The sequence below is a fragment of the Patella vulgata genome, chromosome 4 (assembly GCF_932274485.2).
Source record: "Patella vulgata chromosome 4, xgPatVulg1.2, whole genome shotgun sequence".
NCBI lineage: Eukaryota > Metazoa > Mollusca > Gastropoda > Patellidae > Patella > Patella vulgata.
In genome coordinates, this window is record NC_065882.2 from 80649082 (window position 1) to 80710029 (window position 60948).

At 35.7% G+C, this 60948-nt stretch overlaps 1 protein-coding gene across 1 annotated transcript; it reads right to left on the reverse strand.

The window, feature by feature from the left end:
- Positions 1-8944: 8944 nt before the first annotated feature.
- Positions 8945-59108, reverse strand: LOC126817092 (zinc finger protein basonuclin-2). The gene is made up of 4 exons (XM_050543892.2): positions 59008-59108; positions 50147-50249; positions 24086-24324; positions 8945-12708 (listed from the first exon to the last, which is right to left on the reverse strand). Exons 1-4 carry the CDS (start codon positions 59020-59022, stop codon positions 10222-10224), a joined length of 2844 nt encoding a protein of 947 aa, XP_050399849.2. The 5' UTR covers positions 59023-59108; the 3' UTR covers positions 8945-10221.
- Between the last annotated feature and the right edge of the window lie 1840 nt (positions 59109-60948).

Below are 60948 nucleotides of genomic sequence, written 5' to 3' on the forward strand. Positions count from 1 at the left end.
TGCGCGCTGTATCATAAAGCCTGTCATTGAGTTAACTGGCGTGGTTTCGAATCCCCGGTTGTACGTAACAAGGAGTAGGATTGCCTGTCCAACCTCGTGGGTTTCCTCTGGGTCCTCCGGTTTCCTCCCACTGCTAAAGACCCCTACGCGCAAGCGAATTATTGAAATAAAATTAAACCATATGTTAGTCCCGAAATGACCTAGTTTGTGTTTAAACCCCATTTCTCTCTATATATATATATATATTTCGTTTCGTTTTTTATACTTTTAATGGCTTGCACTACATGAAGATCTGGCGACGATCAGGTCATCCATCTCAAGGGGGATCAAATTAAAGAGTAAACTTTATATCCAATTTGAATAAAATGCTTATTTCATCTGTTATTGCATATTTATAATTGCCCACTTTCTCACAATTCTCAGTACTAGATTCTATATAGTTGAGTATTGAGGCTAGACGATCAAGGAGATGGTCCACGGAATCAAAAAAACAAGAAGACACGCCACTGAGAGAGACGAATGTCTAGACCCGTGTGCATTTTCTTATTTTTAATCGCTTGCCATCAGGGCCCTTAAGAAAAAAAAAATGTACTGGGGCAAGACTTTTTTCGCCCATCCTTTCTAAAACTAGTCATTTCTAGATGATTCAGTTGCGTTACAGCCACTAGTTATCTGAAACATCGATCGGTTTACCAAGGGTTAAAAGCAACTTTCTTCTCGGGGAAAATTGCGTTTAAGCGAGTATTTTGATTAAGCAGATTGCTATAAAGCGAAATCTTTTGTACATACTTATATAAGCTTCAAAGGTACAATAAAAAATTCATGCATAATTGCCCATTTCTATTTTGAACTTTGATATTCACCAGCTTCACCCCACTCTCGTGAGGCCTGCTTCTCATAAACTGGACCCTGTTTCTCGAAATCTTGACTAAAGATACAATTCAAATTTAGTAGATACTTCAGTTTTGATTGGCTAAGCACTAAAATCAATTACTAAAATTTGGATTTTATCTTAGTTAAAATTTCGTGAAACAGACCCTTGTAATAATATGCATCGGGAATTAAGAATTAGTGATGCCGTTTCAAACTTTCCGAACGTAGAATAGACGAAATATGGGCATTTAACTTCTTTCTTGGCTTCCTGGTTATTTTCCCATAAACTGAACTGTAGGATGTTAAACCCCATTTCATTTCGACCAACTCCTGTAGCAAACCCCAGATCTTCTGGTTAGTGAGCCACTGACCCACTCACTAAGCCACCGTGGCTCTCGGGGATGGTCGCGAAATTTGTAGCTGATGTCTCGGATTTCCTGAAGCCTCCTTTAATGCCAACTAAAAATGTCCAACTCACAAAATTCTGAAATAGCATCCTTGCCTATTCCCACACACATTTAATGAAATGAAATGAAATGGGGTTTAACATCCTACTGTTCTGCTCAGAATTGGGCTAATGAAGACGGGCATACGGCATACAGTGTGCTATGGGGGAAACTTTGCCCAGACAGCGGCACTACAGCCTACTCTTATATCGAATTCCAACTATCAAGGGATCTTTTACGTGCACACCAATGTGTACACAGGTCCTCGTTTTTTTTTGTCCCATCCAAACGACTAGACAGCTGTCCTTGTCAGGCCCTCCGTCCTGCTTCACCGACAAGGGGGAACCACACCAGAAAATCTGGATGAATTTGCTCTGCCAATACAGGGATCGAACAGCCGACCTCCAGGCTAGCGAGCCAGCATCTTACCCACCATGACCCATCCGAAGGACTAGACAGCTGTCCTTGTCAGGCTCTCCGTCCTGCTTCACCGACAAGGGGGAACCACACCAGAAAATCTGGATGAACTTTCTCTGCCAATGCAGGGATCAAACACCCGACCTCCAGACTAGCACTTTGCCCAGACAGTGGCACTACAGCCTACTCTTATATCGAATTCCAACTCTCAACGGATCTTTTACGTGCACACCAATGTGTACGCTGAACCTCAGTTTTTTTTTTGTCCCACCCGAATGACTAGACAGCTGTCCTTGTCAGGCCCTCCATCCTGCTTCACTGACAAGGGGGAACCACGCCAAAAAATCTGGATGAATTTGCTCTGCCAATACAGGGATCGAACAGCCGACCTCCAGGCTAGTGAGCCAGCATCTTACCCACCATGACCCCCCGCCCCCAACACATTTAAGGAAAACAAAATAATTGTTATTAATTGTAAACGTTTATTACTAATCTGACTGCTATATATATATGTATAGAGACAGTCAAATTTCATGTATAAATAGGTTGGCTGGCAATTAACAAGAATACTGACAATAAAATAATCATTTTACCGAACTTGACAACAGAAAAAAAAAGTCTAATATATATGACACGTGACATTAAAAAAAAAAAAATCAATTTCTCTAATCTCTACTATTCTTGAGCCATGCATTCACAACTTAATAAATTACACTCATACAAATTAATTAATTAATTCATTATAAATAAATCTAATTAAAAGTATTAACACATTAATCTTTTCCAACAAGTAGGTTATCTCCCCTTTTTTTTTTGAGAAAGTTTGGAAGTGGGAAATTTAAAAAAAAAAAAGAATATTTTAGCAATATTTGGTTTCATTTTGTTTATCAGTATCTGCATGCGGTTCATGTTTTATTCTGATAATTGCGGAATTCCGGTGCAAATCCAAAACGAAATGCACACACCCCAAAATGAGCATGTATTTGGTTAAACACTTCATAGCACACAGCCCCTCTTTCCCAACGGTCATCCCCTTTTGTAATTCAGGTATTCATACCTGGATAAAAGATTGCGGTATGTGTAAATGGATGTTTTCGTGGTCATTGCGAGTTTGAAATGTCAATTTTTTACCATATTTTTCAAGCGCTGATTAGGTTTAAACGTTTTTAAACAGCGATTAGTCCTACTCTGAGTTTGACTATATCATATCCCTTAAACTATTACGTATAATGGAGAGATGACTCCGGTGGGGGATTGAGTAGGGGGAGTTAACTCCCGTGGGGGAATTGGGTGGGGGAGATAACTCTCTTATTGTAAAGAACACGAAGGTTAATTATATAACCCTTAAATACATACAATCACAACTACAGTTAATAATAATAATAATAATAATAATAATATTTATAATGTTGGCACGAATTTGATATGCTGCGCTAAATTTAGCATTTTAACTTGTAATAAACTGGGGTTTTTTTTTACATTAAAGCAAATATTATTAAATAATAGATTACATTACATCTTTACAAACATTATACATTAAAATGCATTTTTTTACAATTTAATAATTCAAAATCATAATTTACTTAAACCTATACTGATAAAAACCCTTTGATAGAAATAATGCTGAATACTTTTTGTAAGATGAAATAATACCACCTGTTTCTGAAGAAAGGGCAGATCCAAAGTTTATCCAAGACTTTTGCCCAAAATTTCAAGAGAAGGGCTCAAACTTTATCCAAGCTTGTTTCAGGAGAAATAGCAGACCCTAAGTTTTTGAAACTGGTTTCAAGAGTAAGGCTGTCTGTTTATTTAAGCATGCTTCAAGGGTTTGTTTCTGCTATAACATTTAGACATATACATTTTGATTTTGTTGAAATAAAACTAAAATTATAAAAATTCAAATAACCATTTTTCCCTGACAACTAAATTTCACCTTATCACAGGGTTGGGTGTTCGTGTAGTTTCTAACAAGATAATTTGGCGTGATAATTTACATTGGAACTGAATTTAACAAAATAACTAGTATACTTATAGCCAGTCAACAAATACAACGCAATCACCTTTAGTCCAACAATAATCTTTAGAAAATGGCACAAGTAATATTTAACACAAAAACTCTTATTTCTATTGACAAGATTAATATACAAATAAGTCAACAAAAAAAAAAAACAAGTTTCAAAAACAACTGTTTTTCAAAAAAAGTGCATAGATTCTATAATATGTAGTATAATGACAATGTTATTTTTTTGTTTTTTTTAATATTTTTTTTATATCTAGTTTTGTTATTATTGCTATCTATCAAGATTGCTTATATTTAAAACATATAAAAAAAATTGTAAACTCATCTTCGTGTTCTTCAATGGAAAGCAATCATCAGCAACTCGTATCGACTGCACAACTTAATCACGAAACCTTCAACTAACATATTCTAAGAATTCAGTCTTTTCATTGATTGACAGTTAAAATTCTAGTTAAATCTTTAGTTGTAAGCCAATGAAAAGGCAGCATTCTTAATATACCTTAGTTTAAGTTTTCGTGCATATGACTCCTCCGTTTTTATTGAGGTTTCAGAATTACCAATACATGTGTTGACTTAAAATAAAATTGAAATATTTCTGTCAATAGAACAGCTGATACCGCTTCTAGTAGTTTAGATCATACCAATTTGAATTTTTCTTCTTTGTGAAAATGTATTAAAATTTTGATCACGAGACTCACCAGGCTATTTATTGATCACAAGACTCACCAGGCTATTTATTGATCACGTGACTCGCCAGGCTATTTATTGATCACAAGACTTGCCAGGCTATTTATTGATCAAAAGCCTGAAGAACTACAAACTAAAAATTACATTGCTTTGACTTTAGATTCAAACTTTGTGTTAGTATTGATGGATTGTTGGTAATCTCAGGCCTATGTCGCGGTTTAACTGTACGATTCGTTAAAAAGATCGAAAGAAAATGTACGAATTGTCAATCACATGTATGTACACCCCTTCAAACAGTCTGAACAAACTGACTACTCATTGCTGTGTAAAATATTATAACATAGAAAGACATAACTAGTTCAAATACTACATTTTTACACTTTTTACAAGAAAATTTACACTACTTCGGCCTTATTCTTAAAAAAAGATTTTCAAAAAATTTACAATAAAAAGACAAAAGTATTAGATTTGAGTATGTTATTAAAGTGATACTTGATATCATGCACCAATAAAAACAAATCTTCTAAGAATAAGGCCTCAGGCACAGGGTGGAAGCAGAGTTTGCAAAGTGATTTGCATGGTGAAAAAGACTATAATTATTATGCATCTAAATGTCTAAGGCTACAAGATCATTTTCTCTTAGAAATTGCATCAAATTTAGTGATCAGCGATATTATTATAATATCGCAAAATAATATAATACAAGTAACGATATACCTTACATATGATACACATTGGATCTCAAGTTTTCATATTTCAATAGCAAGCTGACTTTATCCTTTAATTGTTAACAGCTCATAAAACAGTAACATAAACTTTATAAAGTTTTAATTTGCATTTTTTATTAATTGCCATTTAGTTTTATAAAATTATAAACACACAAAACGATGAGAACAAATTGATCAACAACAATTGATCCTATCCTTAAATCATTTATATAATTGTATCCTTCTCCGAAGGGCAACTACAGCCCTTTTCTATTTCATTTGGCACATCATTTCTTTTTTTATTGTTGTGGAAGGGAATTGCAGTACTAAGCAGAAGATATCTACTGGTGGAGAACTGCAGTCCTTACTGATGGAGAACGGAAGTCCTTACTGATGAAGAACTGCAGTCCTTACTGGTGGGGAGCTGCAGTCCTTACTGATGGTGGAACTGCTGTCCTTACTGGTAGGGAACTTCAGTCCTTACTGATGGGGAACTGCAGTCCTTACTGATGGGCAATTACAGTATCTAGTAATGGGCAATTGTAGTACCAGTATTTAAAAATGTGCAACTGTAGTATTTGGTAAGATATTATTTGCAGTTTTTAGAGTGAACACAGACATAATGGTTTCAGATACAATGATACAAAACTTCTAAAATACAGACATGCTTGATAAAAACACACACAGATAATCTACGGTATACATAATCAGTAACTTTATACATTAAATTCAAATAAATAAAACGATCTAAAAAATACAACACCTTTTGATTTGAGCTCTGAAATCAAATACTGATTATTATTATACTAAACCAATTAATCACTAATTGACATATACAGTAAAACCTCTCTAAACAGGGCATTCATTTCAAATAATCTTCATGAAATTAGTTATGTTTTTTACTAACTGGACAATTTGTGGATTTGAAAATAGATGGATTGAGAGACCATTCAAAAAGGTTATGGGTGTCCCTTATAGAGAGGTTTCACTGTATTTGCATATCTAGAATATTAAGTCTTATACTATTCCATACTATGATAAATAATGATATGATAAAACATGATATATCAGTCAATTTCATTTAAAAAAAACACAGTTTTCACAAACTTTACACAATAACGTGTTAATTCAGTTTTTAATTTGATTTGTCTACAGTCTATGAGTGAATCAATCAGAATTATATGATGTCAATTTTATGTCAATAATTAGAATAACTAGATCTCTTTGATTTGGGTAAAAAATAAAAAAAGGGTTTGATATGTTGATTTCCTTTGTGATGTAGATGTCGGCAAATATTTAAATTTTAAGTCCTAAGAAAGGGCCAGTGTTGTGATTTCCTGTTCAGCTGTCGACAATGTAAGCCAAAAACAAAACTCAAGTTAGTGAACACATGTCTACAGGGCCCTTATTCACGAAAACTTAAACTAAGATACAATCGAAATTTTAAGAAATACTGCAATTCGATTGGCTGACCAATATGCAAATTGAATATATGCAAATTGATTTTACTGGTCAGCCAATCGAATTGCAGTATATCTTAAAATTTCGATTGTATCTTAGTTTAAGTTTCTGTGAATAAGGGCCCTGGATATTAAGATTTTAAAATATTAAGATTGTCAAGTATCATAGCTACGATATTAAACAATCTATGCCACAAAGCTTCAAAAACTCATAATTTCACACAGAATCGAGTAAGTTGACTGAAATTTTCAATATATTCATTTTTCATAATCTATTTTTGAACTGTTATTGCAAGAATGACCAACTCTTTATCTAAATCTTACATAATGCATCTTTAATAATTGAATTTAATTTTGTGCCATAACTAATCACTAAACAGAATTCAACATTTTATTTTTTTACCTGAATCAAAGAGGTTTACCTTTTTCTGTGACACTGAGGGCCCTAAAATTTGGGGTTTAATTAAATAAGGATCCATACTGGTCCCTGTGTTATCTAGGTCCTCGTGTAACAGAAAGTAGGCATTCCATTCTGATCCCTATGTTATCTAGGTCCTCGTGTAACAGAAAGTAGGCATTCCAAATATAACATAAACCCTTAATGGCCATAATATATAACGGAGTGATGGAGATATTATGAAGCTTATGAGGTAATATTACAGCTAAAAGCTCCTGTTCAATAAGACACAGTGATCTTTAATTTGAAAAACAAGAAAAGGTGAGTAAACTCGGTTGCTATGACAACCACTTCTGTTGTTTCAAAATTTAGAGTGTAAAACTTATTGAACATGGCTTGTGTATTCATTGCACTTAAAAATGAGATATTTTCATTGGCTGTCTAAAACAACAAATCAGCCAATCCTTAACCCCCAATGAGGAGCCAAAATGCTTTTCACCACACTGCATTAACATTCATTTGTTATGGGCTCATATCATTTTGCAGAACATCCAATCAGATAGCTCAAAATAAACCATCTTGGTCTTCCAGTAATATCTGTTTGGTAACAACACAGAATCCATTCACGCACCCATGACTGCCAGGTGGAATCAGGATTTGTTGTTAGAAATATCTTCCAGTAATATCTGTTCCATAATGACATGGAAACTACTGTAGATATGATTAACAAGTGGCATCAACTGATGTGTGTTGTTAGAACAGTCATACTACTTGATCTTCCAGTACTATCTGTTCCATAATGACACAGAAAACAACTGTAGATATTATTGCGCGCCCATGATTACCAAGTGGAATCGACTAGAATCATACAACTTGATTAGCCTGTCGAGCTGCGTGCCCATTATCCCGGGTGCCCGTATAATCAGTGGTGATAAACATCTGGGTTACCCATGGTGATTCAAACCTGAGTATTTAATACAATTACAAAAAAATTGTTTTATTACGAGCTTGTCTCTATATACTTGAGTCTTCTTTACTGAATACAGAAGAAAATGGTGATAAAAAGATTAAAAGTAAAATAATGAATGAACACCGATAATAGCACCTTCTTTGTTCATGTGAAGTAATCTGCGTAGATATGTGAACGTGGAAGTCATACGAACCCCATGATCTTTAAAACCTAATCATATGATTTGATTTTATATAGTATTATTGTAAAAGCTTAGCATCTATAACAGAATAAAATATTTTCTAAGTTTCACAGACATATCATTCCCACAGAATTAACACTGCTCTCATTCACATTGTCATTCTTTCCTCGGGGAAAACACATTTCACATTTTGAAATTACAGTCAGAACCAAGGCATTCACTCCAAATTTTGGACATTTTTTTTTGCCTGAATGTGCAAAATATGTTTTTTGTTCTAAATATAAAATTTTTTTTTTATCATTATCCTAAATCTTTATATATATTTTCAAGTGTTTTTGCACATAAAAACAAACCATTTGACCGTATTCATAGTGTTTTAGGGTAAAATTATTTAAAATCCTAATTTTATGGCATTTATATTGACTGACAGGTAAATTCTCTAGCTGGTCAAAATTAACTGTCAGTCAGTCAAGTCCAGTAAATATAACTGACACTGGAGCCCAGGTGAGACCCATATCAAACAAGAGCAGTGATAATTGATACAGGTTGATGTGATGTTGTGTTTATTTGAAATATCATTACTAATTGCATATAGGTGAAATATGAAACAAATTATACACCAATAAAACAACTAATTGCATATTGCATAATATAAATGTAATTAAAAAGATATGAATATTGCTTTCTAATATTGAAAAATTACATATATTGACTAGATTGCATAATTATTAAAAATTGATTGCAAAAAAAAAAATAATGATTAAAACGAAAAAAAATTGGCTTTTAATACTGGTATCGTAACTCAATTATCACCTTTAAAAGAAAGATTTTCAAAAATAACAACAGTGTCGTGTGTTACAATATTTTTGTAATTAAATTGCACGCTTGTCCCGAAAACCTCGCTAATCAAAAAGCGTCATTTGTTGGATAATTTGAAAAGAAAACAAATGTTATTCAATCAAATTGCATTTCATGAAAAATCAACAATCATACACACACTTAATAAACCAAAAAACAACTTAAACGCTATGTAAAATAATTGCTAATTGCATAATATTCAATTACATTACATGATTAATTTTTTTCAAATTCTGTGTTTTTATGTGTGTGTGTGTAAAAATGTCTAATTATGAACTGTGCAATCTGATTATAACACAGATCCTATTTCGTTTGTTTTTATAGTTCAAAATTTCGTTTTACTTGTCTTTACAATGCTAGGATCTGGAAGAGTTGTTATATTACTGGCGTTTTGGTTGAAATGAAGGATAAGCCAATGAAACGGTCTGTTACGGCGACTTCTTGACATGACCTTTTAGTACAACTTGTCAGATCTTCATGTAGTGTAGGCCATTGAAAGTATAAAAAAACGAAACGAAATATAGATCTGTATTTTAGTCAGATTGTGAATTGTGTGGCTATATTTCTAATGTCTAACGTGGCTATTTACAACTAATTTATTACTATGTTTATATATTATATAAATTATGTATAATTATTGCTTAATACACTTGACAGGGCAAAGGCCATCACCATGACATCACCATGGTTTCACATGTCACACCCTTTAGAGTTATCTTCTCCTTTTCAAAACACCAATTAATCATCAGCGATCAATAAATGAGTAATAATGCTGCAATGTTCATTCGTAAACTAATAACTGATGTCCGTTTAAAAAAAAACAACGTTTCAACAAATTTAACTGCATAGTTTTTTCTACACTGGATTATAATACACTTTTTAAAATTGTTGTAATGTTTAACTTCTGTATGAAATAATCCTCGGATGAAAGCACATTCAAGATGTTCATATTAATGAAAATCCCGCTACAAAAAATTGGTCCGTTATTTGGCACAAGTGTTCTAATGACTGGAAAACTGGAAAGAAAAAAAATGTAATACTAAAAAATATGTCGTGGAATTGTTGAACTAACATTTCTATGATTCGTAACATCTACGTTTTTAACAGTCTAAAGTTTCTACCAATCAGATCAAGGCTCTTTGTGATTTCATTGTATAGAAGAAGCATCACGTGAAAAGCGACAGCTTCGTCCCCATATGAATTTATCAGGAGATGCCACTGACCATGTTACTATGGAGATTCCCGTTTATACGATGTCTGCTTCTACTTTTTCTCGTTGTCGTGAATATTTTATCTCGGCCGTTTTGTATGGTTTCTTTCGGGTGACTCGTTTCAAAATGTTCCTGTAGCGCAAGGCTATCCTCAAACTTTATGTCGCAGATGTGGCAGTCTAACGTATCGTTACCATTGACCTCCGGGGATTCCTTTTCTGTTGCGCTTGTGTCCATTTTGTCATCAGTATCGGCTTCTCCTTCATATTCATCTTCTTCCTCTTTGCTGTGATTGCTTCGTCCATCAGAAGTTGGACTTTTACGACCATTAGTTCGATTACTCTCTGGTTTTCCGTACCCAATCAAATGCTGGGGACCATACAGTTGCTTGATGATATCCTCACGCAAATCCTGCACAGAGCCTTCGTTGTTCTTGTCTGATAAATCGCCCTCTGTAGAGAGGAGTTTTCGATGTAAATTCAAGTTACTGGCGTGACGATTCCTGCTTCTTTTGGAAGGAAACCTGGCATTGCAGCCGTCAATAGAACAAGGATGCATCAATTTCAGGTGAACATTCTGGTAATGAATTTTGACACCAAAGGCATTTCCAAAACTTTTACCGCAGGCGACACACTTTTTGGGATTCTCTTTATCAATGGGGATTTCGCTGGCTGATAAATCCAAATAATCTCCATTTTCTTTCGGTGACAACGAATCAGCCGAATCATTGGATTCTTGATCGGAATCATGTTGAGCAGGACTGGGACATTCTTCACTAGGAGATGAGAAAGATCCTGTAATTGGAGGACAGCATCTTACTGGAAGACTGTTGGTTAAAAGGGATGCTATTTTGGGAAAATTACAGGCGTCACTTTTTCCGTTTTTCTTGGCTGGAGTGACAGGTTTTTCATCATCCGACTCATTTCCCATGTCCATATCATCTGAATTGTCTAATCCACTTTTCGGTTCAGTCTTGAAACGTTTTTCTAGTTGATATTCATCGGAACTTCTGCCCTCGAATGTTCCAGATCGACTTCTGACCTGGTGACTCCTCTCATTTGGATCCTTGTCATCAGAATTATCGTCACTCATGACATACATGTCATCAGACTGTGTGCAGCGAGTTGGCGCATTATTCTTCCGTCTGCTTCCTCCTTTATGCAGCATCATTTCTGATCTCCCATCTTCAGCATCACCATCATTAGCATCATTATACCGATTCCTGTCATGATTATCACCATGGTTACTGTGATTACTGAGATCCTTGGGTTCATCTTCAGATTCAGAGAGTTCCAACTTTGACCACTTTTCCGGGCTGGGGAAGTAAGGGAGCTGATTATTCAGATCCAGGAAGTATCTGGGGTCGGGTTGAATCATCCCAGGAGAGTCCATGGAGGACATTGGATTTCTCGGGATCATGTGTGGAAGAACCATTGTTGGTGGATTGTCACTCATTCCGTTACTGTCATCCATTCTTGGTGAATCTTCCTTACGTTTCTGAGGCATGTGTAGTTTGGGGTTTGGATTAGCACTGTGGCGATTTCGACTTCGGCGCGAGCTGAACATCATATTACATCCGTCCACTGTGCATTTGTGCATTTCTTTCAGGTGAACTGCGCTGTAGTGAATTTTAAGGGCCCCTTTATCACAGAATGTCTTGTTGCATGCTGAACACAGCGTTCTCTTTTTACCATTTGGACCCATGAAGGTGCTCCCAAAACCAGCTGATGGCTGCCACTGGCGCTTTATAGGATTAGATGACTTTCTCATGTGCTTAGCTTTTCTCTCAAGGTCAGACATATACGAGTCGTCCTTAGTGGAGTAATCAATCGCATTCTGTGTCGGTTCTTCTTTCGTTGACAGACTTGATATGATAATGTTCTCTCCATCACTTTCTGAAAACTTGTGATTTGATACTGGAGAAGGCGAAGAGTTAACTGATGTGGAGGTGGTGCTCAGATTTTTAGGACTCGCACAAGGAGACGTGACAGTGACTGTGACAGGTTTCTCAAGTGGGTTAGGACTTGGGTTGGGACTTCCGTGTTCTCGATGATATTCAAATGGTTGCATAGTCTGTAATCGATTTAACGGTGATGTTGTGATTGGTGTAGAGGTAGATGGTAGAACTAATGGTCGTATATCTCCCGATGGTGAGAAGCTCGATGGTAGTCCAGGAGGAGTCATGAGCCGTGCTACTGGTGGGATGTTAAAAGGAAAACGTCCAGGAAAAAGTTGCCGTGTTTCAATACTCCTCATATAGTTGTGCATTGTCATATTGCTTCGTTCCATAAATTTTTTAATTTCGGAATCAGCCCTTGTGGTTTGTTTTATGTACAAATCTTGTGTCTCTTTCGTTCCTTGCAGGAGAATCTCCTGAGCTATGGCTTTTGTTTCGCCGAATCGTAGGAACTGTTGAATGATGATATTTTCTTCTTCTTTTGAGGCCAACACCCATTTATCTAGCACTCGTCCAGAACTATCCTGAAAAGACACAAAATAAGTGAAATTAATTATTATGTTCAAAAATTAAATGGAAAATGAAAGTTATGGAAAATTGAATATAGGTCTAGTAAACAATTATGTTGTCACAGGACTTCCAGCATAAAATAAATTTAGCTCTGTGGAGTAGGTCAAGGGGAATGCCCACTCATAAGTGTTGAAATTAAATGGAAAATGAAAGTTATTAAAAATTTAAAATAGATTTATGAAACAATTATGTTGTCACAGGACTTCCAGCATAAAATAAATTTAGCTGTATGGAGTAAGTCAAGGGGAATGACCACTCACAGCGTTTGCCCATCTTTACTACAGTCAAGTCATGAGACGTCTGATTTTGTACATTAAGCCATTTATAGAATTGTTCCAACTTGTGATTTTAATTTTATTTACAAAAATGTCTCCAGATGCTTTTAAAAAAGGGCAAAATAAGTAGCCATATCATGACGTGAAAACTCTGTGCCAGAATTCAAAAGTTAAATGAAATTTATTTAAAAACCCATTTTCAATTTAATTATATTTATAATTGAAAGAACACGAAGTCCAAAATGATTGGACAGATTTCTGTGTTTATCTTCAAACCACTAAAACTAGGTCTTAAAAATTGGCGTGGGGGAAATAAAAGTCGTTATTAAAATATGTGTTTATTTTTACTGATAACGAATTACTTATGTTTAAGACAGTCAAGTGCTCTTTGTCGAGCTTAAAAACAGCGCAGACTGTCACAGAACAGGCAGAGTGTTTCTGGCGCGATAACGTGGAGAAAAGAGACGGTCCTCTGTTGAACTGCTCAGTAACGAGGGATGAAGGTTATCTCAAAGGTCAAACTTCCAGAAGCCAAAAGTAACAGACAGACTTCTGTTTGGCAAATAAATTTGATAGCCCTATAGGACAAGAGACACAGGAATAGAGGGTGTAACCAACTCGACTGTTGAATGCTGGCTCTGTATTCCTGGTAGTTTATGATGAAATTTGAAACTTGTTTCTTGACAAGCGACACGCTACCCTATGATGTAATGAGAAGCAGCTGGGGATTAGATAAGACTCTTGTCCTGTGTATCCCTGTGCGTAGATAATGTAACATATAAAATGACTTCTGTTCTTGTATCACGATCGTTTACACATTATATCACAGCCATTTGGTCTTTATTTATTCCAACTCTTTTAAGACGAGCTCTCAGGCATCAGATTTCAGTCAATGAAAATTCATTCAGTTTATTGGGGTTTTTTTTAAAGTTTTTAAATGTTATTGAGAAAAATATAATTTAAAGTGAAAGTATCGTATAGCCTGTTCAAGATGTTCAAGTGTATAGGAGCATGCATACTCCTCCCCACACCTATACCAAATTGCCTCCCAATTCCATATTAATTAAAGTAGCTAAGTTTCTAACTCAATATCATCCAAAGTCTTACATGTTGAAAATACGAATTATTTGTCAATTCAAATCAACATTGATGTATTGATCTTACCAGGAAAAGGTAGGCTTCTGATCCAATATTTAAGACAAAATAAACATTTTACCATTTGTACACAAATTTCAGCGTCATTTGTAATAAGTGACCAGAAAGAACGAGGCTAGACATATTCCACAACTCATGTCAAACGGTGACGCCATATCTTATCTGGAGAGCATGCGCAATAGACTGGAATAACCAGACGCTAGAAATTGCTATTCAGTTGAGACTCCTGACACATTTCACTGGGACATAACTGATTAGAAATTAGAGTCCAAATGGAAACAATTGAATCTAAATCAGTTTATATACAATCAGATTACATTATTATATACGTTGCGACTCATTTGGGTCAATTTCTTGGTCCCAAATATTAGGGATTTAGCTCCTTTAAGTTATCATTATATGTATTTTTTGTCTTTTTCTAAATTCTATTAAATAATATCACATTCATTTAGGGCCAAACAAAAAAAATAAAATGATTTTATGTACAGGAATTTTTTGATTATCTTCATTTCATACATAAAAGTCGATGAAAACTATCAACAAATAGTCGAGGATTCGAGATGAATGTAAATATCTCTTTGCGCATCAGAGAATAAAAGTTGATGACTTGGTTTGAAGAAAGGAAAGAAAACTATTGGACTAACGATGTGTTATAAATTGTTGTACTCAGCATCTGGTTTTAAAATCACCTTTCTCGAGCTCACTCCACTCGTCTTCAACTGTTTGATGTTAGATAGGACATGATGTTGGCACGGTGACAAGATAACAGAAATTGGTCTGAACACAGTCAGGGTACCAACCATAGTATCACATGACACCTTTCTCTCCTAACTTAATATAAAGGCTATTACTTACAGTTAGTTTGGAGAGTTTATTGGAAATCAGTGATTCACAACATTTTTTGTCTCTCTCGTTTTTTTAACAGTCTTCGAAATGTTACGGATCAATTGTTTTTCTTTAATTTGAATATATTACAGATAATTATAAATTACATTTCGTTCTGGGGAGTTTATTGGAAATCTATAATTCACAATGTTTGCCTCCTTTTTTTTTACTAGATAAATCACAGATAAATTTTGTAAGTGATGTTGACATCTTAGCTATTTTTGACACTTTATTTTTTTGTAAAATCTATTTTCTTAAGACTACTTTTTTGAAAAAATCATTTTATGAAGATTGTCTTTAATTTGGTTAATAAATAAACATCAATATTTTTTTTATAAACCACAACCATAAATAGATTTATTAACAGTCTACGTGAAAAATGATTTCTATTATACCATTGACATTCAAGGACGTAGAGGGCCGGCCGGGAAAAAGCTCTTCGTCATATGGAGGGGGGGGGGGGAAAGAGGGACAGCTGCTTCCCCTGGAAACAATCGGCACACTGAATGGTGCCTTTGTCCATTGGGGAAATCTTGCCCCCTCCCCCCCCCCGGCCATTTCCTACATAGCATGGCATAGCTATGTTTTTATTAGATGGGTTGGTCTAGAAAATGAGAACATTAAACCCCATTTCAGAAAAGCCGCTGTCCAGGAAAAAATTTTCATAAAATGATGAATTAAACCCCATTTCATCTTTATAAGCCCAGGAGTAAAAGAGCTGGAAATTTAAAAAAAAAAAAAAACCCTTCTTCATTTCATTTACACTTGACTAAAAAATACAATCGGTTCTTAACAGAAACAAGTCATGTGTTCGTCTCCTTGACAATAATCATCTGATATACTATAACCCATGTTTATTTAATGCATCCTTATTAAGTTTACAAACTTGTTTAACTCAATGCAGGCTTATATTTTTAGAAATATTCTTTCAGAAATTTGATACAAGCCAAGAGCAGACTTGTCACGTCACGATATAAAACAAATCGCGATAAGGAGAAAGAAAAATCATCTAGATGTTGATGCAAGCCAAATTCATCATTTTAAGTTAATATGAAAGATATTTTTTTTTTTTTGTTATCTGTCGGATTCATGTGTATATTTATCAAAGGTTGTTACATGCACATGTAATGTATGTGCAGTGAGTATGACGAGGTTTAGAGCTTGCATGCGTGGGGTGGTCAAAGCCGCAGGACATGAAGTTGTTTATATATATATATATATGTAGAGTATACCTTGTAGCATGTAATGATAAATAACATTACATTATCCTGAACTAACTTTCACCCAACTTTCACCGAGAACCGATGACTACCACTCACGCCAGCTGGCGAGAAATGCAGCCACGTCAAACATGTGTTGAAAAAATACACAAGCTATAAAAACACAAAGAAAATTTTCCTTTCTGCGTACCTTGTGAGCCGTTGAGCGCAACATGCAGTCGTTTATTTATATTGTTATATAAAACGTCTTGTTCAGGATCGTGTGAATGAAACACACAGTTTTCAATGAAATAATTTCCATTCCTTCTTAGGTCATGTGATGTATATCAAAGCTTATCATAGGTCAATATCTCTGAGTAGAGAACAAATAATTTGTTAGAAAAAAATTATGTTTATGGTTTAAATTATTCACAAACATTATATTTTTTACTTTTTCTGTGGAATGTATTTTTACATGGACGTTTCTCTGGGGGATTTTAATTTTAAATTTTCAAGCCCATATGGCCAAATATATTTGAAATTAAGTCACAATAATTTTTGCTTTGATTTTTTCATTAAATAATGTGTTCCAATCTCAATTATTTCAAATTTTCTTTTTTTCTGGAACTTCAATTTACATTATTGTAAAAGTGGCTTTTAACCAAGGCTTTCACTTTGAAACAAGAGGAAGGGGGGGGGCGAATAGTTAGCGTGTGCGCGTTGTATCATAAGGATTGAGCCAACTGGCATGGTTTCGATTCCCCGGGTGTATGTGACAAGGAGTAGGGTCACCTGTCCAACCTTGGGGGTTTTCTCTGGGTCCTCCGGTTTCCTCCCACTGCTAAAGACTCCTCCGCGCAAGCAAATTATTGAAATAAAATTGAACCATATGTTATTCCCGAAATGACCTAGTTTGTGTTGAGTGGACATTAAACCCCATTTCTCTTTCTCTCTCTCTCTCTCTCTCTCTCTCTCTCTCTCTCAAACAATATATCTACGTTTTATATTTTGAAATACCCAAATGATTCATGAGTAATTATTTTAACAGTCATTTGATTTTTTTGTCTTTAAGGATGGGCCTGTCATGCTCTTTGTCATTCAACTTTCAAAAGAATTTATTTATCTTTTCTTGAAAGGGAAATTTGCCAAATACCTTCAAATTAACTGGGAGAGACATCACTAACAAGATGTAATAATAGTTTAAGGAGTAGCTGCGAGAAATGATTACATAACATCTGAGTCGTCAATAACTGCAGAATTATGTCACTATTTTGGCAAAATCCCCACATTTACTGTGACACATCAGCTGTGTAATATAGACAAGTATATTATGTCATAAGTCAATAGACCCTACTCATGGGGATTATTAATAGGATCAATTTTATATATAATCCCACTTTCCCCCTGGGGGATCTGGCTGGATGGCCACAAGTAGTCTACTGTATCTACTGTATAAAAGTTATTGAGTCAAGTGTTGTGGTTTTGATTCCAGGAGTAGGGTCACACGTTCGCCCTTGTGGGTTTTCTCCAGTGTAATGAGAACTATGTCAGAGCTGAACTAATGTTGTGCATGAACCAGAGTATGCCTAAAGCACCTATTACTACTCCCTATTTAATACCTTCTTTATATTTTTGTATGTAAACTGTGGCCATCCTCATTCTCAAACTGATGTTGTCCTTGAATCTGGACATCCCCCACCTCCCCCGTAAACTGTGGCAATCCCCATTCTCTAGCTGATGTTGTCCTTGAATCTGATCATCCCCCCCCCTTCCCCTCCCCGTAAACTGTGGCAATCCCCATTCTCAAGCTGATGTTGTCCTTGAATATGATCATCCCCCCCCGTTCCCCTCCCCGTAAACTGTGGCAATCCCCATTCTCTAGCTGATGTTGTCCTTGAATCTAGACATCCCCCTCCCCCGTAAACTGTGGCAATACTCAATCTCTAGCTGATGTTGTCCTTGAATCTGGACATCCCCCCTCCCCCGTAAACTGTGGCAATCCCCATTCTCTAGCTGATGTTGTCCATGAATCTGGTCATCCCCCCTCCCCCTCCCCCTCCCCTCCCCCTTAAACTGTGGCAATCCCCATTCTTTAGCTGATGTTGTCCTTGAATCTGGACCCCCCTCCCCCGCCTGATGAAACACATGTTGTTGATTAACTGTGATTATATATCTTCCGTCAGATTTATTTTATCTGTTAGATGACAGGTGATTGACAGCACAAGATGGCCGGCAATTTATAAATAAAAACCTTATGTCCTATTTCCGTCCTCGAAGACTCCCCGCCCCCATGTTCAGTTCGCTCTAGACAAGTCAATCATTCAACAAGATTTTCATTGTCTCCTCCACCACATGTAGATTGTTCCAGTTCTTACACTACCTTGTGTATCTCCACCACATGTAGTTTTGTTCCAGTTTTGTTACACAACCTAGTGTATCTACCTCAATTGTTACCTCTTAAAAATTTTGTTGTTATACAAGACCAGATTGTTTTTATGTTCGGCGAAATATGCCAGAAGTCTTAATCGAATGGCAATCTCTAGCATCTGGTTATTCCAGTCTACACCAAAAGTATTTATTGCGCATGCTCTCCAAACAAGAATATGGCGTCACCATGTTAAAAAGTCTTAAATATTGGATATATTTTCAATGTCGAAGACTTTGGAAGGATATCGAGTTTGAAACTTAGCTACTTTTAAGTAGAAAGCCTTGAGTGGAATAAATTGTAGGTGGAGTCGGTATCTCTCAAGCCAATGAACCTCTCTAAAACCTCTTCCTGTCTCGTATACAAACATCTTCAAAATATCAACTAAAACAATAAATCATAATTTTTTCAAAATAAATATTTATGGACATGGTAACCTAAGCCTTTTTATAATGTGTTTATATTTCAAACTAAATAAACTGGAGTCAAGAATTGGAGATCTTTTTAAACAAGGTGACTAAAAATGACTAACAGATTGCTCGATCGACTTGAGTGAGAAAGTTCTTTTAATGGCCGTGCTGTCTGATGTTACTAGTTTGTCAATGTTCAGTCATATTGTTTCGTTACATTTCGTCTCACATTTCTAAGTAAAATAATTCTGGTGCCAAGTTTTTCTGGTTTTGTCGAGAGCCGAATCATTAACAAGATAGAAAATTCATCATCACATTTACACCCTAGGTTCCAATCATTGTACTACTGTATGGTAACATTGCAGGTCACAAATTATACTTTTTATTCACAAATGAAAGAAAAAGATAAAAACGTCTTTTGGCGCCTCATTAACGTTATAAGTTTGGGATTAACACAAAATAGTTTTAATTTTCTATTCTTAAAACTGATAAAAGATTTCCTTAATTGCAAAATTAATTTGTCATATTGGCCCTATCCGCAAAACTAGACACTTTGGTCGTAATAAATAATAGTCTTAATTAAAGATACATTATGGACGATTAAATAAAGAGCTAGCAGTTCTCACTATGATAGTTCAAAACTAGATAATGTAAAGGGAATATGCTGACAATTTCAGTCCAATCGCTTCACTCTAAGCCGAGAAAAACCTTATTTTAAACTCACTATAGTCTTGTCATTGTTACCGCTGTCATGATAATTAACCCAAAAAGAACCCAAATGATTACAGGGCTAAGGGGTTATTTTCTATTTCAATATTTCATTTGTGATCAGTAAACTGGAGAACCAGGAGTAAAAACAAAAGGTTTGAAACACCGTTAACTATGAAACTCTCCTCAAATAGAGTTTAACAGTGGTGGATTTGGCAGGCTGAAGCCTAGAACCTCAATATCTAATGTCACCCCCCCCCCCACCAGTCCAAGGTTTATAAAATAGTATAATATTTTTGACACTGTCATAATCCCTTTTTTTACACATATTGCAGTCTTAAACACTCGTCATCATCCTTGACTTCACTCAATTGTGTTTATAACACACTTTTATCTTCATCTAGTCCTGACGGAGGGCCTCATTAGTGGAATAGCCATGGGCCTCTTATTTCATCTAAATCCGTCCAAGTTTAAGAAATGAAATTAAATGGGGTTTAATATCCTACTTTTCTGCACCAAATGGGCTAATGAAGACGGGCCAAGTTTAATAAAACTCATCATGCACTTGTATTGCAGATATATAAATGTCATCTCTCCACCATGTTTATTCTGATATTTTTATATTATTCTAGTTTTATATAACTTCACAAAATGTCAGTTGAAAGGAAATATATGATAATATTTTCTAGGAGTGTATCTTACGATGATAGATGTCTTCCCAGCATGCAGTAAGACATGCTCCACGTTCTAATTCTAAAATACCCAACAAACGTAGATTGCCTTTCATCATTCATAATTCATATTTTGTGTAATATGTTTGTCATGAACACGTAATTCGGTAAATAAAAACACAGAGCGTAGTAATCAGCTCATCTGATTTAAAGATATTGTTGGGAGGAATAAAATAATGCCAACTGTCTTGTTTCGAAATTTGATTTGGTTATTCTAAAATATGGACTTTTTTTTTCAGTAGAAAATATCTTGATTGCAAACATGGACTTTGGGATAGAAATATATGAAAATGCATTCCAGACTTCAACCCCTCATTTCAGAGAGAGAGGAGAGGAGAGAGAGAGAGAGAGAGGAGGGATGGGGTTTAACATCCACTCAACTCAAACAGTCATTTTAGGACTAACATATGGTTAATTCCCAAATTTTAAGTTCTGTCCCCTAATACCGTTTGGGATGGAAATATATGAAAATGTAGTCCAGACTTTAACCCCTCATTTCAGAGAGAGAGAGAGAGAGAGAGAGAGGGAGAGAGAGAGAGTTTAACATCCACTCAACACAAACAAGTTATTTTGGGACTAACATAATGGTTAATCCCCAAATTTCACATTCTGTCCCCTAAGACCATTTGTAGTTATTATCTTACTGATGAGGGAAACTTCTTCTGGTTAGTTTCATGCAGTTAAAATGTAGCTAATTTTTAGTCATTTCAGTGTCTTCATAAATAAATAGGTACTCTCATCTTCTGTACAAAGTTTTGCTTAAAATTACAAAAATGAAAAAAGTCTGTTTTTCCCCATAGAAATAGGAATCTTAGTTTAAATGGTTGTTTACAAAAAATGAAAATTCAAATTGGTATTGCCTAAATCGAGCTCCAGTCCAGACATCATTTTTACAAGTTGAAGATACTTATCAAGAAAATTTTTAATGGATTGAAAACCCCTGAATCCTGTATACCTGTGTTCCATGTTTTATACACATGAAAAATGAACAAATTTCAAGAATTTTGTAAACGTTTTTTTTTTTTTTGTACACCTCCAGGTGATCATTTTTAAAACATGGCTGATGATCGTCTAACACAAGACATGTGAGTTTGTTATCTTTACACAAACTTTTTAACAGACGCGTTATTTATTATACGAACATGACTGTTGCACCATGGGATATATATATACAGATGAGAGGACAGAATGAAAACATATTGCAACACCTCATTTTCCCCGTTTTGCCTGCAGCGTAAATGATTCACAAGGGGACTACCATAATACGGTAACATCGGAGGAATTCTAATTTCACCTTTAAAGTTTATGTTAAACATACGTATATCTGTCTTGTTTCCTATATACCTGCGAAATTAAACAAATTTTTTTTTTCTCAGGTATTTTAGATTTCTAGTTTTGTACGAAAGAAAAATAGGTTGCCAGGCAACAAAACATACACCCCACAGCAGCTAAATCTGCCTATTGCAGGTCTTTTTTTAGGCCTGAAATGTTATCTAAATTATTAATTAGACATTAATTAACTTATCCAGACCATAATCAACTCTAGATGGCATCGCTAGCCTGCGATTTTTATTGGATTACGTTATGATTTGCTGTTCGACTTCCGTTCATAATTAAATGGATAATCAAGACTATGTTTTTTATCCTACCGACTTTAGTAATGATGATCAAGGCTAGCTCCAATATTCAATCGCTAAAATCTCGGTTCATAGTGGAACAATTTGACTTAAATTTTCAGCAAATTGCGTTTACATTATCTATTTTTTACCTATTACAGTGAGAACTGCCAACTCTTTATCTAATCTCCAATAGTGTATATTTAAATAATTCATGTTCTTGACTTTCTTTCTATTTTCGTTTACATAAAACAGATTTTGAACAGTCAGTGCATACATATGCTAATAACATTAATTTCAAGCTTTTTTCAAAAAATTAAAAAAATCTTCTTTAAGGTGAATTATAATTGATGATAATTTTTTGTCAAATGTCTCGAAGCGTAGAAAGGTAATGAAATGAAGAGAGATGAAAGAGTAACATGGCGGGGAGTTGAATGGGGAGCAAGGTGGCTTAATGAAGCGGTCATTTAAACTTGGATTCCAGAAGTAATATTGTTGTCTCCTGCCTTTAAAAAAAAAGCAGGAGACTATTAAATTTGTTCCATCCGTATGTCTGTCTGCCGGACACAATACCTTTGTTTCTAATTGAGGTAGAAGTTTCAGTCTTTGTGATTAACTTGACTGAGTTCGATGATGAGAATTTTCTGCTTACGCTAACCAAAGATAAGCAAATTGATTTGTCGATTCTTTGGAACATAACTTTTAGAAACCCAAAGTATAGATTTGTAACATCAACCTCTCAAATAAGTTCGGTGATGTGCATTTTCTGATTTGATTAAGCAAAGTGATAAGCAATTTGATTGCTCGACACTTTATAAAAAGATAGAAATTGGGTTTTACGTCCACTCGACATAAACTAGGTCATTTCAGGAATAACATATGGTTCAATTTTATTTCAATAATTCGTTTGTGTGTAAGGGTCTTTAGCAGTGGGAGGAAACCAGAGGACTCGAAGAAAACCCACGAGTTTGAACAGTTGACTCTACTCCATGTCATGTACAACTGGGTAATCTAAACTATGCCAATTGACTCAATGACAGACCTTATGATCCAACACGCACACGCTAACCATTCGGCCACCAAACCTCCCATGATTTATGAATGTCATCCATTTATATAAGAATTAAGGAGGGGGCGGTGGTGGGGGGGGGGGGGGACATCAGCTTCACCATCGGTTTGATTATCTTTTTTAAGTACAACAATAAATTCAGTAGTTCTTTAAACTTGTTCTTATGCATCCATATTGTCACGATGCCACAAATATCAACGAACATCAACTTTTAAACTAATTAAAATTCTTAAATGAGGGAAACATTCCTGATGTATCTCATATTAATAACACTTGTTACTACTTCTATACAGCTTGAAAAAAAACTTGTGTCTTGCTGTTTTATGATTATATGGTATGCATAACTTGTAATATACTGACATGCCAGGAATTTGATAACATGGACACCACCATAACATATAAAATGTTGATATGCCAGGAATGTGATAATATGGACAAAACCATAACTAATAATATGCTGACATGGCAGAAATTTGATAATATGGACACCACCATAAAATATATTGGCAGAAATTTGATATGGACACCACCATTAGCTTATAATGGCAGGAATTTGATAATATGGACAAAACCATAACATATAATATGCTGACATGGCACGAATTTGATAATATGGACACCACCATAACATATAATATGCTGACATGGCAGGAATGTTATAATATGGACACCACCATAACATATAATATGCTGACATGGCAGGAATGTGATAATATGAACACCACCATAACATATAATATGCTGTCATGGCAGGAATGTGATAATATGGACACCACCATAACATATAATATGCTGACATGTTAAACCCCATTTCAATTCAGTTCATTTCTGGAAATAGAAAAAGTTTATCGAACTAACCTGTAAAATATAACCTCGTGCGTAGTCCTCGTATTTCCATCCAAACCCGTGGAGAACTTGTAAAACTTCATCATGTTGTAGGACACTAAATAAACGATCGAGAAGGATCTTTAGACGAACGGGGGTAGCGTGTGATCCATAGAGCATCAGACTAGCGATGTCAAATACTATATTAGGTTGTACAACTTCTACTTGCATACCTAGGTTAAATACGTGGTTAAAGCCAAGTTTGTCCAGAGCTGAAAAAAACCAAAAAAAACAATGTTAAACAGCAGGAAGCATACTCTGCATGATCATAATTAGTGAAATCGTTAGGGGATTTGTAAGCGAAGTTAGAAAACACAGACTAAATCTACAGCATGAAGTTTGACAAAGAGTTTTGTATTGATTCTAGAAGCAGATTTTGTGGTAAGTCCATGGTGGTATGTGGTGAGGTATGCTTATTATTTCTAGAACATCTGGTGTCATTTCTCATTCTAAGGATTAGCTACATGTAGAATTGTTCAAATAAGTCAAAATAAATTCCTCACTGCAATCGTGTTTTTTATTTTTTGAATGAAGCCTGTACCGTTACAGGCCCAGAATGGTACAGTGCAGTGGACGTTTACGACTGGCCCCACGGATCCATTCACTTGATTAGATATTTGTTGTTTATTTCTTGCAATGTCTGTGTAGATTGTCTTATCCGCAGGTTTGTCTTTTTGGTTTTGTTTTGTCTGTAGTGCTGTCCCCCTGCACATACTACTATAAATATTGATAGGTGTTGTACAAAAAGCAGGGTATGCTTACACTTTTTATAACACCTGATACCACTTTCAAATTTGAGGAGTTCACATAGTTAACATTTTTGTTGTATTTTTGTATAAATAATATAGCCCCGGCATCCTGCATAGAACATCTGATACAATTTTTAATTTGTTTTTTGAGTTCCCACACACATTTAACCGAACAGAAATCAGGCATTAAAACAACATGGAGGGTGCTCCCTTACAACATGCAAAAACTTTTTATCTTATATTTTTTCAGCTGGTTGACGTGACAACGCTTATAAAATAAAGTGATGAAAATCTGTATTTATCTAAAGCATCCATCCACCTACAGGTATATCTGATTAGAGACAAGCTCAACATACACAAATTTCACCAGGTATTTTTTTTTAATTTTTTTTTTTTTTTTTTTTAATTTTATTTTTGTTGGGGTTTTTTTTTTTTACCAGGTAGTTTTTTAATATTAATATTATTATATTTTTTATATTTTGTTTGTTTGTTTAATATTAAATTTTTGTTTAAAATAGGTACAAATCGAATATTGGAAACTTTTTTCTTGATAACAAATTTTAGTATCCACCATACTATTATAGGCTAACATATAACACACAAGTACATTCATTATCCGATGTCCTAGAGGGGATCACGAGGCTAAGTGGGTAAGACGCTGGCTCGCTAGCTTGGAGGTCGGGTGTTCGATCCCTACATTGGCCGAGAAAGTTCATCCAGATTTTCTGGTGTGGTTCCCCCTTGTCAGTGATGCAGGACGGAGTGTCTAACAAGGACAGCTGTCTAGTCCTTCCGATGATAAGAAAAATCGAGGTCCCGTATATACATATAAGAGTAGGTGATAGTGCCGTTACCCGGGCAAAATTTCCCTCATAGCACACTGTAATGCGTATGCCCGTCTTCATTAGCCCAGTATAGGAGCAGAACAGTAGGACCCCATTTCATTTCATTTCCGATGTCCTAGAATGTGCAAGGATGACTTATAAATAAAGGAGGGGTGGGGGGAATCTAACTGATGCTCTTAGATCATAAGGTCTGTCATTGAGTTAAGAGGAATGGTTATGATTCCTAGCTTGTACATGATTAATTTATTTCAGAATATGGAATCATTTTTCACAAATTACAAAATGTGTTTTGAGATCGTCTGGAAAGAGTAAGTAGGACTAAAAAATAATTTTTTCAAAATATAAAAATATGTACTGATTTATTTGTAATTATGGAATCATTTAATTCACTAAATCTATCTTTCGTTTTTAGTAAAAAAAAGTCTGCTTAATTTACAATTTTAAATGGATGACAAATTTCCTGGTACCATTAATTCCTAATATACTTTGACCTCTGAGCAGCAGGGGTCATAGTGTATGTTCAGAGTCATCATTGCCTTTGAAGGAGTGGAATGAAATTTGAGCTGAGTCCATTTTGACCTGTGGAGGTGGTGAAATGTTTCTTGTGAAGAATTGATGATATCAAGACATAAATTTGACAGTCCATGTGTTCACATCAAACACCCGACAGTAGTAAAACTACAAACTAATTTAACACACAGGCGTACAAACACAGAACACGTGATGCACACACACACACACATACAACACATGCGTGCGTCTGTCTTCAACAGTTAGAAAGGTGGACATCATTCATGATGATTTAGGGTCATGATTTACAGTAACTTAGACAGACTCAGAAACTTTGGCTTCCTTCCAATGACAAAGAGATTTCTTCTTCTTCTTCTTAATTACTAAAGCATATTTAGGGGACAACTCCCCTCCAAACTCGTCCTCAATTTATTTTTTACTTAAAAATATATTATGAGAGATCCTAGCTAGCGATGATACCGAGAGGTGATTATGGTCTGGATAAGTTAATTAATGTCTAATTAATAATTTAGAAAACCTTTCAGGCCTAAAGAAAGACCTGCAATAGGCAGATTTAGCTCTTGCATAATGTATGTTTAAATAACCAATGCTCAAGTCAAACCTGTTTATTTATTTGTTCAACTGGGTCTTTTAATAAACAGCCATTTGTGTCTCATGGATCATGTTTAATATTACAAAAATTAATTCAGGCACCAAAACCTGTGCCCCTCCCCCCTTCCCCAAATCAAACATATCTTGTATATCTATGTGTGTACCTTTAATGTATGTCATATTGAAATTGTAGCCAGGAGGTAGAGAATGACATTTATGTTTTAACATCTGGCAAAAACATACAGAAAGAAGAAAAACAAGCCAACAGTGAGGCTGATGTCCCCCGCCGAAATAGGAAAATAATTAGAGGACACATATAAATTTATCACAAATTATCTTTTAAAAAGTATTGAACAATCGTAGGAGAGTTATTGTTTTCCAAAGTCTCGACCAATCAAATTGCGTATCGCTCTGCTTACCCTGAGCAGAAAATGCTCATTATCAAACTTAGTCAAGGTATTACTGTAATGAAACTATACACCAAGTTTCATCAATCTCACTTAATTAGAACTAAAGTTATCGTGTCCCAAAGCATCAACCAATCAAATTGCTTATCTCTGCTTACCCTAAGCGGAAAATGCTCATCTTCGAACTCCATCAAGGCATTGACCTAATCAACACATACACCAAGTTTGAACATTCTAGCTCAATTAGGAAGAGAGTTATCGTGCCCCAAAGTATCAACCAATCAAATTGCTTATCTCTGCTTACCCTAAGCGGAAAATGCTCATCTTCGAACTCCATCAAGGCATTGACCTAATAAACACATACACCAAGTTTGAACATTCTAGCTCAATTAAAAGTTATCGTGTCCCAAAGCATCAACCAATCAAATTGCTTATCTCTGCTTACCCTAAGCGGAAAATGCTCATCTTCGAACTCCATCAAGGCATTGACCTAATCAACACATACACCAAGTTTGAACATTCTAGCCCAATTAGGAAGAGAGTTATCGTGTCCCAAAGCATCAACCAATCAAATTGCTTATCTCTGCTTACCCTAAGCGGAAAATGCTCATCTTCGAACTCCATCAAGGCATTGACCTAATAAACACATACACCAAGTTTGAACATTCTAGCTCAATTAGGAAGAGAGTTATTGTGTCCCAAAAAGTGTGACGGACAGACAGACGGACGGACAAGATTCGATGAATTGAACGATTCCCATCAATTTAAAATACTCATGATGAATAAAAATATAGAAATATTACTATGTCTAGGAGCTTTTGTATATGAATCATTTTTGTCATTGTAAGTTTGTATCTCTGTGTACCTGTATGTATGTATGTTTGTTTCACGTATAGTTAATTATACATATATGTACATAACCTTATAAGTTTTTTTTTATGCATTAAAGCTTCTTTTTCTTCTACTGGGGGGTTGGACGGCCGAATGGTTAGCACGTGCGTGCTGGATGAGAAGGTTTGTCATTGGGTCAACTGACGTGGTTTCTATTCCCCGGTTGTACATGACAAGGAGTGGGGCGACACCTACGCGCAAGCGAATTATTGAAATAAAATTGAATAATGTGTTAGTCCCGAAATGACCTAGCTTGTGTCGTGTGAACCTTAAATCCCTTCTTCTATATATTGTTTTTTTGTCTCTTATCACATACATTCAGTCTATATAATTCATATAACCTTGTATGTTGTTTGTTTATGCAATCTATTATGATTATACAATATATTTAAGACGTACTTCTTACATTCCAAGATATTGTCATTATACTATTTATTCAAGTCGTATTTCACGGATATTCAGATTAAAATTTACAGACCTATCTATACCATATAGTCGTATTTCCTGGAGATATTCTGATTAAAATTCACATTAAATTTCAAGAATGTTTTTATGGCTGAGAATTATTTACAACCCATCAGATCTGAATGTATGGCGTTTGATGTTTGTAAAATGATGTCTCCATATGAACCGATCCTCATGATATCATCATGATCAAACTTCATCATCTTACATAATCACGATTATATCATCACATAGAAACCAGACTCTGATCAGACGGATGATAAGATCTTATCCATAACTTTCTTCTTGATGGACAAATTAATGTTTACACAAATCGGATTATTGGGCAAATCCAAAGCAGTGCTGCTCATGAAATTGGGGCCCATGATGATGTGCCTCAGCAGAGTTCATAAAATGAAATGGGGTTGAATGTCCTAGTATTCAGCACAAGTAGGATCGCCTGTCCAACCTCGAGGGTTTTCTGGGAGTCCTCTGGTTTCCTCCCATTGCTAAAAAATTATTGAAATAAAATTGAACCATATGTTAGTCTCAAAATGACCTAGTTAGTGTCAAGTGGACATTAAACCCTATCTCTCTCTCTCTCTCTCTTGACCATATGTTAGTCCCAAAATGACCTAGTTAGTGTCAAAGTGGATGTCCTGAATCCAGGACAGTGCCTTGTTGAGAATCAGGTGCCCTTATGAAAGCCAGAAACATCCATTTAGCTCCAATTAAATTCTCAATCCTAGTTTTCTGAAAGTAATATATTTAATTGAAAACCTTATTTATACTTTCTTTTTCTACAAATCTTGTCACCCCAGTCAAAAACATGTGTTGTATCATAAAATCTGTCAAAGTGAGTAAAACAAATTTTATGGCCACAGGGCCCTGGGTAAATATGACAGACAAAGAAACCTAATTTCACAGACAAAGAATTGATATGCACAAGAATGTCGGTGCCAACAACAGCTGGTATTACAGCACCTATATTCTATTACACCAGTCTTTGATTCTGCTGGCGGCAAAACACAATATATGAAATATTATATGGATATTTACAATACCAGCATTCCATCCATGATGTTAGTAAGAGAGAGAGAGAGAGAGAGAGAGAGGTTCAACATTTTCAGATTAATTCAGGACTAACATACATTCATTCCATCAGAGAGAGAGAGAGAGTACTTTCATTTCAGTTGCTTGGCACAGGAATCTACAGAAGTGGGAGGGAACCAAAGTACCATAAGATTAGGACTGGCGATCCTACTCCTTGTTATGTATAAACCTGGGATCAAACCCATGACTTGCATAGATATCTGACCTTTTGATCTACATGTTAGTCACATCACTAGTCAAATTAATACATTAAAACAACCCAATTCAACACTTCAATCAAAAAAACATTAGTCTTTTATCCCTCACCACTGAAATTCTAAATTTTAAAAATGTTTTCTACCCTTTTAGTTAGTCTATAGCGCATTACTTAGTTGAATTATTGTCTGTGCCAATTCCCAAATTCAATATTTGGTAAAGACTGTTTGCTCTTTTTAGGGAACTTAAGGAGAATGTTCAACTCCCTTCCTCTAGAACCCTAACTCTACATTTCACAGACAGTAACAGATACAAGATTCCTATTCGAAACCTCGTCAAGGACCTGAATCCATCAAACTCTGGTATGTACAATCGTGGCTTCTGTCGTTAATTATGGCCGTTTGTTTAAGAAGGTAAATTGCAGTTATTTAATTTACCAGATATTGATGGGTGCATGTGTTTGGTTGTTTGATGGAGACTACAGCCATAAACAATCAGTCCAGTCTGGTAGAAAAGGGACAATGATGGTGCCTCTCTCAACACAGATGGTACCCATACAAATACCGGATGCTGATTGGTCTGATTATGGTGATCAGTCATGGTATCAAGTAGCAACAACTCTGTCTCAATGCCAAAGATATCTGAGAAGAAGAAGTGAGGGGGAGCAAGGAATAGAACAAGCAATGGGGGGGAGCAGGGGATACTGGTATTCAACCAATAATCATTTGGCCAAGAGAAACTTTTGTGAACAAGTCAATACCAAAGAAAACAATTAAATTGGTTCTACGATAATTTATTTTACTAATGGATGTGCAATTTGATTTGTTATTACACCTAAAGGCGTATTATTTCAGCTTATTCCCCCATTTTATACCAACTGCATCGTGCAAGGGCTTGGGGGGGCCTGGAGTCCAAAAACGGTAATAGACTACAAACAATTTCTCAAATAAATTTGAATTAAGAATGAAACATGCTTAACATCGCCCCATCTCAACTCTGAGACTAACGAAGTAATATTCTCAGGAATGATTTTATGGGACCACAGAAATTTTAAATGTCAACTCATACAAACAGGGGAGGGGGGGGGGATGTCCGAATGGTTAGAATGTGTGCGGTGTATCATACGATCTGTCATTGAGTCAACTGGCGGGGTTTCGATTCCCTGGTTGTACGTGAAAAGGAGTAGAGTCACCTGTCCAACCTCGTGGGTTTCTCCGGGTCCTCCGGTTTCCTCCCACTGCTAAAGACCCCTACGCACAAGCGAATTATTGTAATAAAATTAAACCTTGTGTTAGTCCCAAAATGACCTAGTTTGTGTCAAGTGGACGTTAAACCCCATTTCTCTCTCTCTCATACAAACAGAACAAGCATGGTTTCTAAGAAATGTGGACACTTTAAAAATAAAGAAACAAAAGTCCACGATCTCCTTTCAGTCTGAGAAATGAAATGTTCTGCTCTGAACTGGGCTAATGAAGACGAGCATACGCCTAACAGTGTGCTGTGAGGGAAATTTTGCCCGGACAGCGGCACTACGGCCTACTCTTATATCGAATGCCAACCTTCAAGGGATCTTTTACGTGCACATCAATGTGTATATGGGGCCTCGGTTTTTCATCCCATCCGAACGACTAGACAGCTGTCCTTAATCAGGCCCTCCGTCAAGCATCACTGACAAGGGAGAACCACGCCGGAAAATCTGAATGAACATTCTAGGCCAATGCAGGGATCGAACACCCGACCTCCAGGCTAGTGACCCAGCGTCTTACGAACTTAGCCACCATGATCCCCTTCCTGTCTGAGACAAATGTATACATTTTATTTAATATCTTTTAATCCTGAATCTATAATTAAATGTTGGCCATAACACGAATATAAATGTTGGCCATATCACGAATATAAATGAATAAAGTTTGTCTAAAAGAAAAGTTTGTTCTTCACAGAAAGCGATATGAATCTATGTTACACCCACTTCAAGAAATAGCGTTTTTAAGACAAATTATATTCTATCATGTTTTTGCTTTTTTGATTTGAAGAAATGAAGTCTCAAATGACTTTTCATTTATTACGAGAAAACGAAAAAGTCAGAAATAATAAAATCTTTCCAATTACCTCAATAGATTTACACACAGACATATACAGACTATCTTTGTATCAAGAACCGACTTTCAATGAACCGAACGATTCCCAACAATTCCAAATACGGATATAGAATTAAAATGTAGAAATATTTAAATGTAGAAATATCAAAATATTGAAATGTAGAAATATTTATTAAAATATAAAAATATCAAAATGTTGGAATATTTATTAAAATATCAAAATGTAGGAATATTTATTAAAATATCAAAATGTAGAAATATTTATTAAAATATCAAAATGTAGGAATATTTATTAAAATGTAGAAATATCAAGTGTAGGAATATTTATTAAAATGTAGGAATATTAAAATGTAGAAATATCAAAATGTAGGAATATTTATTAAAATGTAGGAATATTAAAATGTAGAAATATTTAAATGTAGAAATATCAAAATGTAGGAATATTTATTAAAATGTAGGAATATTTATTAAAATGTAGGAATATTTATTAAAATGTAGAAATATTAAAATGTAGAAATATTTATTACATGAAGAAATTTTAAAATGTAGAAATATTAAAATGTTTAGGAACTTTTGTATATCAACCATTTATGGTATTGAAAAATATATATTTTATGTTCCTGTAATTATGTTGTACTGTTTTATTATTCAAGAATGTACATAACCTTGTATGGTTTATCATGCAATAAAGTTTTCTTATTGAGAGAGAGAGAGAGAGAGAGAGAAAGAGAGATGGATGACCTATTTAACCCATGATTTCATTCAGATGTGCCATCCTCCAGAACTGTTTATCAAAATTTAAAACTGAAGTATGTGTTATATATCTCAGATATAAGTAAAAGACATTTCTTTATCGCAAAGAGCATTAGCGTCTTGCAAATCTCCTGATTTCAATGGTGCCATTTCAAAAGACTTCTTATCAAAACCTAAAACTGAAAATCAATTATATTTCATGTAAAAAGATTTGGAGGTATATATTTGTCCTTTTTGCCCCCTGTTCTAGAGTATGGCGTTTATCTTTCCTTCCACCCTGATTATGCATCAGTGCCAAAAGAATGATAACAGCTGATAAGTCGGCCTGCGAGAAAAGATTGAGTTTCACTTCTGTTACTATGGTTGACATTTGGGATGGTAGAATTCTAATGTTTGACTTTACCTTGGGAGTCCTTTTACCATAGACAAGACAAAATCTACCTCAAATCGAAAATATCGCGTTACAAGACAGGTGCTGACCCCTAGTGTTGTAGTAAATGTCAGAGATATGACTGGCTTTGACTACACTAGATAAATCTGTGACATTCTCTTTTAACGTCATTATTATTTCGTCATTTTGCCAAAAATATTTCGAAATCTCTTGAACATGGGACCAACTAAACGAAAATCGCAGCTTGCCAAATTCTTTCCGTCTTTCTGCTTAAAAAAATCTGACAAGATGCACATGTGTGCGTGTGCCGTTTTTCTATCTACACACACAAAGTCTAAACATTCACAAATGACATGCATTCAGCATGTTACATGTTGCCACACTAAATAAAATATCTTTAAACAAGGATTTACGAAGAGGATTTTTGATAATATCTATCTCGAGGTGGTGTATGTCACGCTCAATGATAGTTTGCCTCGTAAAATGATTCCTATCGCGTTTTGCATGAGAGCAAGAAAACAAACATCAATTATAACAAACAATACACTTATAATTTACCTGAGTTTCAGATAAACTAATTAATATACCTGGTTATCGTAGAACTCATCATAAAAACAAAGGTGTAAATTATTATCAGGTTCAGGTGATGAAGTCAAGTAAGACAGTCATAAAATGAAATGAATTGGGGTTTAACGTCCTACTTTTCTGGCAAAAAAAGTGTCTAGTCCTTTAGATGGGACAAAAAACTGAGGTCCTGTTTTTCCGCTGGTGGTAGGAATTTGATGAACAGAAGATGGAAATGGGTTTTTAACGTCCTACTTTTCTGCACCAACTGGGCTAATGAAGAATGGCAAACATCATACAGTGTGCTGTGAGGGAAATTTTTCTAACACCCCGTTTGACGTCAATTTTTATTATGAATTAATAAGATTATTAGGACCCCCCGCCCTTCTCCCTCTCCCTTATCTGCCCCTTTTATTCTTTACTGTTTAAAATTCTTGAATTAAGACATTTCTTCTTTGGTGACTTTTACTGAAAATCCTGAATAAAATTTTGTTATTTCTAGGTAACAGAGGTAGAAGTTTTGTGTAAAATAGATTATGTAAGATTTAGAAGTTATGGAAGAAACAGACTACAGATAATGTGACAGTGAAGATGGTCTATAACACGAATATGATTGGCTACGACCAGCTATCTCTAACTAACGTAACAGGATATCTTCTAGGTAGGAGAAAATTGCCAAGATATAAAAAAAAGCAGGCCATCTTTTAAAAGTGAACTCTGCTACACCTGTCTGCCACATAGAATAAAATTTATTTCCTCATGAGCTGCAAACACTTTACAAAAAGTTGGGAGAAAGAAGCGACAACATGCCGAACAAGCTAAGAAAAGAAATCAGAATATTTCCAGTTGATAGATCGACACAAATAATTGTAGCTGATGCCAATTTTAAATGACTATTTAATTTGTAAACAAAAGAGCTGCTATATATACTGGTGAAATAAAAAATAAATGCAAGTTTTAAATTTCACAGAGGAATAAAAAAATAAGACATTCTCGATAGTTGGGTGATTGTTGTAGTGACTGTTTTATCGTACATTGAGGAAAGATAGTAGAGTATGGAAGAAAGCTTCATTCACAAGATGAAATGAAATAAAATGAGGTTTAACGTCCTACTGTTCTGCTCCTATACTGGGTTAATGAAGACAGGCATACGTCATACAGTGTGCTATGAGGGAAATTTTGCCTAGACAGCGCCACTACGACCTACTTTTATGTCGATATTCAACTGCCAAGGGATCTTTTACATACACACCGATTTGGTTTTCCATCCCATCCGAATAACTAGACAGCTGTCCTTTGCCAGGCCTTCTGTCCTGCACCACTGACATGGGGGAACCACGCCGGAAAATCCTGATGAACTTTCTCGACCAAGGTAGGGGTCGAATACGGGGCCGCCAAGTTATGCATTGATGTCCTCTGCACCAAGACATTAAACAATCCCTTGCCAAAAATAATCTGAACACACCATAGCCTTATGTCTGGTCTACAAATTTATATTTTAATTTCAGGTACCCCACTAATTGCCTGCTTTCAAAAGTTTATCAACATTTGGTTTAAAGTTATTTTTTTTAAGTAAAAATAAATTTGATGGCTGTGTAGTTGTAGCTATTAATAGATGAGTAGCAAGGTAACTCAATATGTCATCTTAGCAAAAAAAACAGCTGCCTTGTGCCATTTATCAACATACACTCAAATTACCTCCAGTCCTACATCCTGAAGAGTGAGTGTTGGGCTGTACCTTTGGCAGATTCCTCACACTAGTCAACCAAATGACGAACTTTCATCAAGACTAATGGCAGGTTTTTCTCACCAGAATACCATAAACCTGACAGCTAATTTCCATCATGACATACAAATGTCAAAATACGACCAAAATATATTATAAATAACTGTGTTTACAGCAAACAAATAGATAAGGCAAACACAGTGAAATAAAACCTAATTGCGAGGCAAAATGTGAGGATGGCTAAAGAAAGCCCAAGAGGCTCAGTGATTGGGTGCTGTCTTATTATCCAGGTTTCAATCTCAGCGTCGGTCGAGAAAGTTCCTCAAGTTTTTCTAGAAATTCTTTCCCTTGTCAAAGGTGTAGGAACAGAGTCTATTCGTTCAGATGGGATGAAAAAATGCGACTCAATGTACATGTTGTCGTGCTTGTAAAATACTTTCAGCATAGGCAAAAAAAGTTGTGCTGAAAAGTAGGACATTAAACTCCATTTCATTTCATTTCTTGCAGGACGGAGGGCCTGACAAGGACAGCTGTCTAATCGTTGGGACGGGACAAAAAAACAAAGTCCCATGTCCACATTGGCGTGCACGTAAAAGATCCTTTGACAGTTGGATTCGATATAAGAGTAGGCCGTAGTGCCACTCTCCAGGTAAAATTTCCCTCATAACACACTGCATGGTGTATGCCCGTCTTCATTAGCTACGTTCAGAGCAGAAGAGTAAGACGTTAAACTCCATTTCATTTCATTTCATTTCTGGCATAATCTCTTGGTCTTGAGATAATAAACAAACTTAGGGCCGCCCCAGTCCAATTAACTATCTCTGGGACACAACGTAAAAATCCTACACTCATTTTTTAAAAAAAACTTTCATAATAAAATTCAAACTTAAGACTTTTGTCTCACTGGAAGTGAAAAAGTATTTTCTGATTCATATTGACATAAGTCAACAAATTCTCTGGAGAGAGAGAGAGAGAGAGAGAGAGAGAGAGAGAGAGAGGTGGGGTTTAACATCCACTGGACACAAACTAGGTCATTTCGGGACTAACACATGGTTCAATTTTATTTTAATAATTCGCTTAAGCATACGAGTCTTCAGCAATGGGCGGAAACCGGAGAACCCAGAGAAAACCCATGAAGTTGGACAGGCGACTCTATTCCTTGTCACGTACAACCAGGGAATCGAAATCATGTCAGTTGACTCAATGACAGACCTTATGATACAGCAGGCACGTGCTAACCATTCAGCCATCTAAACCCCCTGCAAATTCTGAAGAAGACGGCCGAGTGTGCATATTCAACTGTCCATGTTGAATGACCCGGCTGCTAGCATTCCAACTCATCTGAAAACCATCATTAAAGCGTTTATATAAACAACGGTATATAGGGACCAGACACATAAAAGGGAAGTGAAAAAAGTCGAATTTCCCTGATGAGGTGACGGTGTGCTCTCTGATCTTCAGGTTATTCTATCCTTTTCTAAACATTCATATTCCTGGCGAAAAATAACACCCAATCTTTGGCTCAAAGGTCACTGGCTATTTAACCTTGGTCAAGTCTGGTATTTATGGCACCAAATCTCAACAACTAGTCCTAGCAGAACAATAAACCCTCCCTTGATCGACTTTCACAAAAACATATCCTATATTATATTCAGGTAAAGATCGTATATTTAATAATAATCTATTAGCCGTAAAATCCTGTTTATCGTAGGCCTAAGTTATTTTTTTTATTTTTTAAGAAATTATTTTACAATTTAATGACAAATAATTTTTTATAAAACAGACAATGACTTGAAGTCATTTCAAAACAAAATTTCTTGTCATTTGAGTTAGATTTTCACGAACATCTAATTCATTTGATATTTTGATGTAAATATTGTTTTTTTTTTTTTCATTAAGTGCAAAATATTACAAACAATTTCTCGGTATTGTGAATACAATTTACTCTAGTATAATTAATGATTGCTGGTCAAATGGTCAAATTTAAATTAATTGAGAAACAAAATGACCAATAAATTTCCTCAGTTTAAATTTGACATGTCCAGTTGGTCAAATTTATCACTGAAACAAGATGGCTGCCGGAGCAGACGGGCATGGCTTGAACTAGGACTTGAAACTTAAGCAAACATTCCTGTGATGTTTTTAGTGGCTTGCCCAAATTAGGAATGACAGCTCTCAAAGATGGAAGGTATAGAGAGGATGATGAAGCCACATGTTTTTAGAAGTTAGTCGATCCATCTGGTCTATCGGTTTGTGTCTGCCAGCAGGGTACAATTGACAAGATACACACAGCACGGCAGGCACGCTCGCACATTCTCAGGCACATCCATATCATGTGCGTGGTGAATTAACCTGGTAGAGAAAGAGAGATGAGGTGAGGTGATAAGCCTTTACAGTTTCTCGTTTTATAGGACATTACTTTAAAGATATATTTACACTTCTTGATTAAAGATATATATACACTCCCTGTTTAAAACAAATATTATAATTAAATTATTTGAGAGAGAGAGAGAGAGAGAGAGAGAGAGAGAGATTTTTTATTTCAATTTCTTGGCACAGGAGAGAGAAAGAGAGATGGGGTTTAACGTCCACTCGACACAAACTAGGTCATTTTGGGACTAACATATGGTTCAATTTTATTTCAATAATTTGCTTGTGCTTAAGTGTCTTTAGCAGAAAGAGGAAACCTGAGGACCCGGAGAAAACCCACGAGGTTGGACAGGTGACCCTACTCCTTGTCACGTACAACCGGGGAATCAAAACCATGCTAGTTGACTCAACGACAGACCTTATGATGCAGAGCGCACATGCTAACCATTCGGCTATCCAACCCTGCCAAAGAAGGAAGGAAAACAATCTTAACTTAAAACAACTTCGTCACTTGGAAACAAAATTGTCATGGCAATCATAATGATATTTTATTTCAATAACTAATCTACTTCTTGCCTCCATTTTATTACCCAAAAATACTTCAAATTCAGAGTTAAGTTTAATTGAATTCAGTGTTCAGAGTCTTTGGAAAAGATCCAGAGGAGAAGTGAAAGCATGGGACCAACCTTGGGACCAACCTTGCACCCTCATGTTTCCTTTTTTTCGTAACTACAATATGTTATTTACTTTACATTATAGAGTGCACCCTCTCGGTACCTAATTTCTGATGGCCGAAAGGTGGTGGTGGTGGTATTTCATTATAAAAAATATTAATGAATGTAATTTTAAATATCATTTTATAATTTTCAATTTCTGATTTTTTGCACCACAAAGGAAAGAATAATTTTTCTAATAGGTTCTTGTGAGCATGATCCCTTGCCCCCTTCTGCTCCGTGAGCCTGCACCTTATAATATTCATACATATTGTCTTCCATGTCCTTAGACCCGGTATGTTTGACTAATATTTTGACCAGTACTTGAAGATTATCCAGATAAAAATCATTTCTTAACGAAGATATTAATTTCACCTGGGATCGTTAAAGGTGTGTTAACCTGTTTAAAAGCTTTCAGTCAGACACGTTATCTTATCCTATATCTACAGACGGTTGATAAATACTTGACTTTCTTTAATTCGACATAGATCATACACATCGAGAGGTCAGACACGCAGCAAATATTTCATATTGAGGTTACCTGCGCAGACTATACAGGTAAAGAAGAAGATGAAACTTTATTGCATAAAAAAACTTACATGGTAATGTACATGTAGGAAATGAAATAAAATGGGGTTTAACATCATACTGTTCTGCTCCTACGGTGCTAATGAAGACGGGCATACGCCATACAGTGTGCTATGAAAGAAATTTTGCACAGGCAGCGACACTACTCTCATATCGAATTTTTTATGGGATCTTTTATGTGCATGCCAATGTATACACGGTGCCTTGGTTTTTCGTTCCATCCGAACAACTAGACAACTGTCCTTGTCAGGCGTGCATATATGCATAAAAATATACATAAAACAAACAAAACTTATATACATACGTAATTATAGATACTAAACTTACAAAGACATCAACGAATTGTATACAAAAGCTCCTAAACATTTTAAAATGTCTACATTTTTTTTTTCATCATCAGTATTTTAAATTGTTGGAAATCATTCAATTCATCAAAGATTGGTTCATGGAATTAACTTAATCTAAACAGTTCCTATAAACCTGCAATGATTTTTCAACGCCTGCTTTCTTCAAATTTCCTTGAAAGAGAGACTGCTTATTTAATAAATTTGTTTAAATTGGAGAAAAGAAATGAAATGAAACTTAATGTTTAACTTATCTACATCAACCTACCTAACGAAGACGGTCATACACCAAGCAGTGTGCTATGAAGTTTTGTGTCCAGATAGTAGCATTCGTGCCTACTTCTTGTCAAATTCCAACTACCAAATGTTTTGGGGTTTTTTTTTGTGGACGCCAATTTCTTCACGGGACCTCGAATTCAACTAAGAATCTAGATTAAGAGTTGTTTTTAAACAATAAGAGGGAGAGAGAGAGAGAGGGAGAAAGAGAGAGGGAGAGAGAGAGAAAGAGAGAGAAATGGTTGTATGTGACATGAGTAGGGTCGCCTGTCCACCCTCGTTGGTTTTCTCCGGGTCCTTCAGTTTCCTCTCAATGCTAAAGACCCCATAGGTGCAAGCGAATTATTGAAATAAAATTGAACCATGTCTTAGTCCCGAAATGACCTAGTTTGTGTCTAGTGGACGTTAAACCCCATTACTCTCTCTCTCTCTCTCTCTCTCTCTCTCTCACTACTACTTGTCACTACTTGATTTCCATGACGATAAAAAGACCTAATTGTTGACATTAACAGAAATGTTTCGGGAATAAAACTCATGTTGGAATAAATTTCGTCCCTTGGGTTTCCGTGAAACGTGAACAATCTCTCCACAAATAGCGTTCTACAAGAACAGAAGTCATAATTGATTAGACTCTAATTTGCGTAATAAACCATTCCGCGGACTAAATCACCTGTGCACACGATGTGCCATTTTTTGTCGACATTTCGATGAGGACAAGTCTCTGTAACGTGCCGTGTGGCGGATTGTCAAATAATTAAATTAGTTGGAGCCACCATGGGTTTAGCAGACGGCCACCGATATGACATTGTAATTATACAGGGTAGGTTACTCTGGGACAATTTAATTATGATATTATAGCTGGCATGTGCTGAAGCATAAATAAGCATTTATAGCCAAGTCTGTCAATTTCCTACATTTTTTCATGAAATGATTGTCTGTCCTGCTGTTACCAGCCATATTTTGTCCCGAGTCACATTCCAACGTGACGGAGCTCATTGTGGAGAATTTAACTCCGTGCCTGAAGTATATTATACTTTTTCGCACCAAAGCAAATCAAATATATGATGAAAATGTATCTCTAGGGATGCTTTCATAGAAAAATAGACAGAGCACTGACTTGAAGAATGCCACATTTAGGGAGATGAAAGATAGACTCTCATCTCTCAATAAAAAAATATGTCACTTTCTCACAATAACAGTGGCTTGTTCAGGAATTTGAGCAGGGGAGGATCCGGGTCGGAGACAACTTCAAGTTTGGCACGAGGTTTGGGGGTCACCTGAGAATCTGATAAATTCATAAGCTCTGAAACTCTGGCCCCGAGTTTACAAAGCATTCTCAGACTTAAGTTAAAAATTTTCTCAAAATTGTTTGCCTAATTTTAAGTAAAATATAGCCCTTTATGAAACTTATGTTGTTATAATGTATCAAATACATCAATAAGAAACCATGTGCAAAGTTTTGTGTTTCTAGATCAAAGATATTTCTCATAAACAGTGATTGAAATGAAGTTGGATGGCCAGGTGGTCTAATGCATGCACTTTATATTATAAGGTCTGTCAATGAGTCAAATGATGTGGTTTCCATCTCAGGCTTGTTTGCGACAAGAAGTTGAGTCACCTGTCATGGATCTCAATCTCAGGCCTGTATTTGACTTTCAATTGAAATGGATAAAAAGCCTTGACCCCTTGCATCCTCGGGATTATAACTGAACCACGCTGAATTTAAAATGTTTTAAGATAAATTATCGAATTCAATTCCATCTCTGAACCATAACAATAAAAGCCGAAAGGTCAAATAGCTTGAATTGTTTCACCATATAAAATAACTGTTTTACAAGACAAACGAAAAAAAAAACCCTCATATCTATCGTGTATTCATTGCTCACTGAACAAAGCGGTTGTGGAGTTTTTATAATTATGAAATGTGAATACATGAAGCAGGGTTTTGAATGAATTATACAGCTGTTTTATGTGTTTATTTTTGAAGCTGTGTTACAGATTATTATTTCTAGAGGTACAGCTATTTATAACGTAAAAACTCAGCGAACATGAAATCTAATCGTTGTAACAAATTGTTCCATTGATAAATTTTCCAGGAGATATTGTATTGTGAACAGAGGCCGTCTGTCATTAAAAGTAACTTCCTTAGGAAAAAAATTTGGGTTCTTCGGAAGCGATGAATATTAGCTTATTTGAGAACTAGTTAGTCAAGGTCAAACTGGTAGTCTCTTGATAGCTTGGTTTTAATGCCACTGCCTTGGCGAAATGTGTCATATTAGTTAAAGTGAAATGAAATGAAAATGAAATGAAATGGGGTTTAACGTCCTACTGTTCTGCTCCTATACTGGGCTAATGAAGACGGGCATACGCCATGCAGTGTGCTATGAGGGAAATTTTGCCCGGGCAGCAGCACTATCGCCTACTCTTATATGGAATTCCAACTGCCAGGGGATCTTTTACGTTCATTCCAATATATACACGGGACCTTGGTTTTTCGTATCATACGAAGGACTAGACAGCTGTACTTGTCAGGCCCTCCGTTCTGCACCACTGACAAGGGGAAACCACAACGGAAAATCTGGACGATCTTTCTCGGCCAATGCAGGGATCGAACACACAAACCTCCAGGCTAGCGAGCCAGCGTCTTAACCACCTAGCCACCGTGGCTCCCTATTAGTTAAAGAGACATAAAACCTCATTCTTTTCGCATTAGTTACAAAGACGAGCATAACAGCCTCCAACCAGTCAAATTAAAAAGTCCTGAGGTGACAAAAGAGCCTTTGGGATTTTCTTTCTCAAGCTTGGTTCTAACTTATTTGACCAATAGCCTGTGTGTCTAGTTCTTCAGATGGGATAAAAAAAAATCAGATTGAGTGCATTTAAAAGAACTCTTGATAACTGGCTATGAAGACTGGGCAGAAATATTGGTGTCCACTGTCCAGGCCAAATCCTCCCTTCTTCACATAGAAATGACAATTACCATATTAAGCGAAATATAGTGTTGACAAGACAATAAACCATACTCCATTAATCCAGTGAACAATTTCAACAAAATCAAAATGAAGAAAGTAGCATGTCAACACGGCACAAGTCATAACAAAAATTCACATAATTTATCAAGTCAATTAAAACTGGATATTATCGACTATCATATTCTAGATCAACAGGTCCCTATATAATGAAACCTAGTCTAGTCGAAATGACTACTTGTGTGACAAGAGCAAAACAAATTTATTGATTTCAGCGTGGGTTTTATTTCCTGGTGAAAAAAAATGAGACAGATTACAAATGGAGGACGACAGATTCTGATGAAACCAAAAACATTAATCTGTAAGAAGCTATAAGTAGGGCCAGATTTACGCCTCACACCAAATTGATAGAAACAAGGACATACGCTGGCACGCTGCACGATAAATTAATTTTGGTGGGCTCCCAGATGCCCGTGGACCCTGGACAAATCTTTTACTATTGGTAAATCTGACTCTGACTATATACCATCGACTATATGCCATCCACTCGGTGATACGTAACTCAAGAGTTCCTTATCTGATTATAACAGCGCTAGTGTATTGTTTGTTGTGTCCTTGTTTTGTTGTTCAGTTATCCTATATTTACTCTAAAAATCTCATTGTACCATCCGTCACTTCTTTATGGTTTGTTCTGTCCTTGTTTTCTGATACAGTTGTCCTGTATTGTACTTACAATTGGAAAATATATCTAATTGTACCATCAAAATTGTATTGTTTGTTCTGGGCGGGGGGTGGGTGGGGCCAATGGTTAAAGGAGCTAAGTCTCTAACCCTTGAGGTGGGGTTGGGTGGCCAAATGGTTAGCACGTGCACACTATATTGTAATGTCTGTTATAGAGTCAACTGGCGTGATTTCAATTCCCTGGTTGTAAGTGACAAGGAGTAGGGTCGCCTGTCCAATATCGTGGGTTTTCTCAGGTTTTGCGGTTTCTTCCCACTGCTAAAGATCCCTACGCGCAACCGAATTAATGAAATAAAATTGAACCAATGTTAGGCCAAAATGACCTGGTTTGTGTCGAGTGGATGTTAAATCCCCATTTCTCTCTCTCTCTTTAAACGCAACAATGGCTGGACAAAAACATCTATTAAAAGGTTATCGACGAGTGCAAACCAATTTAACGTTTGGTTTATTTCTAAAAAAAACTCTTCGTTAATAAAACTCAAAATAGTTGAGATCATTAAATGAAAAACACTCGAAAGCTGAATTTATAAACAGACGACATTTTGGTTGATTACCCAGGCGGTTTATTGATATTTACTTTAATGGTCCTGTCCTTTATACGTAATATTTACTGCGGTAATATTTACTGCGGTAATATAACTTCCCATCATAATTGTCACCAGCCAATCACCGTAATTATCAGGACATTCACAATGATTGGCATCGGTAGTTTGTGCTGGATGTATTCAGTCGTTCGATTGGTCATATCCAGTTATGCTGTCATCTAATTAAGGGGGTATTCACCGTTAATAATGGAGTTAGATAGAATAGATCCGTCGACAAACCCCTTGATGCCAAGAATTATTTCATACAGAGAAAATAACTCAATTGGCCTTGTCGTAAACGCTATCATTTCCAACGACAATCAGTGAAGCAGGCTATCAATACGGTATTTACCATTCCGTTAGGCCCCCGTCTAATGAGATACGATCAAACTTGATCACATCTATCGAGGGAAACATTTATCAACGCCGGATCAATATTAATAGCGACATGCGAATATTTCAAATTGTTTTTGTTTAAAATACGATGGACAGCATTTGACTCCTGCTTCCAGGAAGTTTTTAGATTTGACATCATATTCGAAGATTAGGAGTTGTCGTTCGAGCAGAAACTATTCAGCAATTTGTTTCTGATTTTATCGGAACTTCATTATTACGATGGACAGCATTTGACTCCTGGTTCCAGGAAGTTTTTAAATTTGACATATTGGAAGAGAATGAGTCGTAGTACGAGCAGAAACTATTCAGCAGTTTGTTTTTGATTTTATTGTAACTTTATTATTTTCGTGTTAAAATAGATTTTGCGTTGTACAATTTATACATGCTTATTATCAATGTCTGTCGAATATTGGGGGGTGGGGGGATGGTGTAATGTGTGAGCTTTAGATCATAAGGTCTGTCATTGTGGCAAGTGTCACGATTTCAATCGCAGGGCTGTGTGTGATGTGAAGGTCACCCACCTAACTTCATGGATTTCTCCTCTCACTTTTCCCAAGAGAATTATTGAAATAAAAATATTAGTTCAAAAATGACCTGGCTTGTGTTGTGTGGACATTAAACCTCATTTCTCTCTCCTCCACCTCACTCTCTCTAACACCAACATTTCCTTCCCTTCCCTCCCTCCTTCTCTCTCTCTCTCCAACCAATATTCCCTTTCTATCCACTCCCTTCTCTCTTTCTCCAATATTCCCTTCCCTCCCACTCCCTTCACTCTCTCACTCTCAAACATTCCCTTCCCTTCCTTCTCTCCCCTCTCTCTCTCTCTCCAACATTCCCTTCCCTCTCCCCATCTCTCTATGCACCCCCTCACTCTATTCACCCCTGCTCCCCCTCACTGTATGCATCCCCTCTCTCTATGCATCCCTCTCCCCCTCTCTCTAGTCTATGCACCATCTTGCACCACCTCTCTCTGCACCCCTCCCCCCTCACTCTATTTACCCCCTCTCCCCCTCACTCCATGCACCATCTTGCACCACCTCTTTCTATGCAACCCTCTCCCCCTCTCTCTAGTCTATGCACCATCTTGCACCACCTCTTTCTATGCAACCCCTCTCCCCCTCACTCTATGCACCCCCTCTCTATCCCTCTAATTGAATTACTATTTACTAGTTGCTACTTGTTCCTACTGTTCACTGTCCTGGAAGAAGATTATCTTAACCAACTAATATACTCTAACTGCATCAAGAATTAATAAGCTTTTGATATGATTTAATCAATGTGTATTAAGTCCAGTCTCTCATCCCAGGGGATATAATCCAATTTGGTCAACTGGCAATAAAACTATGTTATCGTGTTAATTTGCATTTGATCTCCAGGAATGAAATACAACAACAGGACAACTTGTAATTTATTATTCATATTTCATCTGGGGTTGGTTAAAATATAATGAGAAACCCCTTTAAACTTTGTCTACAACAATGTGACCTTGGTTAAGAGAGAGAGCAATGGGGTTTAATGTCCGCTAGACACACACTATGTCATTTTGGGACTGACATAGGGTTCAGTTTTATTTCAATAATTCGCTTGTCAGGGGTTGGTTTCGGACTAAAATTAGATTTTTTGAACTACAAGATATAGTGGATAGCTATCTGTAGCAGGTGGTATCAGGTGTTACAGAGTGACGGGGTATTTCGTGAACCCAATGCAAATCATGTGGTTTTGGGACTAACATATGGTATTTTTTATTTCAATAACATGTGACTCAATGACAGTCCTTATGATCAAAAGTGCAGATGCTTGTTAGACCACTCACCCACCACCTTTTGCCCACCAACTTTTATGGGATTGCCACAAAATTATATTTATGTTACAAAAATTAGATTCATCTTACAAAAATTAGATTCATCTTACAAAATTATATTTATGTTACAAAATTATATTTATGTTACAAAATTATATTTATGTTATAAAATTATATTCATCTTACAAATTTAAATTTATGTTACAGAATTAGACTTCTGTTACAAAATCAGATTTATGGGTAGTGGGAGTTAATTTAGTTATTAGTTTGTCTGTCAAAAAAAATGGAATTTGACGTATTAAAAGAGCAAGACTGACCCACCCACTAAAAATGCTCCTACTAAGACTACTCCCATTTGGTCTAGGGGCAAAGTAAATAAGGGGGGTCAAAAAACTGAACCGCACCACACCATAAACCATTACACAGCCATCTGACTCTACAAATGGAAACGCTTGAATCTGACACAAAGACCAAAATGGTTCACAGTGGACAAAATTGTCACAGTGACTAGCCTTCATTTTCATTTCAACTCAATAATCTCCTGCTGTGATAAAACGACCTTCAAGTATTTTCCAATAATTGATGACTACAATTAAATTACATTTTGAATGGCCAATCAGCTGACAGAATACAAGAGCACAATACATCAGTCATCTGGTGAATGTCTCCTGATTAACTATTGGTCAAATGAACAAACATTAAAAGCTAATTACAGTTTGTTGATTGGTTAATTAAGCCCAGAATGCTACCCCATGGGACTACTTTAGTTACATAACCAAATCACTGCCATTTCTGCTACTGATGTAATAATCTCTCTCCTGTAGAGATGTAGTTCTGTTAAAATGGCTGATTACAAGCAACATGGATGTTTATAGAATTGGCTGCTCATCGTCAATCATAAAATGTCAGCAGATTTTTTTAAACATGTAAATTGAAATAAATGGCTTTTTTAAATATAATATTTGATGGGATATTTATGTCGATTTGTATAATTTGTACAGGTAGAATTTATCCAAGGGAGCACCTGTCACTGATGTTTTTTTGAGGGATATTTTATCTTTAATAGATACATCAATCCAACAATGATTCTGTTATGTTCAGTATTTTTTTAAAATAATATTTTGGGGGATATTTATGTTGATTTGTATAATTTGTACAGGTAGAATTCATCCAAGGGAGCACCTGTCACTGATGTTTTTTTTAGGGATATTTTATCTTTAATAGATACATCAATCCAACAATGATTCTGTTATGTTCAGTATTTTTTTAAAATAATATTTTGGGGGATATTTATGTTGATTTGTATAATTTGTACAGGTAGAATTCATCCAAGGGAGCACCTGTCACTGATGTTTTTTTTAGGGATATTTTATCTTTAATAGATACATCAATCCAACAATGATTCTTTCTGTTAAGTATTTTTTTTAAAATAATATTTTGGGGAATATTTATGTCGATTTGTATAATTTATCCTTGTAGTATTCATCCAAGGGAGCACCTGCCACTGAAGTTTTTTGAGGCATGTTTTATCTCTAATAGATACATCAATCCAACAATGATTCTGTTTTGTTCAGTATTTACAATTGAAATGAAATGGGGTTTAACGTCCTACTGTTCTGCTCCTAAACTGGGCTAATCAGTATTTACAAATATATGACGAAATTAAATTAAAATTTTGTCTGCATATATATTCAGTATTCGCTGCAAATGATATAAACGGGATATGATCAAAACAAGCCAGAGCCACCTATAAACTTCTTTAAAACCATGTGATGGGTCTCTTTTTTAAGGTTTTAAAAAGGTTTTGTTTTCTTAAATAAGTAATTAATTTGAAAATAAATCAGCAGAAAATGGGCCTTTAAAATTATATTTCTTCAACAGCTACGATCCTACACACATGCAACTTAAAGGGTTACACACACACACCGGGGTTGGATGGCCGAATGGTTAGCGTGTGCACGTTGTATCATAAGGTCTGTCATTGAGTCAACAGGCGTAGTTTCGATTCCCTGGTTGTACGTGACAAGGAATAGAGTCGCCTGTCCAACCTCCTGGGATTTCTCTGGGTTCTCCGGTTTCCTCCCACTGCTAAAGATCCCTACGCACAAGCAAATTATTGAAATAAATTGAACCATATGTTAGTCCCGAAATGGCCTAGTTTGTGTCGAGTGGCGTTAAACCCAATTTCTCTCTCTCTGTCTCCCCGGTATGACGAGATAACTAGAATAATGTGTTAATAAGCAGACATGTCATTTCAGGGGTTTTTTTGTACGATATAATTTATTGTGAATGAATCACCTGGGAATAAAGATCTGATAAATTACATCGTTTCAATTATAAAAATCGTTTGATGTTACACATCGATTATTACACAAACGACAAGCAGTGTAATATATAAACCCTGACCTCTCTGACCTCTGACCTTACAAATATCATTTATATAAATCAAAGCAGACATTGAGATAGGGTTTTACATCCACTTTAGGGCTACCACTCTTTTCAATAATTCATCTAAGCATCTTTATCAGTGGGGGGTGAGGATGGGAAGTGGGGGTGGGGGGTGGTGGGCAGGTTCCAGAGTTACAGAACAAAAGCCATGAGATCTGACAGTGATGTATAGTTGTGCCCCTCCACGATTCTCGACAAGGAGGTCACAGAATATTTGGGAACTTGTAATTATTATTTCAATGAACACTAAAAGATTAGACCTCAAATTAAAACAAGGAACTTCAGGACTAATATACCAATTTATGGCACCAAGAAACTTCAGGACTACTATACCAATCTATAGCACGAAGAATCTCTGTAATACTATCAATATTCATATCATTAAACTATATTAACTGTCAAAGTCAATTTATTGTATATTTGGCTAAATTGGTGGCTGGTGATATTCGGGCAAAATAGTAGCATGTACAAGGATATTACTCCAGGACACTTGATAGGTGCCGATCAAGCGTATAGGATATTACTCCAGGACACTTGATAGGTGCCGATCAAGCGTATAGGATATTACTCCAGGACACCTGATAGGTTCTGATCAAGCATGTAGGATATTACTCCAGGACACTTGAATCAATGATTGACCTTGATCTACAGCCATAGGCGTACAGGGAAATTTTTGACTGGGGGGGCGGTGGTGGTTGGTGCCCAAAAAATGTAGTTAGGTTCTTAGTATGTTACATAATAATAATAAATTCGCTGTTAAATTGGACACATTCAAGAAGACAATATTTTTTTTATACAACTTTTACAAAGTACAATTGTGTGCCCAAATTTTCCCAGCATTTGGTGCCCAAAATGGGGGGGCAGTCGCCTCCCCAGCCCCCCCAGCTCGTACGCCTATGTCTACAGCAGCAGATCTCAGTATTTTTGATAATTAAACAATATAATATTGGTGTGTGAAGGGTGATAATGTGTAAAGATGTAATATTTATATAAATATAAGAAACACAAGAGAGGAATAGTACATTAAAGAGACAGTTACATATAACCCCGATAATATTCAAACATTTTCAAGGTACATTTGGGTTCACTATAACACAGTAGTTGGGGTCCATGTTGAGTCTCCTATATAGACCCAAGTTCTTCACTATAAGGATGTCGGACAGGCCCAATAAATGAGAGAAATGGGGTTTAATGTCCACTCGACACAAACTATGTCATTTTGGGACTAACATATGATTCAATTTTATTTGAATAATTTGCTTGCGCATAGGGGTCTTTAGCAGTGGAAGGAAACTGGAGGACCCGGAGAAAACCCTCCTTGTCACGTACCACCGGGGAATCGAAACCACGCCATTTACTATTTAGAACCTTGTCTTTAATAGCCCAGTCGGTGCAGAAAAGTAGGACGTTAAAAATTCCATTTCATGTTATTACTGTTTAACACCCTGTCACTTTAAACATACTATCCCTCGGCAGTAAAAAAAATATAAAAATATTCAACTTACCATGGGTGACCCATCCATGTTTGCAGGATTCACATGTTCGTATGCACTGTTTTTCTGGAGAGAAACATTCACAAGTACAGTTCGGGTGGGTACAGCGAATAGCCTGCAAGAAAAAACTAGTCTTTGAGGACATATGACGCATAATTCCCTGTAAGCAATCCATGTGGAGGGCAGACATCCGGATCCGAACATCCGAGTAGGATAGAGTACCAACTCCACTATTCGTACTTAAATTCATGTCTTCAAATATAGAAAATTTTTCACATAATTTTAAAAGTTTCTTAATAAAAAATCCATGTTTTCAAATATACCAACTTTTCATAAGTTCAAAAGTTAGAATTCATATTCGACACTGTCGATGTTCGTTAACATGATAAATCACAGTAAATTCAATATCCCATTTTACAATTCCAAGTTTCAAAACAAATCCCACAAGTCACATCATGGAATGCAGCAGAAATAAATTTCACACTTCTTTTATACTTCAAAGTCAACAGTAACTTTTAATATCGTAAAAGTTTCGGAATGGCTACTGTACATCGCTAAACCATTTAAAAACTTTTTAAACTTTAAAAAAAAAAGGAGCCTTGACTTAAATAAATTGTTATTACATCAGAAAAATACAGGTGTTCATGTTAATATGTTTCTCCTTTCTAACCACGTTTCTTCAATAACATCAGATACCAGGAACTAAACTTAAAACACATGCCAGCAAAATACAATTCAATTTTTAAAAACTCCTTTTAAGAAATTCCTGTTGAGATTTTGATTGCCTGTGACGGTATTCTTGGTTTCCATTTACGTTACTACGTAATCAACAGACTTGTTAGCTAGAGGAACAGATTATGTACAATCACTGCACGTGAAAATGGCATTTAAAACTCTAGAATTCGAGAATGATAAAAAAAACATCAAAATCTGGACGTTAGTCGGTATTCTCAAACTGTGCAACACTACGCAATAACCAATCAGCATTTAATAGAGATATTCGTGGTATGCTGATGCCCGTAAAGTGATGACAAGGTACACAAGTTATATGTATGATGAATAAGAAGAAACATTGGCTACTGGGAGTTCTCTGACTATGGTCGTGTAGCCGTATTATATGAAGAGTTGCCTTGTTAAGCTAACTAATCGTAACACATGTGTTAACTCATCAAACCGTTTATCACACTATGCTTTATTAACTATTCCATGTGATTCTTATTCATTGATCTTCATTCACTGGGCTACATCCTGTCGACTGTGAACAACTTTTATTTCTTTATTATTACACCCTATCTCTGCCTTTTAATTTCTACCCAAATTCCATGTTTATGACTTATAATTCTCAAATTTGCATTTGATATAAATTGACTTTTTGTATTTAAAAAACTGCTTTTAATTTCTACACAACTTCCATGTTTATGACATAATTTACAAATTTGCATTCGATAGGGCCTATAAATTTAAAAAACTGCCTTTTAATTTCTACACGACTTCCATCTTTATGACTTATAATTTTCAAATTTGCATTCGAAATAAATTGACATTTTACACTTAAAAAATTGTCTGCATGAAGTTTTTTGGTAGGTTCAGGTTATTTTTTATCAAGTGCAAAGTAGCTCATTTTAAATTATTTCCTGTCGTCATTAGTCCAGTAGGTTGATAACCTCCATTACATTTCATTTTAATTTATCTAACACCTTGAAAATATTATAATCTTTTAGTTTTGACCATACCAGAGAGAAAAAATTGTACAGACTTATTTTGGTGTTAAAGGCGCAAAGAAATGGAATAAAATGGGATTTAACGTCCTACTTTTTTTAAACACAGACTGGTAGGAATGAGAAAAGAAAGATCAAGATGCACACAGTAAATTGCATGTGTAATATAAATTAGAATTTTATTTATAAATAATAGAAAAGGCGGCTCTTCCGTCTCAAATTACCTGAAACGATTAAACTTTTATGACCGCAAAGAACCTGATGGAATGATGGAATCAACTGCACAGCCAAATTCCATTTTGAATCACATCATAGGTTTCATTTGAATATAATTAAATATCTAAGTAGCAATGAGTCTATGTAAAATGAAATAATTTGTCGTTAGTAATCAGAAGTTGGTGGTAAAAGAGGCAATAAGTTTATGCAAGTCGGAATAATTTGTTGTAGTTATTCAACCTTTAATTAGACTAATTGTGAGATAGAGAGAGAGAGAGAGAGAGAGAGAGAGAGAGAGAGAGATGGGGTTTAACGTCCACTCGACACAAACTAAGTCATTTCGGGACTAATATATGGTTCAATTTTACTTTAATAATTCGTTTGCGCGTAGAGGTATTTTAGCAGTGAGAGGACACAGAGAAAACCCACGAGGTTGGACAGGCGATCCTACTCCCTGTCACGCACAACCTGGACATCAGTTGTAGAATATGTATATTAATTTAGAAATGTTAAGAGATTCCACCTTGGTCCTTCCAATAATCTCAAATAACCTCAATTGTTTATCTAGCTATAACATCACTTACTGTAAACAAACCTTATACTGGTAGTCAACTAATTTACGAGAGAGAGAGAGAGAGAGAGACAGAGAGTTTAACCTCCACTGGACACAAACTAGGTCATTTCGGGACTAACATATGGTTGAATTTTATTTCAATAATTTGCTTGCGCGTAGGGGTCTTTAGCAGTGGGAGGAAACCGGAGGACCAAGAAAAAACCCACGAGGTTGGACAGGCGACTCTACTCCTTGCCACGTACAACCGGGGATTCGAAACCATGGCAGTTGACTCAATGACAGACTATATGGTACAGAGCGCACGTGCTAACCATTCAGCCACCCAACCCCCCCAACTAATTTACGAATAAAGAGTTTTCAAACATTGCATGTGAGAAATATGGTGGTCATTTAATAATATGTTCTGTTCTTACTCCATGCCTAGGGTCGCCTGTTCAACCTCGTGGGTTTTCTCCGGGTCCTCCGGTTTCCTCCCACTGCTAAAGACCCCTATGCGCAAGCGAATTATTGAAATAAAATTAAACCATATGTTAGTCCCGAAATGACCTAGTTTGTGTCGAGTGGACGTTAAACCCCATCTCTCTCTCTCTCTCTCTAACTCCATGCCAAGATAGATAATGTAAAATGAAAATATTGAAAATTTTATTCAAATTACTTTATTCTGAGCCAAGTTATCACCTTTTGTAGTTTTGACAAGATTTGTGCATTGTGCCTCGCTTTTCCATTTTCAAAATTAAATTTTTAAATGGCGAACCTTTGTAATCTAGTTAAAATCTAGAGTATCTGATGCCATCGACAGTTGATTATGGTCTTGTTTTTTTAATAAAAGTTTATATAAAGAAAGACCTGCAATAGGCAGATTTATTCAATAAATAATTTACTTTTAAACTTTATCTGTAAATGGTAATAGCTTTCTTCTCCTTATTTAACCAATTCGTTTTGAATCGATCTTATTTTCAATTGACAATAATTTTTGTCTAATTTCTCCAATAAATCATTATTGGCCTCGAAAGCGTTAAAGATGCTGAAAATCTTGCGCAATAATCAGTTAAGCATGAATCAAAGACACAAACTTCTTTATCAGTTTCACAATTAGACAAAAGGAAGAAAAAAAAGCCTTTAGGTCCATTAAAAATTTTGATTAAAACGATAATATTTCATTATCATTGTTAATTGATTAAGCACACAAAAGAAGTACACCATGGCTAATTAACGACTCATGAATTTTTAATATAATTAAACGAAATGAACATTTGTCAAATACTGTCCTCATTCCCAAGGGCGCGGAAATTTGATTACTAGAATCTAAGATATCAGCGAGAAAAATACAATAACGAGCGATATGACACAATCTTGATAACGGGGGCCAGCTTATTGGAGACTCCACGATACAATAAATGTCAAGACAAAGACAATGTCATTAACAACCAATAATCGGTTCCTGGTAATTGGATACAAGCCATTCCGACAAATTACATAAAAAAATATAAAAAAATATCACCTCGTATCGCAGGGGTCACAGCCGTAAATATATTTCACTCATACGTACACAAGCAGGAATTGAACATCTCTCCAAGTTATTTAGTCAATACTCTTAGATGTCAAACTATGAGAAATGCTGTCCGCAAAAACACATGGTGCTAACGCAAAGCTTGGAGACGTGATTAAAACCCAGAGCATTATCTTTGCCTTCCTTCGTCTCTCTCGCTTTCAATTAATAAATTGACAAATTGTTGCGGAGTTTGTGTAATAGCTAGGATACGAGAGACAGTTTACGAGGTTGTATTTAAACACAGATCCTGATTTATCAGACTCCGTGAGACACTTGTCTTCGACGTGACCACGAACTAAGACGGGGGCTTGTGAAGGGTTTTGAGTTCTCGCTGTCATTTGGTATGATGGAAAGTGTCGGGACTCTCTCCATCAAGTTAATTGGAATGATGTCTGATTGGAAATCTGCCATCACGACAGTTCTGTCATACACGGATATAATAACAAAAGAACTACTTGAACGAAAAACTTTCCAGCGAGACGTACAAGGATGGCTAATAACAAGTGCTACTGTTCCGCCAAAATGGTCAAAATAATCGTAATCTTGGAGTGTTTGTGGCAACTTCTACATTGATTTCATCTCTATAGCCAATCAAAGTGAAACAAATGACACAAATTTCTAATCTTTAGAAATAAAATGTCAGAAATTTTATTTGGTTGATTCCACTTAATTTGATAGTTAAATATTGCCCTAACGGACGTTTATCAAAGCACTTCAATATTGATTACAAACATTTCTTTTAATATTTTTCTCAAAATTGACAACTTTGAAAGTAAATGAAATGAAATGGAGTTTAACATCCTACTGTTCTGCTCCGACTGGGCTAATGAAGACAGGAATGTTGAATGGAAGTTTCACATCAACACCATATTTGGTCATTCTGAGACTAATACATGCTTATTTTTCTATTTTTTTATGTTTACTAGTGTAATGCAAATTCGGGAGAATTTTGCCCAGGCAGCCATCCTTTAATTCCGACAGACAATGTATCCGTTACATGCACTAATAACAAACGTCATCCCTGTACCCTGACAGGTGGGATCTGGGGTCTAAAAATATTCTCATACCGAAATGAAATGGGGTTTACCATCCTACTTTTCAGCCCCAACTGGGTTTATGGTGGCTCATTGATCCCTGTGGTTGCCAAGAAAGTACACCTCAGGCGGTAGTTTGCCAAAAAACGTCCAGAGTTAAATGTAATAAACTATCAATTTAGGAACTAATCGGAATTATTCAGCTATGTAATTGCATAAAACATAATAAGTAATACACCTATAAGAAATGCAAACTAGGTATCTTGAAGAAATCAAACTATAAAAGTGTATTTATATAAAGGCATAAAATAAGGGGCGATAATCCAAAATTAGGAAACTGCAGAAAATTTTAAATAATTATTCAATTAGCTGATTACCCAATTTGTACAGTTGGAATTCGAAATAAGAGTAGGAAGTCGGACCTGTTTCTAGACAAAATTACCCTCATAGCATACATCATTAGCCCAGTTGGTGCAGAGAAGTAGGATGTTAAACCCCATTTCATTTCCTATTGTAATGGAGAGAGAGAGAGAGAGAGAGAGAGAGAGAGAAATGACGATTAATGTCCACTCGACACAAACTAGGTCATTTCGGGACGAACACATGGTTCAATTTTATTTCAATAATTCGCTTGCACGTAGGGGTCTTTAGCAGTGGGAGGAAACCGGAGGACCTGGAGAAAACTCACGAGGGTGGACAGGCGACCCTACTCCTTGTCACGTACAACCGGGGATTCGAAACCACGCCAGTAGACTCAATGACAGACTTTATGATACAGCCTGCACGTGCTAACCATTCAGCCATCCAACCCCTCTTATTGTAATGGAGGTTTGAAACAGTTATAATTATATATCAATGGGGAATGAATTTTTTTTTTTTAAGACATAAAATCCAACGATTCCAAAATAAATGGTGTGATTGTATTAAAGTGACTGTGAATACTGAATGCAGTAGCTGTAATACTAGTCAACTGCCCACGTAACGAGCGAAACCACAATTGGGGTAACGAGCCACCACTTAATCAATACACATTCACAGATCGATGCGAAAAACGTCTAAACAGAGAGGACACATAATATCATCGCAATATGACAAATCCCACTGAGTTGGACTGGACAATAAGCACGCCACCATCATAGAAATTCTGATTAAAATGATTTAATGTCATTATCAGTCCCTTTGACAGATCCAGGAATATCGTGGAGACCTTCGGCATGTACGAGGAGACAAACGTGCATGATAAATAACAAACCAGAGCTAGTCCTCTTTCAATCATCTCTAACTCGTTTAAACTCATTTATTGGCCAGGCCACGTCTATTGACACAAGGACTCCGATATCTTCACTCGAATCCCATTCCATCAACGTTTCTACTCCACTTAAAACAGAATACAACATCATATTGTCAACAAACTTGTCTCACAGTCAAAATCTGGCCATGCTTCTTTTTTTTTAAAGTCACTGATTATAATTTCTATTTTTGAGACAATATCTTGTTTAATTTAAATGTAATTAAAAAAATCAAATATGGTAGGTCAACATCGTAAATAACCCCTCAACTAGGATTTGATCGAATTATATAAAGAAAGAGAGAAAGAGAGAGAGAGAGAGAGAGAGAGAGAGAGAGATGTGATGCCATCTGCCTAATACTAGTAACAGTAACCAGTCTATAAATAGCTCTCTGTCTCCTGTATACTGGTATATTCACCCTACCTACAGTTTTCTACAACAAGGTTCCACAAGAGAGAGAGAGAGAGAGAGAGAGAGAGAGAGAGGCAGAAATATATTCAGTTATATTCACCCTACCTACCGTTTTCTACAATAAAGTTCCACAGATGTTAGTTTGAAAATGCGACTGAAAATGTATTTAATTTTTTTTACATTGACATGGCCGATAATTTGTGTAGCAGACTCCCCAATCTCATCCCCAATGCTCTACTGCGGGAGGGGGAGAGGAAAGTTGTTAGGGGCCCAAAACAAATCTATGCTTGTTTTCGTATCCTATATGCTGTAATTTAGTTATATAATTTTAAACATTGCTGATAAATATTGTTTAAAAACAAATATTGTGGAACTAGAATTGTTCATTTATCTATTTCATATCCAGAGACCATTTAAACACTATTCATCAAAGATTTGTACATGTGTCCAGTTTAAAGCTGACCATTCAATTTTGATAATGAGTGTCCAATTTACAAGCGTTTAATTTCTCAATCACTGTTAAAAAAAATAAACAACCAAATTGATGTATAATGATTAATTTATGAACAATGGTCAGGAAATTAAATACTTGTAAATTAGACACTCATTATACAAATTAATCAGTCAGCTTTAAACTGGATACAAGTACAAATTAGATGATTTTTGGTGATTTTAAACGATTTTTTCAACAAAGATTTGATATTAAACGAATGTGAAAGAAATTAGTGCTAGATACACAAGATTAAATGATACCTGGGTTACAGTGTTACACACTTCATCAAAGATTTGAAAAAAAAAAAAAAAGACTAAAAACAGAAAAAAAGTACTAATGGCGTAAAAAACCCCAACACAAATGTGATTAGTATCTGTTTTTTTTACTATGTCTGACGTAGAAAGGATGAAGCCTAAACTGGCAGCCATCTTGATTTATTATTACAAAGATTAACATATGGAAGTTGACAAGTACCCACAAAACAAAAATTTGAAATGGATTTGGTTTTTTTATAAAAAGAGAGAGATATTCCAATTTATTTTATCTTTTTAAAGTTTCTAAAAGCTTTGGGAGGGATGGATGGCCGAGTGGTTAGCGCCTGCACTGTATCATAACGCCTGTCATTGAGTCAACTGGCATGGTTTCGATTTCCCTGGCTGTACGTGACAAGGAGTAGGGTCGCCTGTCCAACTTTGTGGGTTTTCTCCAGGTCTTCTGGTTTCCTCCCACTTCTAAAAAACCCTACACGCAAGCGACTTATTGAAATAAAATTGAACCATATGTTAGTCCCGAAATGACTTAATTAATGTTGAGTGGACCTTAAACCCTCCCTCTCTCTCTCTCTCTCTCTCTCTCTCTCTCTCTCTCTCTCTCCCTTATATAAATCATATCTAAATTCAGTTTTATTGGAAGTAAAAGTTGAAAATTACCAGAATACTTTTTTTGACGTCCATTTTATACATAGGCCTAAGTTATAATATGCATAATTTAATATACAAATTTTGCTTACATAAATTTTCTAAATATGTCAGAATATACAATTTTTTTTTAAGATAAAGTTTTACCTAAAAATCGATTTTTACAAAAAAGTAACTGTTTTGGAGCTAAAGGTTAGCACTACTGTAAAACGTCAATAACAAGTTCCGCCATCATGAAGTGACGTAGGTATGTTTACTTAAACCTACTGCCAAGACTATCCTAAAATTAGTCCTCGTAGGTGAAATGGAACAAAATTTTCCTTCACATATTTCAAAATGGTAGCAAAGTTTTTAAAAATAACTACTTGGAAATTCAAAGTGGGAAACCATAGATAATAAGTTTTAATACATTCCATGGTGTGATTTGGAGGTGAAAAGAGAGAAGACCAGCTCTTCTTCAACTCATCCTTCTGTGTGTATACCATACCTATATACCTAGCGATAACCTAGTTTCCTCCTGTATACCACACTTCGTATACCACACTAAATCACATCTAAATAATGACTTATATTAATATATCATTAACAACAACCAAATATAAACAAAAACACAAAGTTTAAAAGGTAGAAAACAGGTGAATAATATTGTAAAATATAAAATGGTCTTACCTCCAGCGGTTTCATGGTAATGGCAGACTGAACATACTGGTTACAGTGACAGTATTAAGGTGCTCTTTCGTTGCTGCTACCACACCAGTCGCCTATCAAACAGAAGCCAAATTTAGAACACTGTGATGATGAGTTGGGATGTTGGGACCAATGTTGTCTTATATTCTACCTACTTTATCTATCTCTCTACTCAGTCAGTGCCAATGGCACCAAAGTTATATATCGTGTTCTAGATTACAGTTTGCACCATTAGTTACAAAGTTTGGAAACTTTTAGCCGTCCTCTTTTGGCCCTAGATATAATATTTGACTCTTGATGGTATCATTTAAACAGTTTGAATTATATCCATTTTATCCTGTCTTCGTGTCTTTTTGAAGATGTTTTTGGAATGAGCCTTAATTTAATGACTCTGTTACGATTTTGCAGGCGAAAGAGGTTCAAAAAGTTTCAAATATTTCAGCAGCTGACTATATATGTAACTTTTATAAGACTTTGAGTGAAGGTCCTCATAATTAGAAATTTTGAAAACTTTTAGAAGTTGTCTTTTGTCTTAATTTGATGACATTTCTTTCTTTGTATTGAAGTTTGGAAACTTTTAACAACTGTCCATTGTCTCAATTTGTGGACTTTTCTTTTTAATTAAAGTTTGGAAGATTTTAACAACTGTTATTGAAGTTTGAAAACTTTTTTAACAACTTTCTCATGTCACAATTTGAAGATTTTATTTTTAAGTTTGAACTTTTGGATTCTCATGTCAAATTTTGTATTATGATTGTGGAGTTGTCGTTCCTCCAAATATTCTTTAACCTCTTAAACAGTTTATTTCTGATTCTAAAATGCAGCGGGGGGGGGGGGGGGATGGTTAACGAGTGCACATTGGATCATAAGGTCTGTCATTGCATCACATGGAGTGGTTTCGATTCCCCACTTTTACATGACAAGGAGTAGGCTCACCCGTCCATCCTCTTGGGTTTTCTCTACGTGCAAGCGAATTATTGAAATAAAATTAAACCATCCATTAGTCTCAAAATGACCTAGTTTGTTTCGAGTGGACGTTTAACCCCATTTCTCTCCCCGTTATGGAAATCTACTTTAAAGGCCCTGATTGTCATTTACGAGATTTCGTCGAAGTGGAATCTGTAAACGGGATATCAATCGAAAAATGGTTCCATTTCGTCCAGTATTCACGAAGAATTGAAAATTTGTCAAGATTCGGCATCTAATGTCGATGATATGACGCAGAATATTGTCAACAAAATTCAGCCTTACCTATGTTTTCGTTGAAACCTTTCAATGGGTCGCTTTATATAACTTAATAGAATCCAAGTAATGAGATAATAAATGGTTGGTATTCTGTTCTCTTAATTAAATGTTAAAATAATCAATGCAACGACGAATAACTTTAAAATGGTGACAGGAAGATATATGGTAACGTTTATCACATGAATAGGAATATCTGTCACAGTAATTAAATAATATTTTTAACTGAGTCACGCGACTTTTAGTTTATTTGAGATCTGCTGGTAAAAATATACGAAATTTACAAACAAGTCCACCACTTCCACTATTTAACGAGTCTACGACATTTTAACTTGATTACATAAACACATTTTCCTGTCAACTAGGACTGTTTTGTATTTGTAACCTATTTTTGTCTACAAAAAAGACATATTTTCATTTAAAAAAGAAAAGAAAACCACGAATTAAATATGTGATTGAGTGGAACTTGTATTAAAGAGAGAGAGAGAGAAAAATGGGGTTTAACGTCCACTTGACACAAACCAGGTCATTTCGGGATGAACACATGGTTCAGTTTTATTTCAATAATTCGCTTGCACGTAGGGGTCTTTAGCAGTGGGAAGAAACCGGAGGACTTGCAGAAAACTCACAAGGTTGGACAGAGGACATTACTCCTTGTCACCTACAACCGGGGAATCGAAA

Coding starts and splice junctions, on each gene's coding strand:
- LOC126817092 (XM_050543892.2), bottom strand. Junction 24,325..50,146: donor ACATGGATGGGTCACCCATG/GTAAGTTGAATA, acceptor GGTTTTTTTCAG/CTCTGGACAAACTTGGCTTT. Junction 12,709..24,085: donor CACGAGGTTATATTTTACAG/GTTAGTTCGATA, acceptor GTGTCTTTTCAG/GATAGTTCTGGACGAGTGCT.